Below are 72,089 nucleotides of genomic sequence, written 5' to 3' on the forward strand. Positions count from 1 at the left end.
GCACCAGCAGGCAGGCATCATCCTGGAGGCAACGGAGACCTGTTGAGGGACTCGAGACGGGAGCCGCCCGGTGCACAGATTGGTGTTCAGAAACAGGCAAGGGGGACCGACCTGTTTTAAAGTTTTCTGTTAAAAAAAAAAATGCACTTTACAAAACCACAAATAGTTTGTTTAACCACTTCCCGACCGCCTCATGTAGATATACGTCGGCAGAATGGCACGGACAGGCACATCAACGTACCTGTACGTGCCTGCCTAGACGTGGGTCGGGGGTCCGATCGGGACCCCCCCCCGCTACATGCGGCGGTCGGATCCCCTCGGGGAGCGATCCGGGACGTCGCGATTGCTTGTGGAGCTGAAGAACGGGGAGAGCCGTATGTAAACACGGCTTCCCCGTGCTTCACTGTGGCGCGTTATGGATCGAGTGATCCCTTATATAAGGGAGACTCGATCGATGACGTCAGTCCTACAGCCACACCCCCTACAGTTGTAAACACACACACAGTGAACACTAACTCCTACAGCGCCCCCTGTGGTTAACTCCCAAACTGCAACTGTCATTTTCACAATAAACAATGCAATTTAAATGCATTTTTGCTGTGAAAATTACAGTGGTCCCAAAAATGTGTCAAAATTGTCCGAAGTGTCCGCCATAATGTCGCAGTCATGAAAAAAATCGCTGATCGCCGCCATTAGTAAAAATAATGAAAATGCAATAAAACTATCCCCTATTTTGTAAACGCTATAAATTTTGCGCAAACCAATCGATAAACGCTTATTGCAATTTTTTTTACCAAAAATAGGTAAACGAATACGTATCGGCCTAAACTGAGGAAAAAAAAATCTTTAGATATGTTTTTGGGGGATATTTATTATAGCAAAAAGTAAAAAATATTGAATTTTTTTTCAAAATTGTCGCTCTATTTTTGTTTATAGCGCAAAAAATAAAAACCGCAGAGGTGATCAAATACCACCAAAAGAAAGCTCTATTTGTGGGGAAAAAAGGACGCCAATTTTGTTTGGGATCCACGTTGCACGACCGCGCAACTGTCTGTTAAAGCGACACAGTGCCGAATTGTAAAAACCCCTTGGGTCATTTAGCTGCATATTGGTCCGGTCCTTAAGTGGTTAACTTATTTATCTTTTACAGAGAAAGATAGCAAACGATCACTTTAAGCATCATATCAAATAATGCTTAATGAAGCACATATATAATGTATGGTGTGTGTGTGCGTGTGTGCGTACGTACGTGCGTGCCGGGGGGGGGGCGTCAAAGTGCTCCTTCGCCTGAGTTGGCAAAAATCCTTGCACCGGCCCTGTCTACTGGGACCTTTAGCACAACGTTTTTTTAACTATAGAATTTGAAAAGCTGTGGTTGTAAAGGTGATTATATAGACAGATTATATACAGATCTCTTTAAACCATCCTATTTGTAAAAACATATTTAGGACCACAACATTTCAGTATCTTGGCTGTCAATTTATGCTGTTTGCAACAGACTATTTTTAACAAAGTACAGGACAATTGCATGCACAACTTTTTTCTACCCATGAAAGGCTTTGCCAGAAAACCAGAGAATAAGGGTAAAAACAGTTGTCAAATCATGGCCTTGAGTCACTTGGCAAGTGTACAATGTATACAATGCCTTGTGGATAGAAAGGCACAAGGGACCTGGGATTTCTGGTGCACTATGTGAATGTGGAAGCAATTACAAAGATGCTTTGTGATTGCAAGAATGCAGCATGCAACACTTTGTGACTTAGTGGTTTGTGTTTGGTGGTTCAACTCATGCTGAGCCAGATAATATAATTACATATTATGTAGAATCCAGTTTTCAGAAATATAATAAGTGAGGAGAGCCTTGTTAAAGGGGTTGTAAAGGATTTTTTTTTCCCCCTAAATAGCTTCCTTTACCTTAGTGCAGTCCTCCTTCACTTACCTCATCCTTCAATTTTGCTTTTAAATGTCCTTATTTCTTCTGAGAAATGCTCACTTCCTGTTCTTCTGTCTGTAACTCAACACCGTAATGCAAGGCTTTCTCCCTGGTGTGGAGAAAGCCTCTTGAGGGGGGAGGGGGCGAGCAGGCAAGTCAGGACACTCTCTACTTTGCAGATAGAGAAAGGAGCTGTGTGTTAGTGGGCGTCCTGACACTCCTGCTTGCCCCCTCCCTCCTCAAGAGGCTTTCTCCACACGCTATTTAGGGGAAAAAAAATTCCCCTTACAACCCCTTTAAGGCATTCATTTAGTTTCATGCTATAATCCAGGATGTAATATACAGTGCATCCAGAAAGTATTCACAGCGCTTCACTTTTTCCACATTTTGTTATGTTACAGCCTTTTCTCATTCGTTCATTGACAGACACAGCCTTCTTTATTCTGAACCATAGGGTTATATTGCCCCCTACACGAGTATGACACTAGGCAGAAAAAAAACTACTTGGCTATGCCCATGGGCATTTCTAGGTGATATATACCCCCCTCTCTGCTATAGGCTTTTTTTGCCTAGTCAGGAGTAAGTACCTAGCTCCCTGATGGGATCTCTAGTCCTGGCAATTTTAATTTTTGTTTGTTGTTTTTTCCTGGATTGTTTCAGTAATATCTAAAATCAACTGCCGGGCTGGGCGACGGGCTGGACATTCGATCCAGTGGTCACCCCAGTCTGGCCAGCGAGCACCTGCAGACTCCAGTTACGCGCTAGGTCGGCCGCGACATAGCCCCACTGCTTGGGGGATTGCCCTGTGAGTTAAACGTCTTGCGAGGTCGCATACGTCCATTATGGCCGATTCTGTGTGGAGCAGTGCCTGCTTGGTCCTGGTATGGTGAGTAAATGTCCCCTTCTCCCCTTAGGGGGTTTTTGTGGCAAACGCGGGCCCCTCCCTGGGTCGGTCAGTCCTGCGGATCCACTCTGTCCCTGCACCCTCTTTTCCTGGCCGTGGAGGTCCCTTGGTAACCCCCCTTTTTCCCCTTCCCCCTCCATATGGGGTAGTATGCCTTTGGTGGGTCCTGGGGGACCAGGTTGGAGGGCTGGGGGTGCGCACCGCCTAGGTGCTGTGATTACCGGGGGGGGGGGGCATTGGGTCCGGTGTCCAGATCCTCTCTCTCTCATTCTTATCCTGGGAGGTTACAGGGTTCTCCTGCATCTGTGTCTTGTGTAGCACGGCCGGCGGCCATTTGCTGTAGCTGGAGTCCTTTTCCCTAGTGCCTGATGACTTCCTATGGCCCGCAGCCATGTTTGTGTAGCTCGGCCATGATATGGTGGATTCTGGCTCCGGCAATGGCGGCCATTACTTTGTAGCCCAGGACGGCATTTTTTAGCAGGCGGAAGCTCCTCCTTTTAACCCGGAGCTGACTCCTGTGTTTTCATCTTTCTCGGACGCCACATGTGTGCAGGTCTACATCTGAGGCAATGAACGCTACGCTGGAGGGGTGGTAAGTCTGGAGGATCCATCCTCTCCCTGCTGCAGGCTGTGGGGTGTCCTGGTGGTCGGGTAACATTACTGGTGTGGGGGGTGTCCCATTGTAGTGGCTACTCTTGGTGTGGGGGTCTTTTTTTCTCTCCTATGGAGTCTCAGGAGCATGTTTCCCCACCTGACCCCCTGTCAGAGGCTGCAGGTTCCTTTGGGTTCCAGTCATCCGTTGATGCACTGACGGCGGCCCTGGAGTCCTTCGTGTCTGGGGTGGAGGCGGATCTTGGGTGGCGGACTAGAAAGAAGTGTCCCCTGCCTTCCCCTGCTTCATCTGTCTTATCAGATCCTGAATCTGATTCGGCTGCCATTGACAGGGCCCTAGGGTGTTTCATTTTTCCAAAGATGTGATTTTCCTATGACTTTGCTTATGTCCCAAGTCTCAGTGATGTAATATATATATATATATATATATATATATATATATATATATGCCAAATTTTAAGAAGATTGGATAATATTTAGGGGTTGCACACATTGATTACTTTTATCACAAACTAGTGAAATTTCTAACATTGAACTATGTGTACAAAAGAAGAAAAAAAAGATTCATATAAGAATAAACATTACAAAACTATCGCTGAAATCAATAAGACAGTTATACTGGAAGACTCATCTCCATCATCACTGCACCTAGTGACGAGGAGGCTGAGTTTTCCCTTGCAGCAACGAAAAAATTGCGTTCAAGTCCTAGATTAAAACTTCTTGATCAGACACTCATGTCTACTTGGGATCGAGAACAGCTATCTATTTGACAAGCAAGTACTTCATTTATAGCAACTGCAAACAGCCTTGGCCACGATGTTTCAAAAATTTCCATATCTCCAGCTACTATTTACAGAGCTCGGGCCATCAATAAAATTAAAATGGCAATAAAAAATCGAAGAGTCACTCTTTGAAAATCCTCCTCATTTTGAGCAGGCTCTCTCCCCCAGCCTAAGACAGGAATCTACAAGCCACTGGGGTAAGCCCCAATGATTGGGTTGTACGGTGCCACATGTGCCAATTTGATGATCAAACAAGTGACTAAAACGTGGCACGCTCGTGTAATAATTGTCCACATACAAGTGGTACCCCTTTCCAAATAAGGGTGACACCAAGTTCAACACTATCTTGCCAGAGCTCCCTATGTAATCTGGGAAGTTCTCCAGCTAAACCATAAAACTACATGTATAAAACTACATGTAGAGCTTATACAGTACAACTTGACCCCATATCGGGCACGCTTGCTGGGAAGGTACTGTTTGAAAGACAAGCAGACAGAAAATGTAATGAGGGACTCGTCAATGCAGACAACTTGATGGGGAGTATACAAGGCTGCAAAACATTAGTTGAAGTGATTTGAGGGGCTGAATTTTGTAGAGCCGATCAAATTCAGGGTCTCCACGAGGATGACAAAGTTCATTGTTATTGAAATGCATGAACCACAAGATCTGCTCGTATCGTGCCCTGGCCATGGAGGCAGAGAACACGGCACATGGTAAGCTGGGTTAGTGGACCAATATAACCGCAGCTCACTCAATTTAACTATGCCCATGTCGAGGGAAAGGCCCAGAAAGGTCTTAAATTCAGAAACCGTAATTGGTTTCCATTCTCTGGCAAGGGAGGACTGGGGACAAGTGGCGATGGATTGACCAGCATACAAATTAGTTTGGTCCAAAATAGATCTATAGAGATCTTCTGTGAAAAACAGCGGAAAAAAAATCAAGTGCCGTAAAATCAACTGTTTCCACCTGAATTCCGGGTTGGCCAGTTAATGGGGGAAGTACGGGTGCTGCAGAAGTGGTGGGCATCTCATCTCCTGCTTATCCCCTTATCTTAGGGTATTCCTGGCTTAAACTTCACAACCCGCACATAGATTGGGCTACAGAAGAGATTAGGTCCTGATCCCAGACCTGCATCCAGAATTGCCTTAAAACTGCTGACTGGTTGCCCATTTATAACTCTTTCGTGCCCAGTACCAGTCATGTGTCTTTATTACAGTCCTATTTGGATCTTGACCAGGACAATGTTCCCAAGTGTGACTCCAGTTTGCATAACCATGTGCCTTTATGTGATTCTGTTATAGCAAAAGACACTAACAAGTCTATTGAATTCTCTACAGGCCACCTCTCCTGCCAATTGCCACAGCCCTGAATCTCCTCCTCCGAATAGCCAAACGTATCTGCTGTCTCTCAGCCTAGAGCCCTGTTTGGAAGTCCTCAGTAGTCAACCCCCCTGGATTACCCCTACATTTGCCTGTTGCTAAACTTCCTTGGACGCACAGCCAGACTAACTTGTCCACAAGTTTCACAGTCACTATGCCTCGATGCAATTCAGGTAGTCGCTACATCTGGCGATGTGATTCAGGTAGTCGCTACACTTGGCGATGCAATTCAGGTGACCTCTACACAAGTTATGCCAGTCCAGCCCATGCCCATTGAGCCTCCTGCTTTTTCTTATTCAGGACTTTCTGTAACCTGGCCTCACCCTACTTCTACTACATATTCCTTTGGATAGACTGCCTCATTCAGCCAGTTGGGGCTTTCAACCTTTTTTTCAGGGCTGTCTGCATTCTGATTGTGTTTCAGCTATCCAGCTTGACTCCTGTGACACACACCACCTGCTAACCAACCTGACCTCACGGATCCACTGACATCTGCCCAGTCTGATGGTTCTGTGCTGGATTTACAGCTTGTTTTAAGGGTTCTGGGGCCCCTCCTCAGAGGGGGGGTAATGTCAGGATGATTTAGTGCTCCTGTTCCTCATTCCAGCATCCAGGGTTTTAGCTATGGCAATCTCCTTGTCTGTCCACCTGCAGGCTGATTAATGTGATCAATCTCTGGGTGAAAACCAAGCCTGTTATAAGCCATCTCAAACCTCATTTGGGTGCTTGTGATAGAGAGTGATACGCGTGTTGTTCCTGATCTAGCTCCCTGTCTCTCTGCCCTGCTTTGTTAGTTTGGATTTCCCTGTGTTTGGACTGGATTATTGGACTATTCCTTGAACTCAGCCTGTCTTTTACCTGGACTGTCATAGAACCCCATTATCTGTCTGCTAACCACAAGTATCTTTTTGCTTTGCATAATTTGTATCTGCCCTGGTGTGGTGGCCAGGCACCATAGCATCGTTTATAAGTCCTGGGGGCAACCGAGTACTGGTAGGCCTGCTTGCCTTATGGGAAAGGGGACTGCTATAGGTGAAGAAAACAGTAGCCAGCTATAGTGTCTGACCACCAGCGTTGGGGTAGACGTGACACAATCACAGCCAGTGAGCCAAGGAGGAGAGAGAGAGGGCGGAGCCGAGCCATGACTCTGAATGTGAATAGACACACAGAGCTGTGGCTCATGAACGAGCCGGCATGGGTGCCCCCATTGCAAGATGCTTGCTCTGGGGGCACTCAGCAGGACAGAGGGGACAAGAGCGCCGGCGAGGGACCCGAGAAGCGGAAGATCGGGGCTGCTCTGTGCAAAACCACAGAGCAGGTAAGTTTGACATGTATGTTTGTTGTTTTTTTTTTTAAGAAACCTTTAATATCACTTTAAATGGACTAAAGATTTGTTTGAATACTTATTCAGATTAAATTATTGAACCTGCTAAGGGACCCATGGAAGAAACAATAGAAGTACCACATGCAGGATCTGAATTTTTTTTTTTTTTTTTTTTAATTATTTTTTATTTTAAACTGGGTTTATTTTATTTTAAACTGCACAGCTTGATCTGGTAACTGAACCTCCTTCTATTTCAAAGTTGTTCTAGACTTCACCCCAATCTGTGTATGTTATTAGTACCTGCAGCTTTTAATTATTACTAGGTCAAGATCAACCTACAATAAAAACACATTGAATTACCATTATTTTACATTGCAGAGGAAAGAGAGAGACTCTAAAGCTCCTTCAAAGAACATACATATTCCCTTTGATTTCCCCTAAAGTATTTTATGGCAAAGTGCAAATGAAAACACTAAAGGCATAGGAGACCAAAGGTTAATGCATAACTATCATCTCAAAGTGCACATATGCTGACCAAATAACCATTCCTTCAATCCATTTATTGAGTCAGATGTGACTGAATGCAAGCATAAGGCTTATTCTCACACAGGATTAAGTGTACAAAGCAGAATGTGTGTAAAGATATGCATTCCTTTCTCCTAGGGAGAATGCTAATTACAGCACAAGTTGAAATGACTTGGTCACTACTTCAGGGTCAGCGGAGCTATACTGAATTCCTTCCAGAATTGTGAATCACATGATCAGTGCTTCATTTAAAAGAGATGGCAGAATACTGCAAGAACCTTTAACCATCCACTTACAATATATTCCCTTAATGCAAGATACCACGGTGGGATTGTGATAGCTCTAAATGAACTTCTAGCTGTGATCCACTCTGCAGCATTGGAACTTCATTAGGCTATTATAAATATTTTTGGCTTATTCTGGTGCTACTTTCTGAGACATAGTTGTCATCTGTCATTTTTTTTGTTATGAAAGATTTGTCTGTGAAAAAACAATATCCTTGATTCTGCCTGTTGATAGGAAGATGTATCTGTTAAGAACAGTGGCGGCTGGTGCTCAAAATTTTTGGGGGGGCGCAAACAAACGAAAGAAAAAAAAATTGCAGCCTCACTGTGCCCATCAAACGCAGCTACTGTGCCCATCAATTACAACCACTGTGCCCAATAAAAGCAGCCACTGTGCCCATTAAATGCAGCCACTGTGCCCATCAAATGCAGCCACTGTGCCAATGAATTGTCGCCACTGTGCCCATCAATTGTCGCCACTGTGCCATCAATTGTCGCCACTGTGCCATCAATTGTCGCCACTGTGCCATGCCGTCAAATGCAGCCACTGTGCCATAATTTATCGCCACTGTGCCCATCAATTGTCACCACTTTGCCATGCCATCAAACGCAGCCACTGTGCCATCAATTGTCGCCACTGTGCCCATTGTCACCACTGTGCCATCAATCGTCACCACTGTGCCCATCAATTGTTACCACTGTGCCATCAATTGTTACCACTGTGCCATCAAATGTCACCAGTGTGCCCAGCAAATGTCACCACTATGCCATGCCATCAAACACAGCCACTGTGCCATCAATTGTCACCACTGTGCCCATCAATTGTCACCACTGTGCCATGCCAAACGCAGCCACTGTGTCATCAATTGTTACCACTGTGCCCTTCAATTGTTACCACATTGCCCAGCAATTTTCACCACTGTGCCCAGCAATTGTAGCCACTGTGCTCAGTAAAATGCTGCCACTGTGCCCAGCAATTGTCGCCACTGTGCCCTGTAAAATGCTTACTTTTTAATATCTTTATAAATGATATTGGGTCTCAGATCAAAAGTAAAATTTCTGTCTTTGCAGATGACACCAAGCTATGCAGTGGAATAACGTCCTTACAGGATGTCTCCAATTTACAAGCCAACCTCAATGCTCTGTCTAATTGGGCGACTATGTGGCAGATGAAGTTTAATGTTGATAAATGTAAAGTTATTCATTTGGGGGCTAAGAATATGCATGCATCATACATACTAGGAGGAGTACGACTGGGGGGATCCGTAATGGAGAAGGATCTGGGGGTTTTAGTTGATCATAAGCTCAATAATGGCATGCAATGCCAAGCTGCGGTTTCCAAAGCGAGCAAAGTCCTTTCTTGTATTAAGAGAGGTATGGACTCCAGAGAGAGAGAGATATAATTTTGCCCCTGTACAAATCATTAGTAAGACCTCATCTGGAATATGCAGTTCAGTTTTGGGCACCAGTTCTCAAAAAGGATATTGGGGAACTGGAGAAAGTGCAGAGAAGGGCAACCAAACTGATAAGAGACATGGAGGAGCTCAGCTATGAGGAAAGATTAGAAGAACTGAATTTATTCACTCTTGAGAAGAGGAGAATAAGGGGGGATATGATCCACATGTACAAATATAAAAGGGGTCCATATAGTGAACTTGGTGTTGAGTTATTCACTTTACGGTCAACACTGAGGACAAGGGGGCACTCTTTACTACTAGAGAAAAAGAGATTTCATCTCCAAATACAGAAAGGTTTCTTCACAGTAAGAGCTGTGAAAATGTGGAATAGACTCCCTCCAGAGGTGGTTCTGGCCAGCTCAGTAGATTGTTTTAAGAAAGGCCTGGATACTTTCCTAAATGTACATAATATAACGGAGTACTAAGATTTGTAGGTAAAGTTGATCCAGGGTAAATCCGATTGCCTCTCGGGGGATCAGGAAGTAATTTTTTCCCCTGCTGTAGCAAATTGGATCATGCTCTGCTGGGGTTTTTTGCCTTCCTCTGGATCAACTGTGGGTATGGAGTTGGGTGTATGGGATTGCACTATGTTTTTTATTTTGTTTGTTTATTTTTTTGTGGTTGAACTGGATGGACTTGTGTCTTTTTTCAACCTGAATAACTATGTAACTATGTGTGTGGGCCCATAGGTATAAAATCCTATGGGAAATTCCGATCGTCTGTGTGGAACTCTGTCTGAGAAAATTCCTACGCATGCTCAGAATCAAATCGACGCATGCTCGGATGCATTGAACTTAATTTTATCTCGTCGTAGTGTTTTACGTCACTGTGTTTTGTACGGTTGGAATTTTGTCTGACAGTGTGTATGCAAGACTGATGGAAGACAGCTTGATCGGAATTCTGACGAAAAATTCCATCAGATTTTAGTCCATCAGAAATTCCTATTGTGTTTACAAGGCATTAGAGTCTATCTGGTATAAGAGAGGGCTTCAGAAGAAAGAAAACCTTTTTATAATCTATGACGATATAAAAGAAGGACTTCAGAAGATGAAAGAGCTTTTAAATTATCTGAGAATAAGACAGGGTTATAGAAAGTGACGTGGAAGAGATTACAATATATGGTATATGACCATAAAAGATTACCAAGATTACAACCCAATATGGTAGTGAGGGATACAGAAGGTGGAGGAGGTTACAATAAAAGGGAGTGTTACAAAGAGAGAAAAAACTATATTCTGCACAAATTCAATATTCTGCATTTGAAAGTACTGCATTCCTTGCATTTAGGTAAAAAAAACTATTTATCACTTGCTGTTCCCCCCTCTTCCCTAAACACTGTCGACTTAACACGATCAGGCTGTGAGAGCAGTGGGAGTCATTGGCTCCTGCTGCTGTTAATCAAACCCTGTCCAGAGGGAGTGGGTAGCAGCTGAGTAGCACTGTATTGTCTATTTGTCTATAGACACACATAGTCTGGCTCGGGAACACACCTGCACGTGTGCTGTCATAGGGGGGTACTTGGAAAAGAGAAGAAGCAGAGAGTGACAGCAGGAGACCCTAGAAAAGGACCACTCTATGCAAAGTAAAAATTGCAAAGACAGGCTTAGTATACCATGTTTATTATTTTAATAAAAATAAAAATAATATTCTTTACAACTGCTTTATGCTAAACTGCGTTTAAAACATATAGGCCCGGATTCACATACATTGGCGCATATTTATGCCGGTGTAGCATATCTAATATACGCTACGCCGACGTCGCACAGAGAGGCAAGCACCGAATTCTCAAAGCACTTGCCTCCCAAACTGCGCTGGGTTCCCTCGGCGTAAGCCGTCGTAGGTGGAAGTGGGCGTGAGCCATGCTAATGAGGCGTGACCCCATGCAAATGATGGGCCAAGCGTCATAGAAGTACTTAAAATGAACGGCACATGCGCCGTCCCGTGGACGCATCACAGTGCACATGCTCAGAATCACGTCAGAACTACTCCCTTAAATTCGACGGATCACTGCCTACGACGTGAACGTAACCTACGCCCAGCCCTATTCACGTACTACATAAAGGCCGTAAAATATGACGGCTGTGTTCCCTGGTCCATACCTTAGCATGAGTTACTCCTCATATATGGGGAATAACTTTACGCCGGACGTACGACTTACGCAAACAGCGTATATTATGCGCCGGGCGCAAGTACGTTCGTGAATTGGAGTATCTCCCTCATTTGCATATGTGCATAGAAAATCAATGGGAGCGGGAAATGCGCCCAGCGTAAATATGCGCCCACGATACGACGGCGTAGGCAAGTTACGTTGGTCGTAGGAAGCCTATTTTTAGGCGTATCTCAGATTGTGGGCACGGCGCACAGATACGACGGCGCATAGTTACACTTACGAGGCGTATCTCGAGATACGTCGGCGTAAGTGCTTTGTGAATCGGGGCCATATATTGTACAATACATAAACATTTCCTAAAAACACCCATTGATCTACCAGAAATGCAGAAATCTACCAAAAATGCACTTGGCTCCTAATTTCCTATTGTTCACGAACAACAGAAAAAATTAATGGTGAACTAAATAGTGTTTGGCAAACTGACTTCCTACCTATGCTGTAGCCTGAAAGACTGCTACAGCGTGGGCTTAGTATGGTGGGATGTCCTCCCTTGATCACACTGCCCACGTACCCCCTGCAGCACGCAATTAGTGCATTCTGTGATCGTCGAGTCCTTCTGACTCAGCTGATCACAGGTCAAGGTAAAGGGCCAATCACAGCAAATCTAGAGAAACACATGGAGGTTATGAAAGCTGCACACCCCAAAAATTGTCCAAAGCCAGGGTGGCTTTGGCCAATTATGGCTCAGTGGATTTAGTAGACGCCCCACACTATATAAGGCTGCCTGGAAGTCGGCCTTGTGTAGTGTGTTGCAGTGGTTTACAGCGAGAGAGAGAGAGTGTAATTTTTTGGAGTTAGATAGAGCAGGCAGGCTAGTCAGTAAGGCCTCGTACACACGAGGGGACGGTCCGATGAAAACGGTCCGCCGGACTGTTTTTATCGGACATGTCCGCTGGGAGATTTCGGTTTGATGGCTGTACACACCATCAAACTAAAATCCGCGCGGACAGGATACGCGGTGACGTGGCCGCGCCGTCGCCGCGCCGATGACGCGGCGATGTGCGCGACCCTGGAAGATCAATGCTTCCACGCATGCGTCGAATCACTTTGAGTCGAACATTCTAAGCTCATCCCTACTCCCCAGCATGCTACACTGGGCACATCCACACCTAGCATATTAACTTAACATTTGTTTTTTGACGTTTCATTTTTAGGATTACCCTAAACAAACCCTGAACTGTGTCACATTTGTATTGTTGTCCTCAAATTCATGCAGAGTGCAAGAGACCCTTTTTTGGGGTACATACTCTTTTCTAACCCTCCCTCTCCTCCCCAAAATGCTGAGTCAACTGATACAACTACTCCATCTGCTGACTTAGCCAAACCCATACTAAGTATACCTCTTTTGTTGTGTTAAGATTTCTGCCTGAATTTTCCAAAGCATGTAGTGCATGTATTACACTATTCTTTTTTGGTCTCCTATTATTTTAATTTTAATTTATGCATTTTCATATCTGCTTATATTTGGACTTTTTGTATTATTATTATGGCACTTCTTATCTGCCCATTGGTCTGCCAATCTTTCAAAAACGGAGGGGCTTGCAAAATGTACCTTCATTTTTTCCTCATTTTGCTTACATGGAAGTGGAGAGGGTTATTACCTGTCCTAAAAATATACCCATTCAACCTCACCCCCTACATTTTTTGGAATGTGCCACCAGAGGGAGTGAGGAAGCATATAAGTAGAACTTACCCTTTTTGCAAAAAATGCTCCTCTAAATGTTCTAGTTTTAGGTTTCCCCTAGAATGTATGTGGCAAATTAGCTAGCAATTGTATGTGCTCAAGTAATAATATTTTTATCTTTGTTTGACTTCACAGTTTCCTTCCAACCCCCAGCAATGGCAGGATGTGGCGGCCCAGTTTGTCAATTTGTGGAATTTCACCAACTGTGGGTGTGCCATTGATGGCAAGCATGTGAGGATTGTCCCACCACCCAACTCCGGATCCTATTATTTTAATTATAAAGGCTTTTGCAGCATAGTTCTGCTTTCTGTTGTGTCAGCCAACTATGAATTCCTGTACGGGGATGGAGGTGTCATGATGCATACCGAGTTCTACCATCGGCTACAGAATGGCACCTTATGTTTGCCACATGCTCAGGACAATGTTGAGGGTCTCAATTTTGTATTTGTGGCAGATGAGGCCTTTGCTCTGGGGGATCATCTTCTGAAGCCTTTTCTTACAAGGAACCTCACCCCAGAGCAACACATTTGTAATTATCATGTCTCTCGTGCCAGAAGGGTGGTTGAAAATGTCTTTGTCATACTATGTAGTCAGTTTAGACTTTTTTTAACTGCCATCAACTTGGCAGAATATAAGCTCAACCATGTAGTGTTGTGCTGCTGCATCCTCCATAATTTTTTAAGGAGGAATGTTAGCAGCTACATTGGCTCAGGGCAAACAGATGAGCCTTCAGTTTTACGCCCAGCTAAAGAGGCAGTGATGTCAGCTCTTCAAAGTGTCCGTGCTAGTGTCTCCTCCCAGAATTCCCGGCTTGTCTGGGAACAGTATATGGACTTCTTTGTGGGTAGAGGGGCAGTGCTTTGGCAGCAACATTTACTTTATAATCGGTAAATATTAGAATATTTCTTACTAAAAAAAAAACCTGGAACTACCGTTGTCTGTGTTTATTATGTTTGCAAATGGCCTTATAATCTTTGTCATTTTCTCCACTATTGCAAACCAACCTGATGTGCAATATGGAGGTAAAAATATCGCCTTGAGCTATGTACTGTATTATGTTGTGCTGTGGCTCTGCTACACACATTTTAGAGTACACTGTCAATGTAACTACACCAACTTAACAAATATACTGCTATTGATCATAAAAATAAGAAGCCGAAAAATTGTTTATCCAAAATATTTTTACTTCCATCACATTCGCGTTTTATGGTTTTAGAACAAACCAACATCGTTATTTGTGTATGAACATTTACATTTTCCTTTTTTTTGTGGTTAAACATGCATCTTTGAAAGCAGAGCAATACACATTGCCAACTCTGTAACTTAAAAAATTTAAAATGTTACATTCAAAGGCCATATGAGACAATAATATTATTATCAATTTGAGGTGGCATGAGCTCATCCCTTTCCAAGCCAAATTTTGAAGAGGCCTAAATGTTAAATGTCCCTTATGATACTCTGCCTAAAATGTGTGTAGGTACAAACAGGTTATTATCAAAAGCCACAAAACACAGTGTGGGTTATTTACGAATGGAAAATACACTTTGCACTACAAGTGCACTTGGAAGTGCATTCGCAGTATATCTGAGGGGGACAAATATGCAAACCAAAAAACATAATTTTAGCATACACACGATTGGATGTTAAAATCAGCAGAGCTTCCCCTCATTTCAGATATTCCCCTTGGATTTACTGTGACTGCACTTCCAAGTGTACTTGCAGTGCACTTGTAGTGCAAAGTGGATTTGCCTTTTGAAAATAACCCCCAGTGTGTCCACGTGTGCTATCTCTCATCACGGGATATCAATGGTTTAGAGGGGCAACCCCTTCCTCAAAATGAAAGTTGGTGAGAGGAAGGGTTTGATCCCCCCCAAACACATACATTGATACCACATGATGGGAGCAAGCACAAAAACGTAAGTTTTGGACTACAAGTGCACTTGCCAATAACACTTGCACTTGCCTTATGTAACATTATGCCGGATATTATTTGAGAGTTAGGATCTCAACTGCGGAGACTACTCAGTTTCGGACCCAGGTTTCACTCTCTTGTGTGCAGAGAGTTTGGAATCCTACCATCACAGTCTCAGTCAAGAAACATGGCGCATATTCCTTCATAGGCGCCAGTGAAAACTCAAACAAATAAGTATAAAGTCCAGGTAGAACTGATACTAGTTAAATGCAGAAGTAGCCGAGCATGCGTGGCATGTAAATAACCTTGACGGCAAAGTCCTCAAAGTAATAGGTAGTATATGTGCACAAAATAACATTTGAGAAGGAGATGCATAGGCATGAAAGGCTTCCGTTTATACTTGGTGACTTAGAATGTAGAAATCATGGCAGGATCCTTATTAGAAGTACCAAACATAGAGAGACTATGGCTGCAGCAATTCCTGGTATAGTTAGCATACATAATTAGCAGGCAGGGCAGTTCACAGGATAGCAATGCATAACAACATCAGGGTTCTTGCGATACTGAAGTGAATGATGCAGGCATAAGGTCAGGCTCCAAGGGTCCAGACGGGTAAGGCTGGTGAAGCAGGCAGTGGAGACTCCTGGTCCAGGTCAGGAAGCTGAAGTTCAAAGCAGGTGCGTCTGGATACCCAACCGACAGAGGCATTGTGTCAGCCAAAATAAAGGAACACTTCCTGGTTAGTGCTAGGAGCTTAAATAGGCCGCCCAGCAGCTTAACAGGAAGTCACAGGCTAATTAGAAAGAAGGAAGTAACTATAGTTGAACTTTCGAGTGAGAGACTCTTCAGGAAGAAGGTTTGGGAAGGAAGTAATGGATGAGAGTGAACTGGGAAAGAAGCACAATTGTATTTAGTACAAAATTGTTCGTGAGACGTTACACCTTGACAATAATACCTATGAAAAATATAAGGTCCTGTGGACTGTCTGGCTGCGCTTCTCCTCATCTGATACTCTGGCTGCTATGCTCCCCACCCCCTCTGGTTCAGCTCAATCACTGCCTTGAATTGTTCATGTATGATGATGACTCTCATAAGTTGAATCCAATATTATGCTTAGTCCATACCAGCAGATTCCCTTTCTCCTCCCCCCTCCTCCTCTGCCAACCTCTTCTTTCCTTTTCCTTCCTTCTCATTTCTTTTTCCTTCCTCTCTTTTCTCTACCCAGAATATTCATTGTTCGATATACTTTGTATTTCTGTTTATGCTGATTTAGGGCGCGTGTGCCGCCGTAGGCGATAGCCATTTGGCCCGCTCGTTGCCACTTCACATTACTTGATATATTTGTCATATTATTGTCTTGCTGTTTATGTTATCAATAAAAACATTTTCAACCCTAAAAATGTCCAGCAATGTCCATTCATCTTCTATTCCGCGATCAAGCCGATAAAAAAAAGCCGCAACAGCTCCGCCTCCATGGGAGGCTCCCGCCGACTGACGATTCTCTCGCTTTGACAGCTGTTATATAGCTGAGGGCGGGGCCACCTGGTGATGTAAACGGGTGACCCTGCCCCCCTCTAATGCCAAGCTTTTGCTTCTTTTTTTTTTCGGGTCGGATCGGGCGGCGGAATAGAAGATAAATAAACATTGCTGGACATTTTTACTTTTTTTATTTTTTAATAAAGGACTTGCCCCGAAGTGTCTCCTGTCTTTTTTACATTTTTTTTTCAAATTTACAATAGGATCTATAGCCCAGTTTAGGTGCTTGTCAAATCTTCTTAGAACTTTCGACAGACACCATAAGCCTTCAATGACAGATTTGACGTTTGTATGTTTTTCGCTGCTTTGTCGAATCTTCGTCGTTCATGTTGAATGGTCTACCCCAACACTGTCTCAATAATGTCAAATCTTTTCTCTCTATGTCGAATCTTTCCTCTTTATGTAGAATAATCTTGGACTAATAGAGTTAGGTTAGGCACATTCGACTGCAGATTCGACAGACACAGATTGCTATTGTCAGCGTCATGTCGAATCTCCTATCTATGTAGCAACAAAAATGAAAATAAAGCATTTTTTTATGTTGGATCTTTCAGATTTTGGATTCTGCGCGTTCGTTTGTTAAAACGACAACGAAAATATCCGAAATTAGGACGAAAATGCATTTGGACTAAAACTAATGCACATGTCTACTGGCCAGTATCATTAGTTAAAGTTGCAATATATGCTTAAAGTTGTATGTCATATGTTGTATGTGGTATGTGGCTCCTTCTTCTCCTTCACTGCATTACAATTGTAAAGATAACATAAAATATTTAACATTAACATAAAAAGGGTAAAATCATTTAACTCAATGTGCTAGAGGAAAGTATGGAATTCACCATTCCCCACAAGTCTTGTTTAATATGTCAGGAACAATGAGTGACAGCTAAAAGTAGGAGGTAATTGGCTTAATATAGTTTTTTACAGCCAAATGGGGACCAGATGCTTTTTCCTTCACTCTCAGCTTCCAGGCGCTCCTTCTTGACGTTCACATCTCATAGCACGTCTCCTCCTTCAGCTCTGATCACTGGTATAGACCGCTTCTGGAATTATACATAATTCATTCCTTTATCAGGTCCACATCATGTACTGTATATAAAGAAGTTTATTTAAATATCTACATACCAGACACTCAGCACAGTGTTGATGACAAAGAAAGTGATTAAGAACACCTTGTGAAAGTCAATACTTAGTAATATGTGTCTTAACCAATTGCACACCAATGTTGTTATCTATATATACCATATATTATTTGATTCCATCTCATTCAGGAATGTTGACCAGTAAAAAAGCATTCACATGTCAAGATGCCCCATCTTAGTGTTTATGAATTTTAACAAATAAACACACAGTTCACAATTTTACATTTAATCGTTGCTGGGTTGTTGAGTTTGCTGTGTGTCTCATACCTTTCAAAGAAGTCAGTACATCCTTCCTTTACACATTTTGTTTTAATGACAAATGCAACATATATAAAAAACTTACCATGATACAAAAACAAGGGGACAGTTCTCACATTTCTTTCTTTTCCAATTATTTTTATTTAAATTTTCAAGACATGTGTACATCAAGGAGAGCTTCCTGATGACGCAACCACGTTTCGTGAAACGCATAGAGGCTTCTGGGTAATCCAAACAAGCGGAACTACGTCACACAAACACCTCCGGACGCTGAACCGCTCAGGTACCGAGGCGTGGAACGCACGCCGGTGGAGTGATACGGAGAGCGGTAATGCTGGACAGACTAGTGCCAGTCAGGATAGGCACTAGATCATGTGAGTGCAAACTTCTTACGGTTTATTGTGTGAATACATTTTTTACGATTTTTTAACATACTACACCATATCAAGCCTTTATACTTTAAAAGTTACTCTACCTCATTGGGGAAAGAGCTGCAGAAAAAGGAGAAACTTCTCAGATCTGGGGAATTGCAGGCTGATCCCGTCACAGGCTTTAATTAAAGTGTGGTCTGGTGAGCACATTTTTTGTTAAGAGGTGGTGGTGACACAACGGCTGAAAAAAGTCACAAATATTTGATCGATTTAACCTAATGGAATCTGCAATAGCTGCACTTTGAAAAGAAATGGACTTTTTATTTGCACTTTTCACTTATTGAATATTTTTTGAACTATATGGGTTGGAGCACTTCTTGTTGTTTTGGTGTATATTGATTATCAATTTATTTATTTATTTAAATTGGGTATGCATATTGGTTGATGGAGTCGACTCACAATTATATATATCATTTTTTGGGGAGCATATATAAATTCACTGGTATATCATATTCACATTATTAATTAATAGGATCAGCGCAGTAATATATGCATACACATATATATTTCTTTCTTCACATGTGTACATCAAAGAAGTATATCAAAATTCCATAAACATACATCGTGGTACAATGGGAATTTTAGGAGAGGTGTACAGGTGTCTTCCAGCCTGCACACATGAAAAAAGCATGTATCTCGATAAGCCAGATCAGAATACGCAATGAAATAATGACATTTAACAAAAAGTAGAGATATATTATGGTTTCCCCGTCACTCTTTAGAAAGCAACGTGAGGGGGAGATGGGGAAACCATGACAGCATGGCTGTGTGGCCGATATCTACATTCCCATACATTATGGAATCAGTGGAGGCGAGAAGTCTAGACAATAAATTGGAGCAACAATCGGGGAACAATCGGAGAACTATATCTTCCTCTTTAACACCTAAATTTGTATAAAACAGCTCATATTGTCTATCTCCCCAGAAGATCAGGGAAAAAAGAAGGGTAAAGGGGTAACCAAGAGAAAGAGGGAAGGGGAAAAAGAGGGAGAAGAAGGAATAAGGTGGGGAGAAAAGTACACGCAATAAAATTAAACATCTGGTCACTAGTGCTTCACAAAGGATCAGGCAAATATTTAATCCAGGGTTCCCAGGATCTATCAAATATGGCCCATTTGTCAAGTAGGATTTTCGAAAGGCATTAGTTGACCATGATCCATTCATCTATTGGTAGTTCTCTCACTACAGTCCCATTCAGGGTCCCTTCAAAGGGTGACCCCCTTCAGCACAGCACTACATAACTCCCTCTCTATCCCATGACAAACTGGAAGGAAACTCCTAGAAGGTCCACCCTTTATGCTTATATATGGGAACCTCAACAGGCCAAATACAGACAGTTAAATGCCACAAAAGCAGTCAGAGATTACTTCATTGACATTTACTGACACATGACATCTCATGTGTTAGCACTTAATGCTGCAACGATCCACAAATGGTTAAGCAAGAATTTCACGATTAGTATAGTAGTTACATGGTAAAACCTGAAAAACACACACTGCACATTGAGAAACCCTAGAAGATCCAGCTAGATCCTTTGTAAAGTATGGATCAGTTGCTTTAACAATGGAAAATCTTTACTAACTCCTAATAAAATATGAATAAAATCCTGAATCAGCCTTCTACTCTGCATTTTTAACCTTCTTTATTCAATTATTTTTGGCCATTATATATTCATATATGTTTAAAAAAACATTATTTTAAACCAAAAACATATGTGCTGCAACAAAATCAAAGTAAAACACTCAGGGCCAGATCCTCAAAAGAGATACTCCGACTTAAGTGCTGTTCAGTCTGTGTGTAACTTTGGAAACGATCCTCAAAAGGCTTTTTCCAAAGTTACACAGAAGATCCGGCATGTGTAATTGAATTACACTGCCGAATTTTAGGATGCAGTACCGCATCCGCCGCTGGGGGCATTTCGAGTCGAAATGCCGTTGCTAGTATGCAAATTAGCACTTAAGGCGATCCACAAAGCTTTCTAGCTTCCTTTTTGCGCCGTAAGTGTTATTTTGCAAGTGTAAAATTAGGGCTCGTTCTACAAAGTGTAAACTAGTTACACCTTGTAAAAGCCCATTCCAGCGACGGCATTTGGTATGCTTTCCCGAGGGAGAACTCCACGGCAATTTGTAAAAAACAAAACCGGCATGGGTTCCCCCCCAGGAGCATACCAGGCCCTTAGGTCTGGTATGGGTTGTAAGGGGACCCCCCCTACGCCGAAAAATCGACGTAGGGGTCCCCCTACAATCCATACCAGACCCATATCCAAAGCACGCTACCCGGCCGGCCAGGAAGGGAGTGGGGACGAGCGAGCGCCCCCCCCCTCCTGAGCCGTGCCAGGCCGCGTGCCCTCAACATGGGGGGGTTGGGTGCTCTGGGGCAGGGGGGCGCACTGCGGGCCCCCCCACCTCAGAGCACCCTGTCCCCATGTTGATGAGGACAGGACCTCTTCCCGACAACCCTTGCCATTGGTTGTCGGGGTCTGCGGGCGGAGGCTTATCGGAATCTGGGAGTCCCCTTTAATAAGGGGGCCCCCAGATACCGGCCCCCCACCCTAAGTGAATGGATATGGGGTACATCGTACCCCTATCCATTCACCTGGAGGCAAAAAGTAAAAGTTAATAAACACACAACACAAGGCTTTTTAAAATATTTTATTATTCTGCTCCGGACGCCCCCCCTGTCTTCGTTATTAGCTCAATTAGCAGGGGGGGCTTCTTCTTCCACTCTCCGTGGGTCTTCCACTCTCCGGGGGTCTTCCGCTCTCCAGGGGGGCTTCTCCGGACTCCGGGGGGGCTTCTCCGGACTCCGGGGGGCTTCTTCCATCTTCTCCCCTCTTCCGCTCTTGACTCGGCGAACCCCGGTTCTTCTGCAGCTCTCCGGTGCCTTCTTCTTCAGCGCTGGCTGCCTGCTATGTTTGTGTGTTAGCTCGATTTCAAACAGGCAGCCGGCGCGGTCTTCTGTGGCGTCATCTTCTCTTCTGTTCTTCCGATGTTGACTCGTCGCCTGTTGTCGCTGTAATGATGGAAGCGCGCCTTGCATCCCATTTATATAGGCATCACCGTCCCATCATGCTCCGGCAGGTACCCACGTGGTGGGTGCCTACCCACGTGCACCCACCACGTGGGTACCTACCGGAGCATGATGGGACGGTGATGCCTATATAAATGGGATGCAAGGCGCGCTTCCATCATTACAGCGACAACAGGCGACGAGTCAACATCGGAAGAACAGAAGAGAAGATGACGCCACAGAAGACCGCGCCGGCTGCCTGTTTGAAATCGAGCTAACACACAAACATAGCAGGCAGCCAGCGCTGAAGAAGAAGGCACCGGAGAGCTGCAGAAGAACCGGGGTTCGCCGAGTCAAGAGCGGAAGAGGGGAGAAGATGGAAGAAGCCCCCCGGAGTCCGGAGAAGCCCCCCCGGAGTCCGGAGAAGCCCCCCCGGAGAGCGGAAGACCCCCGGAGAGTGGAAGACCCCCGGAGAGTGGAAGAAGAAGCCCCCCCCTGCTAATTGAGCTAATAACGAAGACAGGGGGGGCGTCCGGAGCAGAATAATAAAATATTTTAAAAAGCCTTGTGTTGTGTGTTTATTAACTTTTACTTTTTGCCTCCAGGTGAATGGATAGGGGTACGATGTACCCCATATCCATTCACTTAGGGTGGGGGGCCGGTATCTGGGGGCCCCCTTATTAAAGCGGACTCCCAGATTCCGATAAGCCTCCGCCCGCAGACCCCGACAACCAATGGCAAGGGTTGTCGGGAAGAGGTCCTGTCCTCATCAACATGGGGACAGGGTGCTCTGGGGTGGGGGGGCCCGCAGTGCGCCCCCCTGCCCCAGAGCACCCAACCCCCCCATGTTGAGGGCACGCGGCCTGGCACGGCTCAGGAGGGGGGGGGCGCTCGCTCGTCCCCACTCCCTTCCTGGCCGGCCGGGTAGCGTGCTTTGGATACGGGTCTGGTATGGATTGTAGGGGGACCCCCTACGTCAATTTTTCGGCGTGGGGGGGTCTCCTTACAACCCATGCCAGACCTAAGGGCCTGGTATGCTCCTGGGGGGGGAACCCATGCCGGTTTTTTCTTTGAAAATTGGCATGGAGTTCTCCCTCAGGAATGCATGCCGCTGTCATTTTTTTTTCCCCGACGCAACTTTAAGCCGTCGCGATCCTCAGAACTCGGCGTAACGTAACTTCGCGCATGCGCAGTACGGCCGGCGCGGGAGCGCGCCTCATTTAAATGGGACTCGCCCCATTTGAATAGGAACGCCTTGCGCCGGCGGAATTTTAGTTACACAGCCTGAAATTTCTAGATAAGTGCTTTGTGGATCAGGCACTTAGGTAGAAACTTTAAGGCAGTGTAACTTAAATTGGATTTTTTAAGTTACGTCAGGTTTTTGTGGATCTGGCCCTCAATTCCCACTTCAGCTGTTGCAATTACTAAATGTGTGTTCTGTGTTGCTATACTGAAGAAATAAAAGAAACTTTATGCTAATAAATTAACCACTGTGTTTTGTGTGTTATTTTCACAAACATACAAACAAATCGTAATTAAAATCAACAAAGGAGTTATTGTAAAGTCTTGTTTTTTAAATTTCATTTTTTTAGTCCCTTCAGACACGGAGCCGCAGCCTGGCCTGTTCCCCTTTCCTCCCCTTAATAGCATGATTGTCTTTGTTTGACAGCAGCATGAGCCAATGGCGCCGCACTGCTGTCTCAGCCAATGAGGAGAGGAGTCCCAGGCAGCCGAGACATTCCTGCAACATCGCTGGGTCTAGAGGGACCTCAGGTAAGTTTTATGGGGGGCTAAGGGGGGCTGTTGCACACAAAAGGCTTGTTATCTTATCTTGCTATCTTGCATAGAAAGCATTAAGATAAACAACCTTCTGCCTTTAGGCCTGATTCACACCTACACATTTTTAGTGCTTTTTGCATTCTACAGATTTGCACTGCAGAACATTTTCCTTAGGAAACCATGTTAAATGGACTGTAGTGCAAATCTGCAAAAATGCAAAAAACACTAAAAACGCATAGATGTGAATCATGCCTTACAATCACAACTTGAGGACATATGTAACCCGGCACACCTAGCAAAAACATGCCTCCATCCCTGATACATAAATATAAATAGAGAAAGGAAAATGTTGGGATTTTACTTGAGGCGAGTAATGATTATATATATATATATATATATATATATATATATATATATATATATATATATATATATATATATATCTCCGATCTCGGTAAAGAGTTGTAAAGGAAAACATTTTTTTTGCTGAAATGACTGTTTACAGGGTATAGAGACATAATAGTTAACTGATTCCTTTTAAAAATGATTAAAAATAGATAAAAATCAATCACATAATGTACCTGTAGTTTCAGTTTCGTTTATGCATCTAGTTTTATGCTTCTGTGAAGTACAGAGACACAGAGCCAATACAGGGCAGTGATGGTTTGTAAAACAAAAGTGATTGGTTCTGTGGGGTTTAAGACACACAGTAATTACACCTCCTTGATTAGTGCCACAGAGAGAAAGCTCCCATGACTTTTTTCATCAGGAAACAGACTGTTCAGAACAAAGAAGGATTACAGAAACATCAGAGCAAAAACGAAAAATGAGGACATGAAAACAGGACTGCAGTAAGGTAAAGGAAGCTATTTAGCTAAAAAAAAATCCTTTAGTGACCCTTTAACTATTGAACCAACATTAAAGTCATATAATTATCTTAGTATTATTATTATTATTTATTATTATTATTATTATTATTATTATTATTACCCCCACTATTATTATTAATAGTATGTTTATCAATATTAGTACCATCATTATCAACATAAATCAATTTGTTATGTGTCCACTCATGTATTTTATGTGATTGTGACACCCAAATATATTAAATTAGACCCTATGTACTTCAATACTGTTTTATATGTATATATATATATATATATATATATATATATATATATATATATATATATATATATATATATATATATATCATTACTCACATCACATGCCTTACAATCACTTTAACATGCATAAATGTCCATAATATTTCTTAAATTCAGTCCCAAATATAACAGAGCCTTTATATAGCTCCAGTACAATCTTCACATGCCAGGTAATGCCGGAGCAAAGGACCGGAATTACAGTGACAGTGATTTTACTCATTTTAGTGCAGTCTTACATTTTTTAATCTGCAAATGCATTTCTTAATACATTTTATTGAAGTTTTAATTACTACATTATGGTAGCTCCTAAGTAGGTCTGAGTTGACCCTACAGAGATACGCAGCGGTGCAGCAGAGTCTTAAAGACACAATAACCTTGAAAAAAGGATCGGGCAAGTGGAGTACCTGTCAAAACTGAAGGCCATGTCACATAACCCCCTCAGGGTGGGAAAAAACGCATCTTGACCTATATTTTAGGTCAATTCATTAAGGTGAGGGCACATCTTTATTCACCTCAGGTGCTGTACATCAATGGTTCTGAACCCTGTCCCCAAGTACCCCCAACAGGCCATGTTTGGGAATTTCTCTTAGATAAAATAGCTGTCCAAAATACCAAGCCATTTTCTCTGATTTAAAGCACCAGTGCAAGATAAAGGAAAACCTACAAACATGTCCTGTCAAGGGTACTTGAGGACAGGGTTGGGAAACACTGCTGTATATAAGCTTGAAGAGTGTTTGTGGCACTGGGATTTTTGGATCACTATCTATGTGAAGATTGAACTTGGACTTGGAATCACTTTTTATAAGCATGTGAAGATCGTATTGGAGGTGGATGAAGGCACTGTTATATTTGGGACTGTATTTTAGGAATATTATGGACATTTGTGCATGTTAAGTCATTTTGTTGGTTTTAATTAGTATTTGTTTGTATGTCTATGAAAATAACACACAACACATGGTGGTTAACAAAGTTTATTTTAATTTCTCAGCAGCACAACACAGCACATTTTTTTTTATTATTTAATTTTCTCAGCCTTTCCTGGCCACCAAAATGCTCCATGTCCCTTTATTAATATACTTTTTCAGGAATGCATTCAAATTCCAGGACATTCATTTGTATACTGATGTCTAAAATTGAACATATTCAATATTCATATGAGACTGTACACATTTCTTTGTAAAAATTCTCACTAATCTATGCTCCTTTAATACAAGAGATTATTATGTTAGTCCTAATCTAGAATGTGGTCTATAGTATTATTATAAAAGGAAAAGAAAGGGCCTCTAAGTGCAGTATGCAACATTTAATAAAGTGCACAATGTGTTAAAAGCACTTACAAGATCGTTGAGTGTTAAAAGACATGATAAAATCAGGAGTCCTCATCTGTGGCATGTGTCCATCCTTGGCACGGTGGTAGAGAGCAGCTGTACGTGTTGGAGAGAAGAGGCAGCAGGGAAGCCTGTATTCGGGGTTCACTGCGGGACACACAAGGCTGATGGTGTCAGTGGGGAGAAGGGGGCGGTAACATGTTTCGGAGCATGTGCAGCTCCTTCGTCAGACATATGCCCATACTCATCGAGCTGGCTTATGAATGGTGAGGGGGAGGAGTAAGCGGAGGAGTATGGGCAGATGTTGAATACACAATGTTAATGAAAGTGACAGGTGTATTACGAGGATGGCCAAGACGACCGTGCACCCGCAAATTGGATCATTAACGTCAATGCTATATACAATGAAGTCCTGAAAGAATTTGACACAGGGGTACAGGGCAACCACAATTTTCCTCTACCTGTCTTTAGTGTAAAGATGCCCGGCCACCCTTGTAACACACCTATACACTTATTCATAGTCAATTAATATTCAGCATTGTTTTTTCATTGTTACAGCCATAATCAGTACAATTCACACAACATCCACTATATACTATCGCTTATTCCTATTTTTAAAATCCCTTTTTAACAGATTTATTACTTTATTTGCATGTGTATAGATGCCTGGCCGCCCCTGTAACACAGGTGTATAGACGCCCGGCTGCCCTTGTAACACGGCTGTATATTTATTCATTGTCAACTCAACATTAGACTTATGACCTTATTTGCATGTGTACAAACTCCCGCCTGCCTTTATAACACGTGCATATAGACGCCCGGCCGACCATGTAACACACCTGCATTCTGATTAAATGTCAACCTTATGTTTGTATACTTATGTATTATTGTTAATTTAACCACTGCCGCCTGTGCCCTGTACCTCTGTGTCAAATCCCCCCTGCCCCAAAGCCCCCCCCCCAAATGTTGAAGGCATGTTGCCTTGTATGGTCCAAGAGGGCAGGGGGCGCTCGCTCGCTTTCCTGACCTGCCAGGCTGCATGCTTAGATAAGGGTCTGGTATAGATTTTGGAGGACCCAACACTTTTTTTTTTTGCCGTGGGGTTCCCCACTCAGGATTCATACCAGACTTAAATTTGGATCCTGACCGTTGAAGTTACATGAAGTCATAGGGCAAAGTTGGATCGAAAGTCGTCCGACTTCCATGTCGGAGCAGTGTGAACCTGGCCTAAAATCTAGAAGTTGATTGGTTACTATACACAGCTGATCCGGATTTTGTTTGCTCCAGTTTTATTAAATCTCCCTTATTGTTTTTGATGCTTTATTTATGATCTGGAGCACCTTGTCCTTTCTCTAAAATATAGATTTATGGGTTTAAAAATATGACATTTTATATTAAAATTAACAATGTACAAGGTTGCACAGTATAACCAGGCCTTATATTTCCTCCTGGGTCGTGACGTTTCTGGCTCTGGGCTTTCCTCCTCATTAGTGATATTACGCACCTGATGTGTCTCCGCCATGTGCACTCCTACTGCACCGAAAGAGTAGGGGCGGAGAATACACAAGAAAGAACGTCAGGGGCGGGCGACGCAGGCGGAGTTTCACGCATCTGTGAGCGAAGGAAGGAGAAACAAAAGCGCCGATTGTGAGAACGAAGGTATCATTTAAACTTGGGGCAACAGTGGCCTATACTGATTCTAGATTGAGGCCTATATTGGGATAAGATTATGAGAGTTTAGCCTGACATTAATGCTTTTGTCTTGTGTATTGTCTTGCAGAAACAATGAAACAGTTCAAGGACCCCAATTTCATGTCACAGTTTATATATAAGTACAGGGAGCTGAGCAATTTGTGGCAGATTAAAAATCCCTTACATAAAAACAAACCAGCTAGGAAGGCAGTGATGGAGAAACTGCTGCAATTTGTGAAGACGCAAATCCCTGATGCAGATATCGACTTTTTGGAAAAGAAAATTGGTAGCTTGAGCACATATAAGAAAAAGAGTAATAAGGTCCATCCTGTGAGACGGCGGTGTTGGACATACAGGAAGTGAGAGGCAGCAGATGGAGGCGCTGCGATTTTTGCATTACTTTTTCATTAAACTCTTTGTACTAACATACTACGCTATGAGAAAATGTGTCTTTTATGTTTTCCTGAGTTATCCCTCGATCTATCTCTGAGTTATCCCTGGATTTATTGGCTGCTATTCAGATTGGTTTTGGGGAGACCCTCATCCTTGGGCTTGATGAGACTGGTGCAAAACAGTCTTTATTTCTGGTAAGCAGGCAATCTTAATTATGGGTGTTTGAAAACACGACTCTGGCTTGGGAAGACTGGCGTTCATTCATCACATTTCTGGAATTAATTGGACACTTTGGTTATTAACCCTTTACACGGATTTCCTTTTTTCATGAATGGGCTTCTGGTTTTTCTTCTTTCAACACTCTTCTTTTTTCTTTTCAGATTTTTTCTTTTTTCAGAGTGTTTATTATCATTTTTTTCAACACTTCATTGTTTATTTATATAATTTTATGTATGATGTATTAACCAGTTCCCGACCACCGCATGTACATATACGTCCACAATATGGCACGTACAGGCACATGGGCGTATAGGTACGTCCCCGCCTTACCTCGGTTCGGGGGTCCGATCGGGACCCCCTCCGGTACATGCGACGGCCGGGAACGGTGTACGGGAGGTCCGGGAGGAGGGGGCGGCTATTGGTTTCCAGCCGTCCCCTCTCGATCTCCCTCGGCGAATGAGATTGCACCTGAGCCCTCCCTGCCTGTGTAACTGTAAACACAGGCAGGGAGGAAGTGACGTTTTCTCCCCTCTGGCGGTCTTTTCGTCCGATTCCAGAGGAGAGAAGACGTCAGTACTGTGAGTTGCACCAACAGCACACTGACACAGCACACATAGGCACATAACCCCCCCCGATCACCCCCCCAGCACCCCCAGATCACCCCCTGTCACAGTGTCACTGATTGCAGTGATCATTTATTTTCTGATCACTGCTTTTAGTGTCAGTGTGACAGAAAAAAGTGTCAGGGCAGTTAGGTTTAGGCCCCTTTAGGTCCAGGGTAGCCCCCTACCCCCCCCCAATAAAGGTTTAACCCCTGATTGCCCCTAAAGTTAACCCTTTCACCCCTATTGCCAGTGTCACTAAGCGATCGGTTTCTGATCGCTGTATTAGTGTCACTGTTGCCGCTAGGCAGTTAGTTTTTTTTGAGGTTCGCCGCCAGGTTTATATAGCGTTAGGTACCCCCATAAATAAAGGTTTTAACCCCTGATTGCCCCTAGAGTTAACCCTTTCACCCCTATTGCCAGTGTCACTAAGCGATCGGTTTCTGATCGCTGTATTAGTGTCACTGTTGCCGCTAGGCAGTTAGTTTTTTTTGAGGTTCGCCGCCAGGTTTATATAGCGTTAGGTACCCCCATAAATAAAGGTTTTAACCCCTGATTGCCCCTAGAGTTAACCCTTTCACCACTGATCACTGTATAAGTGTCACTGGTGACGTGGTTAGCCAGTTAGTTATTTAGTTATTTTAGGTTCGCCACCAGGTTTTTAGAAAGCGTTAGGTACCCCCATATATTACCGAATAAAGGTTTTAACCCCCTGATTGCCCCCTAGTTAACCCTTTCACCAGTGATCACCGTATAAGTGTTACGGTTGACGCTGGTTGGTTAGTTTGCTGTTTATAGCATCAGAGCACCCGCCGTATATAACCCAATAGGTTTAACCCCCTGATCACCCGGCGGGTGATATAAATTTAATTTTAGCGCCAGTCAGGGTCTGCGTCGCCCCAGGCAGCGTTAGGTTAGAGCCAGTACCGCTTACACCCACTCGCTAAGCATACACCCCCCTTAGTGGTATAGGATCTGAACGGATCGATACCTGATCTGATCAGATCTATACTAGCGTACCCAGCAGTTTAGGGTACCCAAAAACGCATTGTTAGCGGAATCAGCCCAGATACCCGCTAGCACCTGCGTTTTCCCCCTCTGCCCAGCCCAACCCACCCAAGTGCAGTATCGATCGATCACTGTCACTTACAAAACACAAGACACATAACTGCAGCGTTCGCAGAGACAGGCCTGATCCCTGCGATCGCTTACAGTTTTTTTTGAAGCGTTTTCTACATTTGCTTTTCTATAGTCAGGTGCTTTTTTTACCTGTGAATCCTTACCATTGTACCACTAAATTTAGAGTCCAAAATGGCAAACCGAAGGTACAATGATAAGCAGGCCTTGGAGTTCATGTGCATGTCAGATAGTGAAGAGGAGGAGGTCACGCATCTGACAGATTCTGGCTCAGAATATGAACCCATTTACGACAGCGGCTCCATGTCAGATAGCTCGCACGACGAAGTTGAGGTCCCTGCTAAGGCCAGGCGTACCCGATCCCATTCTGATGTTGTTGAGCAGCAAGAACCGCAGGACCCTCGTATGGAGCAGAGATCCAGTACTAGCGCCGCTATTCCTTCTGGTGAATTGGCAAGCACCAGCGGCCTAGTACACCCTGGTCGTTTATCCAGCACTGCAGTAACACTTGGTGACGTGGCGAGTCCCATAAGTGCAGTTGAAGCTGGCGATGTGGCAAGCACAAGTAGTGTCCCGCTGCCACCAAGAAGAAGACAGAGACAGGCCCGTCGTGCCCATAGTGCCCTTCCTGTAGAATTTGCCTATCCTGATTGGGTCCCCACCACTTCTACAGCACCTGTACTTCCCCCATTCACTGGCCAACCCGGTATTCAGGAGGATACAGCGAACTTTATGTCACTTGATTTTTATTCGCTGTATTTCACAGAAGATCTCTATAGATCTATTGTGGACCAGACTAATTTATATGCTGGTACTTACATCGCCGCTAACCCCCAGTCTCGCCTTGCCAAAGAATGGAAACCTCTCGAGGTTTCCGAATTTAAGACCTTTCTGGGCCTTACCCTCAACATGGGCATACACAAATTTCCGTCATTGCGGATGTATTGGTCCACACATCCCATTGACCATATGTACATTTTCTCTGCTCACATGGCCAGGAGACGATACGAGGCGATCCTGCGGTTCCTGCATTTCAGTGACAATGCACTTTGTCGTCCACGTGGAGACCCTGAATTTGACCGGCTCTACAAAATTCGGCCCCTCGTAAACCATTTCAACGAACGTTTTGCAGCCTTGTTTAATCCCCAGCAGGTTGTATGCGTTGATGAGTCCCTGATTAAATTTGCTGGCCGCTTGTCTTTCAAACAGTTCCTTCCCAGCAAGCGTGCCAGATACGGGGTCAAGCTCTATAAGCTCTGTGACAGGGCCACAGGCTACACATGGAGCTTTAGGGTTTACGAGGGAAAAGATAGTCAGGTAGAGCCGGAAGGATGCCCAGATTACATGGGGAGCGCTGGCAAGATTGTTTGGGACTTGGTGTCACCCTTATTCGGAAAGGGGTACCATTTGTATGTGGACAATTTTTACAGCAGCGTGCCACTTTTTAGCCACTTATTTGATCAACAGATTGGAGCATGTGGCACCGTGCGACCTAATCGCCGGGGCTTCCCCCAGCGGCTTGTAGATGCCCGTGTTAGGCCGGGGGCGAGAGCCTGCTGCAGATGTAAAAATTTGCTCGCTGTGAAGTGGCGGGACAATAGGAATGTTTTCGTTCTTACCACCCTTCACGCAGACACGACAGTCCAAATTCGTACGGCGACTGGTGTTGTGGAGAAACCCCTCTGTGTCCACGAATATAACCTTAATATGGGAGGGGTGGACCTCAACGACCAGTTAATGGCGCCGTATCATATTGCCCGTAAGACGAGACGCTGGTACAAAAAAGTGTCTCTACATTTATTTCAATTGGCTCTACTGAATGCTCATGTCGTATACAGAGCTTCAGGACGGAATGAATCCTTCCTTCAATTCCAGAGGGATATCATCACAGAACTCCTGTATCCAGGCGGTATTGTACCTCACCATCTCCTACCAAATGCAGTAAGCCGACTGCATGAGAGGCATTTTTCTTATGTCCTCCCGAGTACCCCTACCCAACGAGCCCCCCAAAGAAAATGTCGTGTCTGTACCAAGCGCGGATTTAGGCGTGACACCCGTTATTTTTGTCCCAAATGTCCTGGCAATCCTGGTCTTTGTATTGGTGAATGTTTTGAACGCTTCCACACACACGTTAATTATTAGTGTAGGGTGAAACATTTCACAGGCTAGGCACACTCACACAGGGTCTCCCAAGATGCCATCGCATTTTGAGAGACCCAAACCTGGAACCGAAAAGTTGAAGTTACAGTTCACAGTTACAAAAAAAAGTGTTAAAAAAAAAAAAAAAAAAAAGTAAAAAATAAAAACACACAAAAAAATATAAAATAAAAAAACCAAAAATAGTTGTCGTTTTATTGTTCTCTCCCTCTCTATTCTCTCTCTATTGTTCTGCTCTTTTTTACTGTATTCTATTCTGCAAAGTTTTATTGTTGTTATGTTTTTTCATGCTTGCTTTTCAGGTATGTAATTTATTTTACTGTTTTCAGGTACGCCATTCAGCTGTTGCGCGGACTTATTTATCTTGACAGCAACAGCGTTTGCTCCCACGATATATAAAGCCGCGACTCCAGTGCTGTAGGAGGTGATTTCACCACCACAGTTAAAAAAAAGAGCATATATGCCGAAGCATGCGGGCAGCAGGGGCGGAGGAGCGATTTTGCTCCTAATGCCGCGTACATACGGTTGACATTCCTACGGAGGCTTTCCCGTGGAAAAGTCTGACCATGTGTACACGGCATAGAAAAGTCCGACCGTGTGTACGCGGCATAGAAAAGTCCGACCGTACGCGGCATAACTTTTTTGCGGGAGGATGCCCCCATGCTTTGGCATATATATATTTTAGGCACAGGTTGCGTTAAAAAATGTTTTATTTTTTACTATGTTTTTTTATAGGTATTTGCTTTGCAGGTATGGTATGATCTTACTGTTATACTGGAATGTTACTTTGTTTTAATGTTAACCATCATTTGCTTAGCAGGTACGCCATTCAGTTGCAGTGCGGATTTATTTAGCGTGACAGCAACAGCGTTTGCTCCCACGATATATAAAGCCGCGACTCCAATGCTGTAGGAGGTGATTTCACCACTACAGTTCAAAAAAGAGCATATATGCCGGAGCATGGGGGCATTAGGGGCGGAGGAGCGATTTTGCTCCTAATGCCGCGTACATACGGTTGACATTCCTACGGAGGCTTTCCTGTGGAAAAGTCTGACCATGTGTACACGGCATAGAAAAGTCCGACCGTGTGTACGCGGCATAGAAAAGTCCGACCGTACGCGGCATAACTTTTTTGCGGGAGGATGCCCCCATGCTTCGGCATATATAAATGGTGCATGTATGCCCATCATTAGAAGTGGGTGGATGAAGGGAGGTATTCTAATGGTGGGCATACCCACCGATCAATCTTTTTTTTGTTCAGCCAACAGACTGCATGAAAAAAAAAAAAGATTACAATACATGTCCAACAAGAACCATCAACGTACTGGTATGTTGCAGGACTTTGAATGGTTATACCAGAATGATGCCTGCGGGTTTAGGCATCATCTTGGTATCATTCTTTTCAGCCAGCGGTCGGCTTTCATGTAAAAGCAGTCCTAGCGGCTAATTAGCCTCTAGACTGCTTTTACATTCAGTGGGAGGGAATGTCCCCCCCCCCCCCAGATATAAACGGCGCCATTGAGAATATGGGAAAGCATTTTATCACACCGATCTTGGTGTGGTCAGATGCTTTGAGGGCAGAGGGAAGATCTAGGGTCTAATAGACCCCATTTAAAAAAAAAAAAGAGTACCTGTCACTAACTATTGCTATCATAAGGGATATTTACATTCCCTGAGATAACAATAAAAATGGTAAAAAAATTAATAAATGGAAGGAACAGTTAACAAATAAAATAAAAAAAGCGAAATAAATATATAAAAAAATAAAAAAATAAAAAAAAGCATCCCTGTCCCCCCCTGCTCTTGCGCAAAGACGAACGCAAGCGTCGGTCTGGAGTCATATGTAAACAGCAATTGCACCATGCATGTGAGGTATCACCGCGAAGGGCAGATCGAGGGCAGTCATTTTAGCAGTAGACCTACTCTGTAAATCTAATGTGGTAACCTGTAAAGGCTTTTAAAGGCTTTTAAAAATGTATGTAGTTTGTCGCCACTGCGCGTTTGTGCGCAATTTTAAAGTATGTCGTGTTTGGTATCCATGTACTCGGCCTAAGATCATAATTTTTATTTCATCAATAATTTGGGCAATATAGTGTGTTTTAGTGCTTTAAAATAAAAAAAAGTGTATTTTTTCCCCAAAAAATGCGTTTGAAAAAACGCTGCGCAAATACTGTGTGGAATTTTTTTTTGCAACACCCACCATTTTAATCTGTAGGGCCTTTGCTTTAAAAAAATATATAATGTTTGGGGGTTCAACTTTACTTTCTTGCAACAAAAATAATATGTTTTTATGTAAACAAACAGTGTCAGAAAGGGCTTTTTCTTCAAGTGGTTAGAAGAGTGGGTGATGTGTGACATAAGCTTCTAATTGTTGTGCATAAAATGCCAGGACAATTGAAAACCCCCCCAAATGACCCCATTTTGGAAAGTAGACACCCCAAGCTATTTGCTGAGAGGCATCTTAAGTCCATGGAATATTTTAGATTTTGACCCAAGTTGCGGGAAATATAAATATATATATATATATATTTTTTTTTTGCGCAAAGTTGTCACTAAATGATATATTGCTCAAACATGCCATGGGCATATGTGGAATTACACCCCAAAATGCATTCTGCTGCTTCTCCTGAGTACGGGGATACCACATGTGTGAGACTTTTTGGGAGCCTAGCCGCGTACGGGACCCCAAAAACCAATCACCGCCTTCAGGCTTTCTAAGGGTGTAAATTTTTGATTTCACTCCTCACTACCTATCACAGTTTCGAAGGCCATAAAATGCCAAAATAGCACAAAAAAAACCCAAATGACCCCATTTTGGAAAGAAGACACCCCAAGGAAACTGCTGAGAGGCATGTTGAGTCCATTGATTTTTTTTTTTTTTGTCCAAAGTGATTGAATAATGAGAAAAAAAAAAAAAAAAAGAAAAATGTGTCACTAAATGATATATTGCTCACACATGCCATGGTTATATGTGGAGTTGCACCCTAAAATACATTCTGCTGCTTCTCCTGAGTACAGGGATACCACATGTTTGGGACTTTTTGGGAGCCTAGCCGCGTACGGGACCCCGAAAACCAAGCACCGCCTTCAGCATTTCTAAGGGCGCAAATTTTTGATTTCACTCCTCACTACCTATCACAGTTTCGAAGGCCATAAAATGCCAAAATAGCACAAAAAACCCCCAAATGACCCCATTTTGGAAAGTAGACACCCCAAGCTATTTGCTGAGAGGCATGTTGAGTCCATGGAATATTTAATTTTTTTGCCCCAAGTGATTGAATCATGACCAAAAAAAATTAAAATAAAAAAATGTACAAAACATTGTCACTAAATGATATATTTCTCACACATGCCATGGTTATATGTGGAATTGCACCCCAAAATACATTCTGCTACTTCTCCTGAGTACGGGGATACCACATGTGTGGGACTTTTTGGGAGCCTAGCCGCGTATGAGACCCCGAAAACCAAGCACCGCCTTCAAGATTTCTAAGGACATAAATTTTTGATTTCACTCACACAAATCTTGAAGGCAGTGCTTGGTTTTCGGGGCCCCGTACGCGGCTAGGCTCCCAAAAAGTCCCACACATGTGGTATCCCCGTACTCAGGAGAAGCAGCAGAATGTATTTTGGGGTGCAATTCCACATATAACCGTGGCATGTGTGAGAAATATATCATTTAGTGACAACGTTTTGTATTTTTTTTTTTTTGGTCATTATTCAGTGACTTGGGGCAAAAAAATTAAATATTCCATGGACTCAACATGCCTCTCAGCAAATAGCTTGGGGTGTCTACTTTCCAAAATGGGGTCATTTGGGGGGGTTTTGTGCTGTTTTGGCATTTTATTGCCTTCGAAACTGTGATAGGTAGTGAGGAGTGAAATCAAAAATTTATGCCCTTAGAAATCCTGAAGGCGGTGATTGGTTTTCGGGGTCCCGTACGCGGCTAGGCTCCCAAAAAGTCCCACACATGTGGTATCCCCGTACTCAGGAGAAGCAGCAGAATGTATTTTGGGGTGCAATTCCACATATAACCGTGGCATGTGTGAGAAATATATCATTTAGTGACAACGTTTTGTATTTTTTTTTTTTTGGTCATTATTCAGTGACTTGGGGCAAAAAAATTAAATATTCCATGGACTCAACATGCCTCTCAGCAAATAGCTTGGGGTGTCTACTTTCCAAAATGGGGTCATTTGGGGGGGTTTTGTGCTGTTTTGGCATTTTATTGCCTTCGAAACTGTGATAGGTAGTGAGGAGTGAAATCAAAAATTTATGCCCTTAGAAATCCTGAAGGCGGTGATTGGTTTTCGGGGTCCCGTACGCGGCTAGGCTCCCAAAAAGTCCCACACATGTGGTATCCCCGTACTCAGGAGAAGCAGCAGAATGTATTTTGGGGTGCAATTCCACATATGCCCATGGCATATGTGAGAAATATATCATTTAGTGACAACGTTTTGTAAAAATTTTTTTTTTTTTTTTTTTGGTCATTATTCAATCACTTGGGGCCATAAAATTAAATATTCCATGGACTCAACATGCCTCTCAGCAAATAGCTTGGGGTGTCTTCTTTCCAAAATGGGGTCATTTGGGGGGGTTGTGTGACATCTTGGCATTTTATGGCCTTCAAAACTGTGATAGGTAGTGATAGGTAGTGAGGAGTGAAATCAAAAATGTATGCCCTTAGAAATCTTGAAGGCGGTGCTTTGTTTTCGGGGCCCCGTATGCGGCTAGGCTCACAAAAAGTCCCACATATGTGGTATCCCCGTACTCGGGAGAAGCAGCAGAATGTATTTTGGGGTGCAATTCCACATATAACTATGGCATGTGTAAGCAATATATCATTTAGTGACAACTTTGTGCAAAAAAAAATCAGTTTGTCATATTCCCGCAACTTGTGTCAAAATATAAAATATTCCATGGACTCGACATGCCTCTCAGCAAATAGCTTAGGGTGTCTACTTTCCAAAATGGGGTCATTTGGTTTTTTTTTTTTGCTATTTTGGCATTTTATGGCCTTCGAAACCTTGATAGGTAGTGAGGAGTGAAATCAAAAATTTGTGCCCTTAGAAATGCTGAAGGCGGTGCTTGGGTTTTGGGGCCCCGTATGCGGCTAGGCTCCCAAAAAGTCCCACACATGTGGTATCCCCGTACTCAGGAGAAGCAGCAGAATGTATTTTGGGGTGCAATTCCACATATAACCATGGCATGTGTGAGAAATATATCATTTAGTGACAACTTTTTGTAAACATTTTTTTTTTTTTTTTTTTCGTCATTATTCAATCACTTGGGACAAAAAAATTAAATATTCAATGGACTCAACATGCCTCTCAGCAGTTTCCTTGGGGTGTCTACTTTCCAAAATGGGGTCATTTGGGGGGGGTTTGTACTGCCCTGCCATTTTAGCACCTCAAGAAATGAGATAGGCAGTCATAAAATAAAAGCTGTGTAAATTCCAGAAAATGTACCCTAGTTTGTAGACGCTATAACTTTTGCGAAAACCAATAAATATACGCTTATTGCGATTTTTTTTACTAAAGACATGTGGCTGAATACATTTTGGCCTAAATGTTTGACTAAAATTTAGTTTATTCGATTTTTTTTACTTTTTGTTATAAGAAAAATCATTTTTTTTCAAAATTTACGGTCTTTTTGCGTTTATATCGCAAAAAATAAAAATCGCAGAGGCGATCAAATACCATCAAAATAAAGCTCTATTTGTGGGAAGAAAAGGACGCAAGTTTCGTTTCGGTACAACATTGCATGACCGCGCAATTACCAGTTAAAGCAGCGCATTGCCAAATTGTAAAAACACCTTTGGTCTTTAGACAGCGTATTGGTCCGGGGCTTAAGTGGTTAATGTTCACCAATAGCGCTGCACCTTTTTACTTTTTATTTAATTTGAGTTTTTGTACTGAACTATCTCTGAACTATCAGAGTGCCAGCTGCTCCTTCACACTTTATTCACTTATCACTCACAATTATTTAGCACAGCGTCAGCCTTAGGGCTCTTTTTTTCTCCCCTGATGTAAAGGAGGTCTCTGATGGGGACACCTGATGTAAAGAGGAACTCTGATAAGGACACCTGATTTATAGTGTGATGCTGATGGGAAAACCTTTTGTAAAGGGAGACTCTGATTGGGACACCTAATGTAAAGGGGCACTCTGATTGGGACACCTGATGTATACAGGGACTCTGATGAGGACACTTAATATACAGGGGGATGCTGATGGGGACACCTGTTGTAAAGGGGGACTCGCTCGCTCCCACCATGATTATGCACTAAGGGAGCTGATCAGTGGGTATCGCAGACTCAATGTTCGCCAGCACCCGCCGATCATTTGTTACAGATGCAGAATGGCAGTCTGCCCATGTAAACAAGGCAGATTGCCATTCTGTCAGTAGGAAACCTCAAAAGACCCCATAAAGAATAATCGTAAACTTAGAAATAGATCACATATATATGCAAATAGGATGCAAATAACCCATCTCTATGAAATCAGGTTGCAAATAACTGTATCATGACTACAGTTAATTTTTTGATCTACAATGTGCGAGGGCTGAATACACCAGCAAAAAGGCATACAATCTTGAATAAGATCGAGCACCATGGGTCGGGGTTGTCATCTTACAGGATACACACTTGTCCCATGAAACTAATGTGAGGCTGTATTCCCATCGGCTCCCAACTTGTTACTATGGCGACTCAATGACAAATAAGGCAAAAGGGGTTGCAAATGGAATAGGTAGGGGAGATCAGGTTCTCCCTGGAGGACAGATTAACTGACCCAGGGAAGATTTCTCTTCTTGAGGGGTAAGCTGATGGGAATGGAATGCACATTGGCCAATATGTATTGCCTTAATAAAGGCCCAAACGTACATTTGGGGGGAGCCCTGGAAAAATTATTAATTGGTAAAATATCCATTTTAATGGTATTACTATGTCCAAAGGGTAGAGAAAGTTTTGACCAAGTTAGAAGTTCAGATTGAGTTTGAGATAAAAGTGGGAGAAAATTGAAGTCATAAATATGAGATAGATCCGTTGGGATCTTTACTCCTAAATATTTCACAGCTACATCTTGCCAGTGAAAAGGAAATGGTAATAATAAAAAATAAGTGTCAGGTCACCTGTGGCCAGATGACCGATGCACCCCGTTGGAGTCAGGAGTGCACCACAAGGTAGTGAACCCTTTGGCAGACTGCTGTGGATGGACCACAGAGTGGATATGGAGGACAGGTCCACTGGAGCTCAAACAGGGATCCCACAGAAAGCTTGAGCCCAAGATTCCCCAGGGCGCGGAGTCTAAGATCCAGCTGGTATTCACCAGAGCCTCTAGTGGTGAGTATGGCCTTAGCTGCAACTGGATCCAGGTCGCGGCCCCCAGGGTCCCCCAGGTCACGCTCCGTAGGGAGAGAGGGGAAGCAGTCACTCAGGACACAAGAGATAGTGAAGGGTAAGCCAAGGTTGGGCGACAAGCAGACAAGGATAAACAAGGGACAGGCCAAGGATCAGGATCACAGGCAAACAAGAGTAGTCAGCCAGGTGAGAGGGCCTGGCCTCTAAGATGAACACATGGAGAGCTAGGTAAGCTGCCAGACATTACTGCATATCCATGACAATAAGCTTCCTCTCTAGGTAATGAGATAATTAATCTGATTTGGTTAAGTTGACCTTAAAATTACTCCAGCTCAGACGATCAAATCCCTGTTCAGCATTGATCAAAACAAGCAGGCCAGAATCTGACGCTTCTGAGCTAAAGAAATTAAAGAGAGAGTCTTCTTGGTATTGTCATAGGCCTCTCTGGATCTTAAAAAAAAATCTGTATGAATTATATGAGAGAATATCAGATGAAGTCTTTGAGCAATAAGTTTTGCATAGACTTTGTCATTGTTCAATAGAGAAATTGCACGCTAGCTGCTAGGGTTAGTTTAATCTTTACCTGGTTTCAAGATAACAGATATATGGGCCTTGAAGGCCTCCTCAGAAAAAAATTGAGACTCCTATATAGAATTAAAAGACAGCAAGATAAGTGGGGTCAATTCTGTAGAAATTATTAGAAAAGCCATACTGGCCTTGAGCCCTACCATTTTTAGCAGACTGAATAACAGTTACAAGTTCATCAGAAGTAAATGGAACATGCAGAGAAGAACTGGTAAGTGAATCAAGACATGGTAGAGCTATCTCTGTCATTTATAAGATCGTTTTATATTCTCCATAAAGGAGTGGACCGTTTCAGAATTGGAGTGGGAGATGTTATATAGCGGTAAATAATAATCACAAAAGTCTCCAAAATTACCGAATTGGTATAAACCAACCCCTTATACTGAGAAGATTAATTAAAAACAGGTGATGGTAAAATGTTGGAATGAAGCGATTTCCCCAAAAGAGAGCTGCTATTATTAATGTATTCCTCAAGAAGTCCTAAAAACCTTTGTTGTGAGCCCTTAAGATTTACTGATCGAGAAGACACAGAATTTGAGTCCTAATGCTAGCAAGTTCAATTCTATTCTTACAACAATTCGTTTTTTTAAATGTTTTGATTCTAAGTTGGAAATCTTTTGAAATAAGGCAGAAACTTCTGAAGTTCTTGATCCATGTGATATAAAAATACCCCTCAAGACACATTTTGAAGCTTCCCATTTATTGGGCGGGGCCATGTTATCCAATTCATGGTCTTTCATGAAGTTCAAAATTGTCTTTTTTGTATCAGCAAGAGATAATGAATCTACTAGAAGATTATCATTAAGTTTCCACAATCTATTCCTACTGGGAAGTTCTGAAAAATTAAGGTGGCAAAATCCTGGCAAATGGTCTTGCCATATTTGGGGTTTAATACTGATTGTAGGGGTGGCATCCAATAAAGATTGTGAAACAAAGATATAATCAAGCCTACTGTAGGTTTTATGAACTGGGGAAGAAAAATGTATAATCCTTTATTAATATTATGCATATTGGCTTTCTGTCCAGTTTGTGTCATTGATACCCCGCTTTGTTTTATGACACACTCTCTTTACTTCAAGTACAGGTTTAGTGTCATAAAAATTAAGCAAATAAATGTCCAAATTTACATTTTTTGCCTGGATAGCAGCTCACTCCTCATTCCACCTGCATATGTTCTAGGGCTCATGTCTTCTGAATTCTACCCTGGGTTTTGATATTGCAGTCAATCAGGTGTGTTTATTTCTTGTGAATGGCATACTCCGTAGACAGATCCCAGGGCAATGTTTGTCCACTTGATGCCAACCCAACTACTAATTTATCTAACCTCTGCTGGTGTTACTCTCCTGTTACTGAAGTCCTGGTCCACGATGTACGTAGCCAATGATGCAAGTTCACTCCACCTGTCGCTTCTTGCCACTGGTGCTAGTACTTTTAAATTTTTTCTCTTGCTTCTGGCTACCTGGGGTGGCATAGCTTCTGGTAAGCTCCTCCAGTTACTCCTACCACTGGCAACATTCCTGGTATGCTCTGTCATTCCCTTCTGGCTACTGGCATTATCCCTGGTATGCTCGGTCGGTTGCTCCTAGCCAAAGCCATTATTTCTGATATGCTTAATTTATTGCTCCTGGGCGCTGGCACTATTTCTGGTATACTCCATTTGCCAAACTCTGCTCCTTCAGGCTTTTACAGTGGGGCACCAACACACCAGGTGTGTTCCATGCAGTTAGGCACATCCCAGCATCTCTATGGATTACAGAAGAGGCTGCATCATTGACCTGACACCGCCTCTGGCGTTAAAGCCTTGGAGTCATCACATTTAGTGCAGGACTTTAACCCTATATTGTATGTGGTGGAGGTGAGTGTGCATCCGCAGCTTTGAGCAGCTTACAGAGGAGGCTGTGGCAGACCGGTCACATGGATCGAGGAGCCACAATGGAGCTGGGAGTCAGGTAAGTAATACAGCCTCTTCTTCAATCCTTTTGGATATAACCATGGTAGTGGGGGGGGGGGCACTGCATAGGTATTTTTTGTTGTGCCCAAAGTTGGGCTTAACTTGTGCTCCTCAGTGGGAAGGTTTTTTAGATTTGATAAGGAAACTGGAGCACCCAAATGATCACAATGAGAACATTTAAACTACACGCAAATAATACTGATAATATAGTTATTTTTAGCCTCGCTATTGTTAATTTTTCTACGGGTGGCATTTTTTTAACAACACTTGCTTACTGGGCACATACACCCCCCTCCTGCCCAGGTGAAATTTCAGCTTCCGGCACTGCGTCGCTTTAACTGACAATTCAGCGATCGTGCGACGTGGCTCCCAAACAAAGTTGACGTCCTTTTTTCCCCACAAATAGAGCTTTCTTTTGGTGGTATTTGATCGCCTGTTCAGTTTTTATTTTTTGCGCTATAAACAAAAAAGAGCGACAATTTTGAAAAAAAATATAATATTTTTTACTTGTTGCTATAATAAATATCCCAATTAAAAAAAAAAAAATTCTCAGTCTAGGCCGATACGTATTCTACATATTTTTGTAGATCGCAATAAATATCGCAATAAGCGACTGGTTTGCGCAAAAGTTATAGCGCCTACAAAATAGGGGACAGAATTGTTTTTTTTTTATTATTTTTTTTTTACTAGTAATGGCGGCGCTCTGTGATTTTTATTGGGATGGCGACATTATGGCGGACACATCGGACACATTTTTGGCGCCATTCACATTTATACTGCGATCAGTGCTATAAATATACACTAATTACTGTATAAATGTGACTGGCATTGAAGGGGTTAACACTAGGGGGTGAGGAAGGGGTTAAATATGTTCCCTGTATAGTGTTCTAACTGTTGGTGGAGGGGGGTGACTGGGGGAGGTGACCGATGCTGTGTCCCTATGTACAAGGGACACAGATCGGTCTCCTCTCTCCCTGACAGGACGCTGTCTCTGTGTGAGCCGGCAATGAGAGATGATCTCAAATGTTTACATATGAGATCATCTCTCATTGGCCGCACAGATTGCCTAGCAAACGGCCACTCTGATTGGCCGTTCGCCCCGATCTGTGATTGGCTGTGTCCAAGGCACACGGCCAACACAGAGTTTCCCTTCTGCGCGCTCGGGAGCGCTCGTGGGGAACGCCAAAAGGGGCGGACGTCCAGTTGAATTTTCAGGTCCGCGCTGTAGCCGTCATTCGGCTATAGCGCGGGCCTGAGGTGGTTAATACAAATTACAAACTACATATAATGTTTTTGAACTACTGTGTAAATTAATTCAAGCTTTTCTTGTTTTGTAACAAAGCATATCCTGTTAATAGACTGTCCCTGTACATACAGCATAGTTTATATTTTCAAAACATAGCGTTGACAAAGATGTGCATCAATAATATGATTCTGTATAATTTGTTTTTCAGGTTGGAATGGAGATTGAGAAAATATGCTGTGATCTTTGGAGAATTTCCAAGGCCTGAAATGGGTGAGTTACCAACTCTCAATGCTGCATTGCCTGGGGAATCCATCAGATTTCTGGAGCATGTCCCACAATCAATGAAGTATCATGTTATTTGTTTAATTTCACATTGAAAAGGAAGCCCAAACAGCTGTCTGCAGGCAGCCAAGCCTGAAGACTTGAAGAGAAGGGCACATTGCGTCTGGCTTAGATACCCCCTCATGAATATGCAGCGGGGTAGCTTGTCAGAATGAATTGGGACTAGGAACACTGATCTGTTTTAAAGTGAATAGTAAGAGGCGTCATTTGGAAATGTTAGCAGGCATCCCACAACTCACAGACAGCTGGAGGGAATTATCCAAAATGAAGCAGGAAAAGCCAAGTACCTCAGAAAATTGCATGGCTTGTTAATTTCGTTTTGACATAAAGTTTGAGCTTAGCTTTCCTCCTACAGGGGCCAAGAACGGTCACAGTAAAGGAGAGAATTAGGCAAGCATGTGTAAGGAGTATGTTACATATAGTAAGTTAAGGCATGCAGGTGTATAGTCTAAACAAAAAAAAAAAGGCATAACCCTTTATTTGCCAAAATGAAAGAACAGTTTTGTTCCAGATATCATTTTTTTAAACACTTGACAGATAATGGATGAAAAATGCATTGATGCATAATCTCTGACAAAAGAGGTCAATACAATAACAGTGATTTTCCTTACATGAAAAATATATTATTAAATGGTAAAGCCTGCTTTTTGTGTTTTGATGCTGACATTTTATTGACTACTCAAATGCAAAACCAAAAGGTAGGCATTCCCTTCCCTTATCCTCTTTATATGTCAGTTTAAAGCAAAATCATATTAGAATAGAAGTATGTTTGGGTCAGGATTTAACCTATGGTTTGGATGTCTGCCTACATTTTGGGATTTTCATAACAATTTTGTTTTGGTTTATTTGGATTGCTCTGGTTAGGGTAGAATTGGAACTGTGGTTAATTTTCTGTAAATCTAAACCTAATTGAAGCCCTAAACATTTTTTAAAAACACATGTAGGTATATAGAAATATACCTTACACAGTATACAAATTCTCAAAAAAGCTGCCTAACTTAACTTTCAGCAGTTAAGTTACACAGGCGTTAAATTTCTACCTAAGTGCCCGATCCACAAAGCACTTACCTAGAAATTACACGCCGTGTAACCTAAGTGCCTCCGTCGCAAGGCGGTCGTCTGCTCGAGGGGGCGATTCCTATTCAAATAAGGCGCGCTCCCGCGCCGGACGTTCGGCGCATGCGCGTGACGTCATTTTTCCCGACGTGCATCGCGCAAACGTACTTTACGCCGGGCTTTGTGGATCGCGACGGGACAATAAAGTTGCGTCGGGTAAAAAAAAAACTACGTGCCGGGAAAAAATTTGAAATTTTAAAAAAAACGCGGCGATCGAAAAAAAAGGTTTGTTTTTACAAGGTCTAAACAGTTTAGGCCTTGTAAAAGCATCCCTAATTTTACGTATGCAAAACGTAACTTACGCAGAAAACACAAAGCTAAAAAGCTTTGTGGATCTGCTTAAGTACTCATTTGCATACGCAAAGCGACATTTCGACTCGAAATGCCCCCAGCGGCGGATGCGGTACTGCATCCTAAGATCCGACAGTGTAAGTCTATTACAGATGTCGGATCTTCTGACTATCTTTGGAAAAATCCTTCTGAGGATCGTTTCCAAAGATAGCCACAGGGATACGCAGGCTGAACAGCAGTTCCGCCTGCGTATCTCCTTTGAAGATTTGGCCCATAGTTACATGAAACGTGAAATGCACGCAGCCTTTTTTTTTTTCCTGCACTTCTTCTGAGACCAACCGAATGGACCTTTCTATACAATTCAAAAAGGACGGTGTATAATAGTTGCCCAGTGTAAAAGGGGCTTCATTTGAAAAACACATAAAAATTTTAAGTATCAATAGAAAAATTGAATGTACGGTATGTTAAGTCCAAGGCTACAATGATTACATAGCTCCCAACTGTCCCTAAATTTGATGGCCTGTCCCTTATTTGGAGCAATATCCCTCTGTCCCTCATTTGTCCCTCATTGTGGTCTGATCTATATAAATGTATATAAAATGCACTTTTTATCTATCAAAAGGTGTTTTCCAGCGCTAAACCATTCACCTGATTTCTAAATTTACTGTATTTGTAAATTCCAAAAGCCAATATAAAGGAATAGTAGTGGTAAAAAAAAGCACTTGTGGGTTTAACCAATCGTGGCAAGGGGTGTGTCCTATGCCTGCATACTTTTGCTGATAGGTGTCCCTCGTTCCTATCTCAAAATGTTGGGAGGTATGTAATATTGTTTATTAACAGTGATGAGATTTGGATTTGCCCAATGATGAATTCATAGGGAATTTTAAGAATTCAATATTATCTTGAACAGGCAAATTTTGGGCAAATTCTTAGTGGTAAAAAACAGGGGAAGGATAGTCCAGCTCTTCAATATTAAAAAGTGAGGAAATACAGTATAAGCCATAGGGGTTGATTTACTAAAGGCAAATAGACTGTGCAAAAAAATAGAGTGGATCCAAGTAGTTTCGTAAATAGAAACAAAAAAACGCACCTCATCCCAATAAAAAAGGTATACAAAGGAAGAGAATGGTGGGATTATAACGGTACTAAAGAAATAGTAACATAACCATGATTTTAATTATTTATAAAACAATATTATGAATTATAGAAAACACATAATATACAGAATGTTAAACATTCTGTATATTATGTGTTTTCTATAATTCTTAATATTTTTTAATAAATAATTAAAATCATGGTTATATTACTATTTCTTGGACATCTTCCCATTCAGGCCCTCCATACAGACGCTGTCAATTCAGGTGATACCTGCTTCACTACACGTTGTTGGTATTCATGTCTGCTCCCGGATCCTCTCATACCGGGTTTGTTGCAGACTGTTTGCCTTGACTACAAACCAGTTCTGCCTTTTCTGAAATACAAGTTCTGCTTTTTCTAAAATACAAGTTACACTGATTTCACCTGGACTGTGTGAATTATTAATGCCGCACCGCCCTGCACCCACCCACGCTTGGTGACAAAATATGTCCTTTGCAGAAGGAGGATTGGGCTCCAGCATGGCTTCCGTTAGAATTGCCCCTAGCCATAATACCAATGTTCAATGGCTCTAACATTCCCTTGAGTGGAAGGAGAGACTGGAAAGTGCAGCGTGCCTGTACCAGGTTTCGGCCCAGCTAGTGGATGAGTTGGCTATTCATACTTTAGAGGACAGTGCCCACTATGCAGTGATGGCACTGCCAGATGAGACGCAAGCTACCTTAAAACAGATTGTGTCACACTTGCAGGGCCCCTTTGGGGAGAAGATACTGTTTCTGAAACTAAGGGGAAGGTTATTTGTAAGGAAACAGCAGGAGGATGAAAACCTCACTCGGTGGCCATGCAGAACCTCTGGAAGCACCTGGAAAAGAAGGATGTGCATGGCTGTGCTGACAGCACTGATTTAGACCATATTTTATGAGGCCAATTCAAAGCTGGCATAAAGGCTGGCCCAGTCTGGGGAACCCAACAAGAGAAAGTTAAAGTGCAACCTGCCACCTCCTTTCATTATACTGTGGTGGATGCAGTTGTGTGGGAACAAGAAAAGGCGAATGCAAAGTTGCAAGTAACCAAGAAGTAACCCCTCAATCACAAGACAGTCTACACAGGTGTTGAGGGTTAAACATGTAGAGCATAAACTGTTTATTAAATCCAAGACATACACTTTTACACACAGTTAGGGACACTCCCCTTAGCCTTGTCATAGAGAGGAGGGGGATAGGGGATAAGGAACAACCAATGGGAATGGAACACTTGTACATTGAAACAGTCTACAGATAAACATAAAGAGCTAGATTTACAGAACACTTACGCTGGCGTATCTACAGATACGCAGCGTAAGTGAACAGATGTGCCGTCGTATCTATGCTCTATACTAGATACGCCTGAATTCTGGCCTCATCCGACTGACGTAAGTCTCCTACGCCGTTGAATCTTGGGTGCATATTTACGATGGCCGCTAGGGGCGCTTCCGTTAATCTACGCGCCGAATATGTAAATGACCTAGATATGCCTATTCACGAACGTACATGCGCTTGTCGCTGTAATCTACGCCGTTTATGTAAGGCGTACGTCCGTCGTAAAGTTATCCCTGCTATAGGTGGCGCAACCCATGCAAAGGTATGGACGTCAGAACAGCCGTCAAATTTTACGTAAGTCGTACGTGAATGGGGCTGGGCGTAGGTGACATTCACGTCGAAAGCATTGAGCCAACGTATCTTAGGGAGTATATGCGACGTGATTCTGATCATGCGCGCACATGCGCCGTTCGATCGGCCCTTCATTTACATGGGGTCACGGTTAATTTAAATGTAGCACGCCCACTACCTGCCTACTTTGAATTAGGCGGGCTTACGCCGACCATATTACGCTACGCCACCGCAACGTACGGGGCGAGTGCTTTGTGAATACTGCTCCGGGCTCGTGCGCGCCATCGGCGTAGCGTATGTTCGATACGCTACGCCGGCAAAACTGTGCGCCGAGCTACCTGAATCTAGCTCATAGTATTTAGCTGTAAAGTGAGTAGAGTGGAGAGTCACTTACTTCATCTGCTCACAGTTATATGAATGTCTTTGTTTACCATTTAACACATTCTTACCTTATGAATGGACCTTAGGATTAATAGACTTATTTATAACAATGAATTCCCCAGGGGCTTCTACTGTGTGTCAGGGAAGAGAGAGGGATGCCCAGATACATTTGTTTTCTACGGCACATTTTGGGTGTATATAAAAGGTACGTTTAAAGTAGTTCTAAAGCCTAAACATGTTTTACCTGCATTCTCCGCATTGAGGTAAAAATGTTTAGGTAGCAGTATGCCCCCTCAACCCCCCTTATACTTACCTGAGTCCTCACTCGATCCAGCACTATGTTTACAATCACTTTAATCTCTTTTTTTTTTTTGACCACCATTGTAATACCAGATTAGATATACATGGTTGTAATAATAAGAGATACAACGTGACATTGTACTAAAAGATCATCAAAGGCCAATTACAGAGCTTATCAGAAAATAAGTAATCCATTGATTACAAAAATGTGTATAAATATTAAATATACAGTATGTGACAATTTGTTCTTAGCATGTAGACCTTAGCACTTGGTTTCCAGCACATGGATTTTGGCACTAAAAATAGTGTAGATACCTAGACCCGGATTCACAAAGCACTTACGCCGATGTATCTCGAGATACGCCACGTAAGTGTAACTATGCGCCGTCGTATCTGTGCGCCGTGCCCACAAAACTAGATACGCCTGAAAATAGGCTTCCTACGACCGACGTATCTTGCCTACGCCGTCGTATCGTGTGCGCATATTTACGCTGTGCGCATTTGCCGCTCCCATTGATTTTCTATGCACATATGCAAATGAGGGAGATACGCCGATTCACGAACGTAGTTGCGTCCGGCGCATAATATACGCGGTTTGCGTAAGTCGTACGTCCAGTATAAAGTTATTCCCCATATATGAGGCGCAACTCATGCAAATGTATGGACCAGGGAACACAGCCGTCGTATTTTACGTCGTTTACGTAGTACGTGAATCGGGCTGGGCGTAGGTTACGTTCACGTCGTAGGCAGTGATCCGTCGTATCTTAGGGAGTAGTTCCGACGTGATTCTGAGCATGCGCACAGGGATGCGGTCACGGGACGGCGCATGCGCCGTACGTTATTCGTAACTTTATGACGCTCAGTCCTTCATTTACATGGGGTCATGCCTCATTAGCATGGCTCACTCCCAATTCCACCTACGCTGGCTTACGCTGAGGAAACCCAGCGTAGATTTGAGAGCGACTGGGGGCGAGTGCTTTGTGAATACTGTGCTTACCTCTGTGCGCTTTGTCGGCCATCCTATGCCATCGAATCTCGGGGTGTATATTTACGCTGGCCGCTAGGTGCCGCTTCCGTTGATTTCTGCGTCGAATATGCAAATGACCTAGATATGCTGATTCACAAACGTAGTTCCGTCTGGCGCATCTATATAGGCCGTTTACGTAAGGCGTCGGTCCGGCGTAACTTTACCCCTCATAAAGCAGGGGTAAGTCATGTTAGGTATGGATGTCGGAAACGTCGGAACAGCGTCGTATTTTACGTTGTTTGCGTAAGTCGTCCGTGAATGGGGATGGGCGTAGGTTACGTTCACATCGCCTAAACATTGAGCCGACGTATCTTAGGGAGAAAATTCGACGTGATACTGAGCATGCGCACGCATGCGCCATTCGTAAAGCGCGTCATTTACGTGGGATCACGAATCATTTAAATACAACACGCCCACTACCAGCCTAGTTTGAATTAGGTGGGCTTACGCCGGCCCATATACGCTACGCCGCCGTAACTAAGGACGCAAATTGTTTCTGAATACGGTACTCGCCTGACTTAGTTACGGCGGCGTAGCGCATATGAGATGCACTACGCCCGCAGAAAGATACGCAATTCTTTCTGAATCCAGCCCAGAGGGTTCTGTCACAAGTACGTCATGAAATTATTGACTTTCGGGGCAGAAGGACAACCCCCGAGACAGAGAGTTCAAATTCCCAGCAAGTTGGAGGATATGGTCGCACGTAGCCCAGTGGTATTTGCTCTAATTAACAGGCAAGAAGTCCCATGCCTTATTGACACTGGGTCAGAGGTCACGGTCATGGAGTATGACTTTTATGGGCAGAGATTTGTAGCTCGGGAACAATTGGACCCCTGCTGGCTGTTCTTCAAAATACCCCATAATCTACCTATCCTAGTCAAAGGCATCACTTGGGCAATGATTCAAATCTCTGTTTGCCACTGTTATACATACACATATATTTTGGACTGTAAGCGCTATAATATTGATATTTGATTTATGAAGTGATTTAGCACTTGGTGGACAGCAGCTCCAGGGTTTTGAATTTTTTTTTCACATAGCACGTTTTAAGTTTACATTTTTTTTAATGCTTAAACCCAGCAAGCGCCACATGATGAGGTAGAAGATACAGTACTAGGGGCATGTCGTCGTGGCCAGGAGTGTGTCTCCAGACCTAGCTTGGATACAAGCTATACAGGACTGGTGCCCTCCTCCTTAGGGCTAGTGGGGTACTACCGGCGGTACATCCCAATGTTCGCCCAAATATCTGCCCTTCCATCCTGGCACAATGGCACTACCCCAGCAGCAAGCCTTTGAGATGCTAAAACAGAGACTAACCTTCACCCAGTTGCTGGTCTATGCAGACTACATCCAGCTGTTCCGTGTGTATATGGATGGGAGTCTCCAGGGTCTGAATGCCATCCTGACCCAAGTGCAGGATGGCCAAGAGAGGGTGACCACTTATGCCACCAAAATAAATCCTCACAACTACAGCTCTTTTAAGCTTGAGTTGCTAGTCCTAGTTTAAGCCATCACTGAGAAATTCTCGGAATATCTCACGGGGGCCAACATTGAACTTTGTTAGCTAGATTCAGAAGTTGTATTAGTAGATACGTCGTCGTAACTCTGAATCTAAGCTGTCGTACATTTAAGTGTATTCTCAAATTGAGATACACTTAAATGTAGCTAAGATACGACGGCCTGCGCCGTCGTATCTTAGCTGTCTAGTTCCGCCGGCCGCTAGGGGCGTGAACGCTGATTTACGCCTAGAATGCGTAAATCAGCGAGATACGCCTTTTCGCGAACGTACGCTTGCCCGTCGCAGTAAAGATACGCCGTTTACGTAAGGCGTTTTCAGGCGTAAAGTTAGTCAAACAAAAAGCTGGCCTAGCCAATGTTAAGTATGGACGTCGTTCCCGCGTCGAATTTTGAAAATTTTACGTTGTTTGCATAAGTCGTTCGTGAATGGGGCTGGACGTAATTTACGTTCACGTCGAAACCAATAAGTCCTTGCGGCATACTTTGGAGCAATGCACACTGGGATATGTCTATGGACGGCGCATCACGTCAATCACGTCGGGTCACGGTTCATTAACATAAAACACGCCCCCCTGTTCCTCATTTGAATTAGGCGCGCTTAGATTCCCCAGTCCTTTTCTATGCATTGAAGATGAATGGAGGGGAGACAGCGGCTCCTCTCCATTCATAAAATGAGCAGAGTAACACACAGGCTACGCTTCTCAGTTGTCACAGGACACAGAGCAATTGGTAACGAACGCTCTGTGTCCCATTCAGAAAAGAAAGGGGCTGGTAATTGGCCCGCTCTCCATCCTGACAGATTGCACCCCGGCGGCTGCGGGGGACGATGGAGGGTTGAAGACACATCGGGCGGATGAGGAGGGGGCCAGAGAAAAAGAAGTGGGGCGCTGGAGGCAGACATGGAGGACAGTCGGGGATGATCGGTGCAGCAGGGACAGCTGTGAACACCGCGATCCCCCATACTTAGCTATTCAGGTGAAAGCCACAGGAGGGAGAGAAGGAGAAGCGGCTGATGATATAGCGATATATCATCAGCCGCTAGCGTTAACGGGCCAGAGATATTAGTAGTAAAAAAAAAATGATTAATAAAAATGCAATAAAACTATCCCCTATTTTGTAAACACTATAAATTTTGCGCAAACCAATCGATAAACGCTTATTGCGATTTTTTTTTTACCAAAAATAGGTAGAAGAATATGTATCGGCCTAAACTGGGGAAAAAAATAGCTTTTTGATATATTTTTGGGGGATATTTATTATAGCAAAAAGGAAAAAATATTGCATTTTTTTCAAAATTGTCGCTCTATTTTTGTTTATAGCGCAAAAAATAAAAACCGCAAAGGTAATCAAATACCACCAAAAGAAAACTCTATTTGTGGGAAAAAAGGACGCCAATTTTGTTTGGGAGCCACATCGCACGACCGCGCAATTGTCAGTTAAAGCGACGCAGTGCCGAATCGCAAAAACTGGCCAGGTCCTTTACCTGCATTTTGGTCCGGGTCTTAAGTGGTTAATATGCTATTAAAGCACACCCATTTTCCTCCTGTGTTCTTTGTTCCTACGATTTTATCCCATTTAATATCTTCTAGCAAGGAGCATAGTTCATAGAAGTTGGCTTTTTTTAAATTCAGTGTCTTTGTATTGCCCTTATGTTTCCACATTTCATCATAAATAGTGATGTTGATTTAGCAGAGCAAAACATTACATTACAGAATGCCAGCCACATAGATAACCCAATGCGTTTCGACCTGTACTATTATGGTCTTCCTCAGGGGGGTTAATTACTCTAAAAAAATGTACAGTGCCTTGCAAAAGTATTTACCCCCTTTGTGTTTTGTTGCCTCACAACCTGGAATTAACATGGATTGAGGATTTGCATGATTTAATTTACAGAACAAGCCTACAACTTTGAAGATGAGTTTTTTTTTTTATTGTGAAGCAAACAAAAAATAAGACAAAATAACAGAAAAAGTCAATGTGCATAACTATTTACCCCCCCTAAAGTCAATACTTTGTAGGGCCACCTTTTGCGGCTATCACAGCTCCAAGTCGCTTTGTATAAGACACACTGGGGCAGATCCACGTACATCGGATCATCTTTCCGCCGGGTGTAGCGTATCTAAGATACACTACGCCGCCGTAACTTACTTTTTTTTCGAATCCTCAAAGAATGCGCGCCGTAAGTTACGGCGGCATAGTGTATCTTTGGCGGCGTAAGGGCGTGCAATTCAAGTCGATGTGATGGGGGTGTGTTTTATGTAAATACGTTGTGACACGACGTAAACAACATTTTTTTTTAATGGCGCATGCGCCGTCCGTGGGGGTATCCCAGTGCGCATGCTCGAAATTAAACCGGAACAAGCCAATGCTTACGACGGTGACGTCATTCTACGCAAATCCCTATTTGCGAACGACTTACGCAAACGACATAAAAAAATTCTAATTTCGACGCGGGAACGACGGCCACACTTAACATTGAGTACGCCACCATATAGCATCTTTATTTATACACCAGAAAAAGCCGAACGCAAACGATGTAAAAAAATCCGCCGCCCGGACGTACGTTCCTGGATCGCCGTATCTAGCTAATTTGCTTACTCGACACGGAATTCGATGGAAACGCCACCTGCGGCCAGCGTAAATATACACCTACGATTCGACTGCGTACTAAGACGTACGCCTGTCGGATCGATCCCTCATTCCGTCGTATCTTGTTTTGTGGATACAAAACAAAGATACGACTCAGGAACGTTGAAATTATGCGGCGTATCAATAGATACGCCAGCGTAATTTCTTTGTGGATCTGCCCCTATGAGTTTGCCACATTTTATAATTGGGATTTTTACCCATTCCTCCTTGCAAAACTGCTCCAGCTTCTTCAAGTTGGATGGTTTGCTCTTGTGAACAGCAATCTTTAGCCTCCTTAGCGGTGATCCCGAGCGTGATTTGGGGTGGTTTTTCTATGCTATTATCGGTAACCCCGAGTCACGCTCGGGGTAGCTGTCTAGAGCCTGCAGCGTCGCTGCTTACCTTCTCCTGGCAAGTTACTTACCTTGTCCCTTGATCCTGCGATGCATCCCCGCTGTGTGAGCGAGCGGCGTCCTCGCTCGATTCACACAGTGCCTGTGTGCCGCCGATATCCATTCCCTGCGAAGTTATGACGCACGGGGGCGGAGAACGGCGCCAAATTCAAAAAAGTAAATAAACACATTGCATACAGTTTACTGTAATCCTACAGATTACAGTACTGTATGTAAAAAATACACACCCCCTTGGTCCCTAGTGGTGTGCACAGTGTTCTGCATGTACTTTTGTATAATAAAAACTGTTCTTTCAGCCTGCAAACTGTAGATTGTCCATAGCAAACAAAAAGTGTCCCTTTATGTCAAAAGTGATTTTAGAGCAGCTAGAAAACATTGATAATAAATTATAATCACTTGCAGAATTGAGCGTTAGCGTTTTGTGGGGAAATTCGTCATAAAAAAATAAAAGTAATGACAGCGACAATTCTGCAACTGAGCAAATTTCAGTGTTTTTGATTTGATTACATTATCATTTGTTATAATTATTTATAGTTATTTATTATATTATAATTTATGATTTTGTGTTTCAAACTTTATCATACCCGGGATGTCTACTAGACTCTTGTTTGGACAGATTTAAGTGAGTTATTCCTAAGAATTGCAGGCCTACACTATAAAACGCCAAATTTCCATGCAAAATAATTGTACCACTTTTGGTACAAAATTCCAGACATAATCATACCGCCAGGGAGGTTAAGTCTGCCCACAGAGTTTCTATCGGATTGAGGTCTGGAATTTGACTAGGCCATTCCAACACATTTACATGTTTCCCCTTAAACCACTCAAGTGTTGCAGTGTGTTTGGGGTCATTGTCCTGCAGGAAGGTGAACCTCTGTCCTAGCCTCAAATCACACACAGAGTGGTACAGGTTTTGCTCAAGAATATCCCTGTAGTTAGCACCATACATCTTTCCCTCAACTCTGACCAGTTTCCCAGTCCAGACTCACGAAAAACACAAGATGGTGTTCTTTGGGTGATGTAACATGTTGGGTTTGCGCCAGACATAGCGTTTTCTTTGATGGCCAAAAAGTTAAATGTTAGTCTCATCAGACCAGAGCACCTTCCTCCAAACATTTTGGGAGTCTCCCACATGCCTTTCCGCAAATTCAAAATGTGCCATTTTGTTTTTTTTCTGAAAGTAATGGCTTTCTTCTGGCCACTCTGCCAAAACCCAACTCTATGGAGCGTATGGCTTATTGTCGTCCTATGTATGTACAGATACTCCAGTCTCTGCTGTGGAACTCTGCAGCTCTTCCAGGGTTGCCTAAGCTTTCTGTGCTGCCTCTCTGATTAATGCCCTCCTTGCCTGTTCCGTGAGTTTTGGTGTATTGCTGGCTCTTGGCAGGTTTTCTGTTGTGCCATGTTCTTTCCATTTGGTTATGATAGATTTGATGGTGCTCCTAGGGATCATCAAAGATTTGGATATTTTTTTATAACCTAACCCTGACTTGTACTTATCAACAACATTCTCCCTTACTTGTTTGGAGAGTTCCTTGGTCTTCATGGCAGTGTTTGGTTAGTATGGACTTTTTAGGCACAATAACACAGATTTATACAAAAAATATATTTATTCAAGAGACATGTAACAAATTAACACATTCGCAAAAAAAAAACACATTAGATAAAAAACATAGGGCCAAATCCTCAGCCAGGCGGCGTAACTTAACTTTCAGCAGTTAAGTTACACTGACTTAAAGTTTCTACCTAAGTGCCTGATCCACAAAGCACTTACCTAGAAATTTCAGGCCGTGTAACTTAAGTGCCGCCATCGTAAGGCGGTCCTCCTCTCCGGGGGGCGTTTAAAATTTAAATGAGGCGCGCTCCCGCGCCGGCCGTACTGCGCATGCGTGTGACGTAATTTTCCCGACGTGCAGCGCGCGAACGTAATTGATGCCGGGCGGCTTTGTGGATTGCGACGGGACACTAAAGTTGCGACGGGTGAAAAAAAATATACGCGCCGGGAAAACAAATAATTATAAAAAAAAATGATAGTGTCGCTCAGCATGCATTCCTGAGAGGGAGAACTCCATGCCAATTTTCAAAGAAAAAACCAGCATGGGTTCCCCCCCCAGGAGCATACCAGGCCCTTAGGTCTGGTATGGGTTGTAAGGAGACCCCCCCACGCCGAAAAATCGACGTAGGGGGTCCCCCTACAATCCATACCAGACCCGTATCCAAAGCACGCTACCCGGCCGGTCAGGAAGGGAGTGGGGACGAGCGAGCGCCCCCCCCCTCCTGAGCCGTGCCAGGCCGCATGCCCTCAACATGGGGGGGTTGGGTGCTCTGGGGCAGGGGGGCGCACTGCGGGCCCCCCCACCCCAGAGCACCCTGTCCCCATGTTGACGAGGACAGGACCTCTTCCCGACAACCCTTGCCGTTGGTTGTCAGGGTATGCGGGCGGGGGCTTATCGGAATCTGGGAGTCCCCTTTAATAAGGGGGCCCCCAGATACCGGCCCCCCACCCTAAGTGAATGGATATGGGGTACATCGTACCCCTACCCATTCACCTGGAGGCAAAAAGTTAAAGTTAGTAAACACACAACACAAGGGTTTTTAAAATAATTTATTATTCTGCTCCGGAGGCCCCCCCTGTCTTCTTTATTAGCTCTAATACCAGGGGGGGCTTCTTCTTCCGCTCTCCGGGGGTCTTCTTCCACTCTCCGGGGGGGGTTTCTTCTTCCGCTCTCCGGGGGGGGCTTCTCCGCTCTCCGGGGGTCTTCTTCTCTCTTCGCCGCTCTCCGCTGTTGACTCGGCGAACCCCGGTTCTTCTGCAGCTGTCCGGTGCCTTCTTCTTCAGCGCTGGCTGCCTGCTATCTTTGTGTGTTAGCTCAATTACTAGCAGGCAGCCATCGCGGTCTTCTGTGACGTCAGGTTCTTCTTCTCCCCTCTTCCGATGTTGACTCGTCGCCTCTTGTCACTGTAATGATGGAAGCGCGCCTTGCATCCCATTTATATAGGCATCACCGTCCCATCATGCTCCGGTAGGTACCCACGTGGTGGGTGCATGTGGGTAGGCACCCACCACGTGGGTACCTGCCGGAGCATGATGGGACGGTGATGCCTATATAAATGGGATGCAAGGCGCGCTTCCATCATTGCAGTGTCAAGAGGCGACGAGTCAACATCGGAAGAGGGGAGAAGAAGAACCTGACGTCACAGAAGACCGCGCTGGCTGCCTGTTACTAATTGAGCTAACACACAAAGATAGCAGGCAGCCAGCGCTGAAGAAGAAGGCACCGGACAGCTGCAGAAGAACCGGGGTTTGCCGAGTCAACAGCGGAGAGCGGCGAAGATAGAAGAAGACCCCCGGAGAGAGAAGAAGACCCCCGGAGAGCGGAGAGGCCCCCCCCCCGGAGAGCGGAAGAAGAAACCCCCCCGGAGAGCGGAGAAGACCCCCGGAGAGTGGAAGAAGAAGCCCCCCCTGGTATTATAGCTAATAAAGAAGACAGGGGGGGCCTCCGGAGCAGAATAATAAATTATTTTAAAAACCCTTGTGTTGTGTGTTTAATGACTTTTACTTTTTGCCTACAGGTGAATGGGTAGGGGTACGATGTACCCCATATCCATTCACTTAGGGTGGGGGGCCGGTATCTGGGGGCCCCCTTATTTGAGGGGACTCCCAGATTCCGATAAGCCCCCGCCCGCAGACCCCGACAACCAACGGCAAGGGTTGTCGGGAAGAGGTCCTGTCCTCATCAACATGGGGACAGGGTGCTCTGGGGTGGGGGGGCCCGCAGTGCGCCCCCCTGCCCCAGAGCACCCAACCCCCCCATGTTGAGGGCATGCGGCCTGGCACGGCTCAGGAGGGGGGGGGCGCTCGCTCGTCCCCACTCCCTTCCTGACCGGCCGGGTAGCGTGCTTTGGATACGGGTCTGGTATGGATTGTAGGGGGACCCCCTACGTCGATTTTTTGGCGGAGGGGGGGTCTCCTTACAACCCATAACAGACCTAAGGGCCTGGTATGCTCCTGGGGGGGAACCCATGCCGGTTTTGATTTTACAAATTGCCGTGGAGTTCTCCCTCGGGAATGCATACCAAATGCCGTCGCTTGAATGTGCTTTTACATGGTGTTACTAACTTTAGACCATGTAAAAGCAGCCCTAGTTTTACACTTGGCAAACTAAAACTTACGGCGAAAAAACGAAGCAGAAAAGCTTTGTGGATCGCCCTAAGTGCTAATTTGCATACCAGAAGAGGCATTTTGACTCGAAATGCCCCCGGTGACGGATGCGGTACTGCATCCTAAGATCCGGCAGTGTAAGTCCCTTACAGATGTCGGATCTTCTGCCTAACTTTGGAAAACTGCTTCTGAGGATCAGTTCCAAAGTTAGAACCAGAGATACGACGGCTTACGCCGGAGTATCTCTTTTGAGGATTTGGCCCCTAATGTCAAATAATACTGTTCAAAACCATAATTCTACAGGGAGACTTACAATGACGTCATTCCGTAGTAGATGAGTTCAAGGAAATGGTTAAATAGCAGAAACAGGAATGATGATGTTGAGAAACTTAATAGAACAAGTTCAACATGTTGCGTGTGCAGTCACACTTCTTCAGGAGCATTACAGGTTAATGCAACATATGGGATATCATGCAAGAATCATGATGAAAAACCAACTTCCGGATAATAGTGTCAGGACGGAGATAAAGGCTTTAAATATAGGGAATAATAGAAAATGGTGATCATTGGCAAGGTTAGCCAAAAGCCAACGGCTGGTTGCCAATTCAATGGACAGTAAAAAACCCCTATAGTGGGTAGAAAGACCACAAATGGTACGACAGCCACAAAGTAGAGGAACTAATCCATATATGAAGGTCATTAATATGGTCCTCGGTACAAAGGGGATACACGGGAGATGGGGCCCTTGTCCCCATGGGAAATGGGGTCCCGGTCCCCAGGAGAGAAGGGATCCCAGGCCCCAGGGAAGATGGGTGTCCCTGTCCCCAGGGGAGATGGGTCCCTGTCCTTAGGGAAGACGGGTGTCCCTGTAGGGTGTCACTGTCCACAGGGGTGATGGGTGTCCCTGTCCCCAGAGGAGATGGGGTCTCTGTCCACAGGGGAGATGGGGTCCCTGTCCTTAGGGTAGATGGGTGTCCCTAAACCCAGGGCAGATGGGGTCCCTGTCCTTAGGGGGGATGGGTGTCCCTGTCCCCAGGAGAGAAGTGTTCCAGGCCCCAGGGGAGATGGGTGTCCCTGTCCCCAGGGGAGATTGCTTTGTATATCAGCGTCTAATAAAATATGTGCATTGCTTTGTATAGCGTGTGATAAAATATGTGGATTGCTAGCATGTGATAAAATATGTGCATTGCTATGATAAAACATGTGGATTGCTTTGTATAGTGTGCATTGCTTTGTATAGTGTGCATTGCTTTGTATAGCATGCATTGCTTTGTATGCATTGCTTTGAATATCGTAGGTGACAGGGGATTGTAAACGAAGACCGCGCAGGCGCAGTGCAGTGGCGAGTGGTAGTGTATTTCATATATTCAGAGGATTATTGTGTTAATGAAAGGCCGCGCAGGTGCAGTGGGGAGTTGGTATTTCTGATAGGAATACGACGTGCAGCAGAATTACGTTCTCGTGGACGCGCATGCGCAGGAGACTCGGTTGGAGAATTTGACGTGTTAGAAAATATGACAGAACACCGACTTCTTTTTAGGAGCACAGCTTGTGTCCGAAGCCGCAGCGGCATTATGATGGCTTGCAGAGGCTCCCAGTAGTATTGCAGGGCAATCCATTACTTCAGATTACTGGCCTTTTGTGGTCAGGCAAAAAAGCTGTGCACTGTATTATGGGTTGGTCCTAATTTTTGGGGACAAAGCTGTAAACTTTTTGGTCAAAACTTTCAGGGAACACAAGGTTAAGGTGAATTCCCCAGTGGTGCAAAGACGTGCAAATAAACTCTCTACTTACACTGTAAAGCCCAAAATGATGCATTTAAACCAGAATAATACAAAACTGTGATCCACAGAAAGCATACCCATTGATGACTTTCTGTTTTGTGTCATGTGTGTTTGAATTGTCTCTGAGAACACACAGAACCAAGATTGATAGAAGCTGAGCTGACAGCAGGAACCCAGGCATAATTATAGAAATATCAAGGACAGCATGTCCAAGAAAGATATCAATATTAGATCTGGCTCTGTGTTTAAATGGGGATTAGCTTACATGAACTAGTTACCTTGTTAATCCATCACCATCAAAAGGGAAAAATGGTAATTAGAAGACCAACTGAGTACAGAGGGGTACAAAATATAATAAACTTGTTATGCTACGTGCTGTGAAGGGGGTTGTATCCAAAAATAAACAGCCACATCTAGAAAAGTGGCTAGACTAGAAAACGAGTGGTGTCTATAAAACGATATAAAAAGATAAAAGTAAGGTTATTTAAATTATAATACGTGCCTTAGCTTTCAATATGAACTCTAGTCAAAATTAGAATTTCCCTTCAGTCCATAGAGACGTTCAGTTACAATGCTAATCATCTGATAATAGCTGTGTAAAGTTTCCTGTTTACTGAATAAAAAGAGAGGTGGATTTCCATCCTACAGCAATGGCTAAGTAAACATGTGAGAACGTACAACTTAGTCAATTCCAGAACTACTTGGCTCCTGACATTTGTTTTTGTACTGAGCTAGACTATTGAAACTCCTAATATTATATTAGTGGTCTATTGTGAATGAAGACCATGCAGTTCAATTTCATGTGAATTCACAAATTCTTATTTTTTTCCATAAATATTTATATTTTTTGGCGCCCATTAGGGCAAGACTCTGAGCTGAACTAGTACAGTGGCTAAACCTGACTGGTTTGAATTCTACATACACTGGGCCAGATTCATGAACAATGGTGCAGATTTGCACCGGCGTGGTGCATCAATTTTAGACTACACCGGTCCAGCGCGGAGAGGCAGTTAGGTGATTCAAGAAACTTTTTTTGTCTACGATGCCCCAGCGGGGCGGATTTTAGACGGCGTAAGGCGGGGTAAGGCCAACTGGGAGTCACCCTATGCTAATGAAGTGCCGACCGTGGCGCAGGGGTCACGCCTGGGCGCATCTTAGACCGCACATGCTCAGTGACATCCAGGGGTAAATGCCCCAATCTGCACATGCTCAGAACTGCGCCCCGGCGTGATCCCTGAGCTACGCCGACCCACTACCAAAGCCCAGTCCATGAATCAGCCCAGACTTCCGCCCTGCAGGTGCAAATGTACTGAAGCTTTTTTTTTTCTAAGCTAGGTCGTTTGCATTGTGGTGGGGCAGTTATGGCTGATGAGGAATCCTCAGGTGGGCGGATGACCAATTTCAGCCCAGAGGAGAGGGCTGTAATTATTGAGGGCCTCTCCCAACATGGGGACCGCCTCTATGTGTTGTCCAGCAAGTGTTGTTGCTCAGTTTGTTTGTAACGCTGCTGCTTTAGCTGCTCTCCAGCTGACCTCTGCAAGTTTGGTGCAAAGTTACCCCTGCTTTTATGAGGTGTAACTTTGCACCGGAAATTTCAGCTCCGCTCACCGGGAGTAGCCTGCGCCGGTCAAGCTTAAGTTGATGAATCGGCCCAAAAACCTCATTTGCATATTTAAAACACAAAAACCATGGCCGCGCCAGATCCGACCAGCGTAAATCTGCGCCAACGCCGCGCCGGCGTGGAAAGGTTACACCGAGGCGATGAAGTCTATTTGGAGGCGTAATCTGGTTCTCTGGGTAAGGCGCAGCGATCCGCTGGCGCAAATCTGCACTTACGCCGTGCATCTACCAAAAAAACGGTGTAAGTGCTTCATGAATCTGGCCCCATATATTGTCAAAAGTATTGGAATGCCTGCCTTTACATGCACATGAACTTTAATAGCACCCCAGTCTTAGTCCGTATGGTCCAAAATTGTGTTGGCCCACCCTTTGCATCTATAACAGCTTCAACTCTTCTGGGAAGGCTCTCCAAAAGGTTTAAGAGTGTGTCTATGGGAATGTTTGACCATTCTTCCAGAAGTACATTTGTAAGGTCAGGCACTGATGGTGAACGAGAAGGCCTGGCTTACAGTCTCGGCTCTAATTCATCCCAAAGATGTTCTGTCGGGTTAAGGGCCTGACTCTGTGTGGGCCAGTCAAGTTCCTCCACCCCAAACTTCCATGTTTTTTTGGACCTTGCTTTGTGCACTGGTCCAAATCATTTGGTGTAGGGGGGGTTAATCATTTGGTGGGGGGATTATGGTGTGGGGTTGTTTTTCCAGGGGTGGGGCTTGGCCCCTTAGTTCCAGTGAAGGGAACTCTTAAGGTTTCAGCACAGCAAGACATTTTTGACTATTTCATGCTCCCAACTTGGTGGGAACAGTTTGATGAATTAGAATGGAGACTGCGAGCCAGGCCTTCTTGTTCATATCAGTGCCTGACCTCCCAAATGTGCTTCTGGAAGAATGGTCAAACATTCCCATAGACACACACCTAAACCTTGTGGACAGCCTTCCCAAAAGAGTTGAAGCTTTTATAGCTTCAAAGGGTTGGCCAACGCACTATTGAACCCTACGGACTAAGACTGGGATGCCATTAAAGTTCATGTGCCTGTAAAGGCAGGTGTCCCAATACTTTTGACAATATAGTGTATGTTCCTTTAAAAAATATACTAGTGGATAGGAAATGTCTGCCTGGCAGTTTAGTTAATTTTCCATACACTGATACAGTTGTTACATTGTCTAAACCAGGGAAAGAGCCGGACAGAGCACAGAATTTCAGATATATATCCCTTTTCAATGTTGACCTGAAAGTGTATGCCAAAATACTGGCAAACAGGATAGCATGTCTACTTCCCTTATTGATAAAACCTGATCAGGTTGAGTTTGTGGCGGGCAGGCAAGCCACAGATACAACAAGACGAATATTAGATCTAATGCACTCAGTGGCCGGAAATAAGCAGCCTTCAGTCCTCCTGTCTTTGGACGCTAAGAAGGCCTTTGACAGGATCTACTGGGGCTATCTTTCACAGGTTCTTACAAAATTTGGATTCACCTGCCAAATATGCTCAGCTATAACAGCTTTATATTCCAGCCCCTCAGCAAATGTTTTTACCGAAGACCTATTCTCAGAACAATTCTCTATCACTAATGGCACAAGACAGGTGTGCCCTCTGTCACCCCTGATCTTTGACATTGTGATGGAACCGTTGGCCAAAAAAATTTGAACTCACTCTCAAATTAAAGGAATTTGTTTATGTCATCCTCCAATCTGGCTCACTCTCTGAGGAAAGTCCATGAAATACTAGAATTGTTCAATGCTGTTTCTTATTACAAGGTAACCAAACGCAAACAAATCAAGCAGATGGAGCTTAGCAGTAGACCACGATCTGAAAATTCAAATTCAATTCACTACCATATCCTTGGGCGAATGACGCAATTCAGTATCTAGGTATTACGTTAACTAACCCGCTTTCACAACTATACAATTCCAACTTTGAACCCCTGATAAATAGCTTTGCACAGGAAATGAATAGGCTTAAAGGGTCACTAAAGGAATTTTTTTTTTTAGCTAAATAGCTTCCTTTACCTTGCTGCAGTCCTGGTTTCATGTCCTCATTGTTCGTTTTTGCTTTCATGTTGCTGTAAATCCTCTCTGTTTTGGACACTTCCTGGTTGCCTGTTTCCTGATAACCACAGTACTGGGAGATTTCTCACGGTGGTCACTAATGTGATTATTGTGTGTAAAACGAAACTGGATTGGTGCTGAGGAGTTTTAGACAAAGTATCACTGATCTCTATTGGCTGACTGCCCTCTAGTGGCTCTCTGTACATCAGAGAACCAGCAAACAACAGCAAAAACGAAACTACACTGCAGGCACATTATATGATTGTTTTTTTTATCAATTTTTAATAATTTTTAAAAGGAATCAGTTAACTATTATGTCTCTATGCCCTGTAAACAGTCATTTCAGCAAAAAAAATTTTTTCCTTTAGTGACCCTTTAAGAAATGTTATCTCTCCTGGTTGGGTAGATTAGCAGCATACAAAATGCTTCTGCTCCCCAAGCTGTTATATTATTTTAGAGCACTCCCAATCCAAATTCCATCCTCATTTTATGTAAATATGCAATGATCTTTATCCAAATGTATATAGGAGGCGAAAAAAAGCCAGATGCCCTCACAACATTCTAATGAAACATAGGAAAATAGGGGGCATTGGAGTCCCAAATATCAAAGATTACCATATGGCGGCAATTCTGGACCAAGTCAAGTCATGGTTAAATACCCCGATCAAATCCATTGGTGCAAAGCAGAACAAGCCCAGGTAGAACAAGGTGATATTAAAGATCTATTGCTCTCCACAATTCTAGCTAAGCAAATGAACTATAAGCATCACCCGACCATAGCAGCTACACTACAGGCATGGGAATATTTCATGAAATGAAGAATAAAAACACCCACATTGACCATAAAAATTTACCTATACCTGTGACAGCACTTTTATTTCTATCTCCTGACCTATATTTACAACACTGGGGGAACTATGGTATTAAAAACATTGAGGACCTGGTTGACCAGGACTGTATTAAACTGTCCTCAGAGTTATGCCGCGTACACACGATCGGTTCGTCTGATGAAAGCGGTTTTCATCAGACGAACCGATAGTGTGTGGGCCCCATGTTTTTTTTTCCCATCAGTGAAAAAACTTAGAACCTGTTTTAAAATTATCTGATGGTTAAAAAACCGATAGAAAAAAACGATCGTCTGTGGGGAAATCCATTGGTTAAAAATCAACGCATGCTCAGAATCAAGTTGACGCATGCTCGGAAGCATTGAACTTCATTTTTCTCAGCACGTCGTTGTGTATTACGTCACCGCGTTCTGACACAATCGTTTTTTTTAACTGATGGTGTGTAGGCAAAACTGATGAAAGTCAGCTTCATCGGATATCTGATGAAAAAATACATCAGACCGTTTTCATCGGATGAACCGATCGTGTGTACAGGGCATTACAGTCTACAAACTCTTTACCTGCAAGGGAATTCATGGCCTATGCAAGGGTAACTAGCATCTTAGCCGCTGCCAAAGTACAATATGGAGCAATCCCAAAGTCTATTTACAATATGTGGAATTCCACCCCCACTCTCAAAAAAGGAATAACAGAATTCTATAACTTATTACACAGTAAACTACACTTCGAAACCCCAAGCCCAAGATTCCCCAGGGCGCGGAGTCTAAGACCCAGCTTTGTGTTCACCAGAGCCTCTGGTGGTGAAGATGGCCTTCGCCGCAGCTGGATCCAGGTCGCGACCCCTGGGGTCCCCAAGGTCACGCTCCGCAGGGAGAGAGGGGAAGCAGCAACCAGGACAAGCGATAGTGATGGGTAAGCTGAGGTCGGGGCAACTGGCAGACAAGGGTAAACAAGGAACAGGCCAAGGGTCAGGGAAACAGGCAAACAGGAGAAGTCAGAGATGAGCCAAGGTCGGTACACAAGAAGGTAAACGTAACACACTGCAGACAGGAACAAGCTACAAACAAAGGTTGAACAGCCCTGCAGACCTGTAGTGCAACAGTTAATATAGACTTCCTGGGATGGCCTGGGTGGGGCCATACAGGGAGGAAGGTGATAAAAGACAGCCAGAAAGAGGGTCAGGCCTCTAATGAAGACATGAGACAGGTAAGCTGCCAGACTTAATTGTATTTCCATGACAGTACCCTCCCTCTTATGGCCCATCCCCATACACAGCCTGGGCCCAGGCCTAAAGGGAAATCCCATATGAAACCTCCTCAACAAATGGGGCGCAAAGACCTCAGATGCAGAAATCCAAGATGCCTCCTCAGGACCAAACCCTCTCCAAAGCACAAGGTACTGAAGAATGCCTCTGCAGAGACGAGAATCCAGAACTTGAGTAACCTCATACTTTAGATTATCCTCATTGACCAGAACCGAAGTAGGGAGAGGACGAGAGGATTTATTGAGGACCAAAGGCCTTTTAGGAATAAGTAGGGGCATGAGAGGATCAACGGGAATCTGAGGAGGATCAAGCAGACCCTTAAAGATGAACTGGGCATCTAGCACAGGACCATCAGACTGGGCAGAGGTCAAAGGAACCCTGAGGTCAGGTTGGTAGAAGATGACATGACACAGGAGTCAAGCTGGATAGCAGAAAAACCAGCAGAAGGCAGAGAGCCCTGAAAACAAGGTAGAAAACCCCACTTGGCTGAATAAGGCAATCTTTCCAAAGGATGGATTGAGCCCCTTAGACAGGTTGCAGAAGGACCTGAACAAGAAAAGGTAGGAGGCTCACTGGGCATGGGCTGGCCTGGCATAGCTGATGCAAAGGCCGATTGAATAGCATAGTCAGGTGTAGTGACTACCCGAATCGCATCACAATGCGTATCGACTGCAGAACTTGCAGACAAGTTAGCCTGGCTGTGCGTTTTAGGGACAGACAACAGTAACCTGGAGTGAATGATCGGCTCAGGTTCACAGACGGACTCCTCATCCAGAGTGCCACATTGGCTAGAAAGTGCATTAGCCTGACTATTGCAGGACACATTCCGGACACCACTACATGCGGTAGGAAGAGCAAAAGATACTGGAATGGTGGCAACAGGAAGTTTCTCTTTTGGGGCAACCTTGGGTAGGCAGGACGTGGAACAGGAGGGACCCCAAGCCAGGATCTGTCCAGCAGTCCAGTCAATGTGTAGAGAATGGAGCCTTAACCAAGGAAGACCCAAAACGATAGGAGCTGAGGCCTTAGGTAGGATAAGGAAGGATATCCACTCCTGGTGAAGTGTCCCTACTGACATCTTAACTGGGAGTGTCTGGAAGCGAATAGGACCCCCTGGGAGATCAGTGCCATCATTCGCCAAGACCACCAATGGCGTGGTGAGAGGCAAGAGAGTAAGTGTCAAGGATGATGCGATTTCCCAGTCCATGAATTTGCCAGCGGCTCCGGAATCCAGATATGCCAAGACCAAATGAGAAGAAGAACCAAGATGAAGGGACACAGAAAGAAGAAGACGAAAAGGTGAAGGTGATATTTCTGGGTCCAATACTCCACCTTCCAGATGTATTGAACCCAAGCGTTTCTCCGGATGAAGAGAGCAAGTGTCACGAAAATGACCTTTGCCCCCACAGTAGAGACACAGACCCAGAGTTCTGCGCTCAGCACGTTCCTCGGGAGATAGCCTGGTCCGACCCAGCTGCATGGGTTCCCCAGCTGGCAGCAGATGCTCTACGGGTCGAAGAGAGGGGAGCTCAGGCTGACTAAGGACCAAGGAATGCTGGCGTCGCCTTTCTAGGGTCCTTTCCTGAAAGCGAATATCTATCTGGATACACAAGGAGATCACTCCGTCCAGATCAGTGGGGATGGTTCTTCCTGCTAATTCATCCTTTACTCTATCAGAAAGGCCATGCAAAAAGGTTGCAACTAAGGCCTCATTGTTCCATCTCAATTCAGCTGAGAGGATACGGAACTGAAGAGAATATTGTCCCACTAAATGGGATTCTTGGCAGAGACGTGAAAGGGCACTGGCCGCTGAAGAGACACGAGCCGGTTCTTCGAAGATATTCCGAAAAAGTTTCAAGAAAACAGACAGGCTAGAAACCACTGGATCATTCGATTTCCGCAGAGGGGCAGCCCAGACTAAGGCTTCACTGGAGAGGAGGGAAATGATATAGGCTATCTTAGCCCGATCAGACAGAAGGTGTTGGGGCAGGAGCTCAAAATGAATAGTGCATTGGCTAAGGAACCCCCTGCAGGCCTTGGAGTCTCCAGCAAAACGGATTGGAGGTGGTAGTTTCAGTGAATGCGACTCTGCGACTGGTGCAACAGGCGCAGTCACTGGTTGTACTTGGGGTTGCGGATTAGGGGTTCCCAACGAGGTCTGAAGCTGATCAAAGCGGGAAGCCAGATCCTGTAGGAAACGCATCACCTGAGTATGATTAGCTTCATGCGTCTCGAGTCTGCGAACAATGCTCTGTAATGGATCGTCTGCGGGGAGTGGCACGTCGGCCGGATTCATGGCTGTTCAAACTGTCAGGTCACCTGTGGCCAGGTGACAAGTGCACCCCGTTTGGGGTCAGGGATGCACCACATGGTAGTGAACCCTATTGTCGACTGCTGTGATCAGAGAGGAAGAGTGAGCCCAAGATTCCCCAGGGCGCGGAGTCTAAGACCCAGCTTTTTTGTTCACCAGAGCCTCTGGTGGTGAGGATGGCCTTTGCCGCAGCTGGATCCAGGTCGCGACCCCTGGGGTCCCCAAGGTCACGCTCCGCAGGGAGCGAGGGGAAGCAGCAACCAGGACAAGCGATAGTGATGGGTAAGCCGAGGTCGGGGCAACAAGCAGACAAGGGTAAACAAGGAACAGGCCAAGGGTCAGGAAAACAGGCAAACAGGAGAAGTCAGAGACGAGCCAAGGTCGGTACACAGGAAGGTAAACGTAACACACTGCAGACAGGAACAGGCTACAAACAAAGGTTCAATAGCCCTGCAGACCTGTAGTGAAACAGTTAATATAGACTTCCTGGGATGGCCTGGGTAGGGCCATACAGGGAGGAAGGTGATAAAAGACAGCCAGAAAGAGGGTCAGGCCTCTAATGAAGACACGAGACAGGTAAGCTGCCAGATTTTATTGCATATCCATGGCACTCTGGTTCTGTATATCTCTACGTAGCTTCTGGGCTGCAATAGCACAATTAATTGCAAAACTAACAGGAATACTTTGAAGGTTGAACAAGCTCTAGTAAGCATTGATATGTATATCTATCCACCCCCTTGCCGCACATTAGTAATGCACATTTTATATGCAGCTCGATTGGTCATTACCCGTAAGTGGAAATCTACAGCCTCTCCTTCTATAGGAGAAGTACTGAATCTGGTCGATGACTCCTATACTTATGAGAAAACTATAGCTTTTTAAGAGGAAAGGCAAAATAAATTTGCAAAAAGCTGGTACTTGTGGGAAAAATTTAGTGAGAAGCATAAAACAATGTAGACAGAGAGGTCTATTACTTATGACGAGTAGCCCACCTATTAGGTTATCATAGATATGCCTAGACATTTTGATGAACAAACATATTCTGTGGAACTTGCAAATAACTATTCTTTAGAAGAAGTGGATTAATTAATAAACAATTAATACTACAAATTTGTTACCATACCAACATAGTTAAACCTTGGGAAGCCTATTGTTGATGCTCTTTCAATTCATATCCAAAATGATAATCGATAACTTATTAAAAGTAAATATGTTCTATGTCATCTGTGGAAGAGAGGTGGATAAGGATAATTTGCTATTATCGTTTTATCTCTGTACTTTCCTTTGTTCCATTCTTTATATACTACAAATGTTTGTAAGGATAATTTAGAAGGAAACTGATCATAATTTTTGTAAACATTATTTTGGAGAACTGTGAACTCCAATGTTTGTACATGTTATTTTTTTTGAAAATCAAGAAAAAATATTTTCTAAAAAAAGAAAGCATGCTCGCCTGACCACCGAGCGGTGCTGTCTACCGGTCCAGGCCAATGATTTTTGGTCTGGACCTGCTGATCATTACTGGCGAATCAGTAAACATGTGGAAGAAGGTGTTCTGGCCTAAAAGCAAAACGCTATGTGTGGCGGAAAACTAACACACCATCCCCACCCGGAAACATGGCAGCATCATGTTGTGGGGATGCTTTTCTTCAGCAGGGACATGGAAGTGTCAGAGTTAAAAAGGAAGATGTATGCCCAATACAGGGCAATCTTAGAAGAAAACCTGTTAGAGTCTGCAAAAGACTTGAGACTGGGATTGAGGTTCACCTTCCAGCAGGACAACAACTAGGGTTGCCCGATACCGATACTAGTATCGGTATCGGGACCGATACAGAGCATTTGAGCGAGTACTTGTACTCGCACAAATGCTCCCGATGCCTGACCCGATACTTGATCAGCGGGCGGAGGTTTTGAGCAGAGAGGGCAGGCAGAGTTTGCGAGCTGATAGGGCGGGTGGAGTTTGTGAGCTACGAGGGCGGGTGTATGCTTCTCCCCCACTCCGCGCGCCGCGTCCTCCTCCATGCTGTGTCCCGTGTCTCTTTCCATGATGCTGCTTTCCCCCCAAGTGATGCTGCTGTCCGTGCTCTGACCGTGTCCCCCTCCATGCTCCTGCTGTCCTCCTCCATGCTCTGTGTCCCATGTGGCCTTCCGTGATGCTGCTCTCCCCCCGAGTGATTCTGCTGTTGGCACTCCGCGTCCCCCTCTGTTTTCCTGAGGTCCTCCATGCTCTGTGTCCCCCTCCGTGATGCTGCTCTCTCCCCCTCAATGCTGTGTGTCCGTGTCCCCCTCCTGCTCTGTTACCCCTTCATGTCCTCCTCCACTCCCTCTGTCCTCATCAGGATGGAGAGCGGAGGTAGGAGCCACTAAATCCGGCTCCTACCTGTTGTGAATGAACATAACTGAGCATCGTAACCTGTCCATTCATTTTAGCTGAGGCTGCAGAAAAAGGGTCTGGGGAATCTGTGTCCCTTTCTCTGTCTCAAAGGTGAGACATCAGGGGTCAGTATCGGTATCGGCGAGTTCTTGAAAAAAAGTATCGGTACTTGTACCTGGTCCTAAAAAAGTGGTATCGGGACAACCCTAACAACAACCCTAAACATACAACCAGAGCTACAATGGAATGGTTTAGATCAAAGCATATTCATGTGTTAGAATGGCCCAGTCAAAGTCCAGACCTAAATCCAATTGAGAATTTGTGGCAAGATTTGAAAATTGCTGGTCACAGACGCTCTCCATCCAATCTGACAGAGCTTGGGCTATTTTGCAAAGAAGAATGGGCAAACATTTCACTCTTTAGATGTGCAAAGCTGGTAGAGACATCCCCAAAAGACTTGCAGCTGTAATTTCAGCGGAAGGTTGTTCTACAAAGTATTGACTTAGGGGGGATGAATACAAATGCACACCAGACTTTTCACATATTTATTTGTAAAAAAAAATGAAAACCATAGAATTTTCCTTCCACTTCAAAATTATGTGCTCTATCACATAACATTTCAATAAAATACATTTTTGTAAATGACAAAATGTGTAAAACTTCAAGGGGTATGAATACTTTTTCAAGGCATTTTAAATAATAATACAATTAGTTAAAGGGTCACTAAAGGAAAAAAAAATGTTTTGCTGTAATGACTGTTTACAGGGTATAGAGACATAAAAGTTAACTGATTCCTTTTAAAAATGATTAAAAATAGATTAAATTCTATCATATAATGTGCCTGTAGTTTCACTTTCGGTTTTAACCTGGTTTAATGTTTATGTGAAGTAAAGAGACACACAGAACAAAAACAAACAAATCCAGGGCAGTGTTTTGTTTTTAAAATGAATCTGATTGGTTCTGAGGAGTTTTAGACACACAGCTTAGACCACCGTGAGAAGCTCCCATGAGTTTTTTCATAAGGAGCCAGACAACCAGGAAGTGTGGAGATCACAGCAGAATTACAGCTACTTCAAAGCAAAAACGAGCAATGAGAACATGAAACCAGTACTGCAGTAAGGTAAAGGAAGCTATTTAGCTAAAAAAAAAATTCATTTAGTGACCCTTTAAGTATATAAAATAGAGAATATGTGTAGGAAGTAACATAAGGGAGTGCAGTACACTCACCCAGAAGTATAACTAATCACATATAGTTACATAGTTAGTCAGGTTGAAAAAATACACAAGTCCATCCAGTTTCCTATAAATAAAAATAAAAATAAACTTAAATATATAATATCATACACCCCCATATACCCACAGTTGATCCAGAGGAAGGCGAAAACCCCAGCAGAGCATGATCCAATTTGCTACAGCAGGGTAAAAATTTCCTGCCTGATCCCCTGAGAGGATTTTCCCCGTATCAACTTTACCTATAAATGTTAGTACTCAGTTATATTATGTTCATTTAGGAAAGAAACCAGGCCTTTCTTAAAAGCAATCTACTGAGCTGGCCAGAACCACCTCTGCAGGGAGTCTATTCCACATTTTCACAGCCCTTACTGTAAAGAAACCTTTTGGAGATAAAGGGCCAGATTCACAGAAGAAATACGCCGGAGTATCTACTGATACTCCGGCGTATTTTCAAATTTGCCGCGTCGTATCTTAATTTGTGATTCACAAACAAGATACGACGGCATTTGGCTAAGATCCGACAGGCTTACGGCTTTGTACGCCTTCAGATCTTAGGCTGCAATACTTCGGCCGCCGCTGGGTGGAGTTCGCGTCGTTTTCCAGCGTCGGGTATGCAAATTAGCTTTTACGGCGATCCACGAAGGTACTCGTGTGCGTTACGTCGTCGCAAGTCGTTTTTTTCCCGTCGCAAAGTTAAGCCTGCTTTTTCATGGCTTAACTTTAGACCAGCCATGT

This window comes from Rana temporaria, chromosome 8 (assembly GCF_905171775.1).
Source record: "Rana temporaria chromosome 8, aRanTem1.1, whole genome shotgun sequence".
NCBI classification, from domain to species: Eukaryota; Metazoa; Chordata; class Amphibia; order Anura; family Ranidae; genus Rana; species Rana temporaria.